The 60,948-nt window shown below is 34.0% G+C and overlaps 5 non-coding genes across 5 annotated transcripts; all 5 read right to left on the reverse strand.

Moving 5' to 3' along the window:
* Positions 1–20,878: 20,878 nt before the first annotated feature.
* LOC118204628 (U6 spliceosomal RNA) lies at positions 20,879–20,986 on the reverse strand. The gene has a single exon (XR_004760835.2). It is a non-coding gene; the product is annotated as a U6 spliceosomal RNA (small nuclear RNA).
* An 18,810-nt stretch (positions 20,987–39,796) lies between these two features.
* LOC146995138 (small nucleolar RNA U3) lies at positions 39,797–40,006 on the reverse strand. Its single transcript, XR_015043757.1, has one exon. It is a non-coding gene; the product is annotated as a small nucleolar RNA U3 (small nucleolar RNA).
* An 8,405-nt stretch (positions 40,007–48,411) lies between these two features.
* Positions 48,412–48,518, reverse strand: LOC118194270 (U6 spliceosomal RNA). Its single transcript, XR_004759073.1, has one exon. It is a non-coding gene; the product is annotated as a U6 spliceosomal RNA (small nuclear RNA).
* A 5,234-nt stretch (positions 48,519–53,752) lies between these two features.
* LOC146995139 (small nucleolar RNA U3) lies at positions 53,753–53,962 on the reverse strand. Its single transcript, XR_015043733.1, has one exon. It is a non-coding gene; the product is annotated as a small nucleolar RNA U3 (small nucleolar RNA).
* Positions 53,963–59,250: 5,288 nt separating this feature from the next.
* Positions 59,251–59,355, reverse strand: LOC146995140 (U6 spliceosomal RNA). Its single transcript, XR_015043743.1, has one exon. It is a non-coding gene; the product is annotated as a U6 spliceosomal RNA (small nuclear RNA).
* Positions 59,356–60,948: the final 1,593 nt, after the last annotated feature.

A 60,948-nucleotide genomic window follows, 5' to 3' on the forward strand; every position in this document is an offset into this window, starting at 1 on the left:
TTTTCACCACAAACAGTTAAAAAATGGAACTGGACAGTAGATCGGATGATTCAACTGCATACAATTTTACACGATTGACGACAGTTTTAACTTCTTCTTTTAACTTATTACACTTAGGGCACTTTGACTGTATGAAACCGAGATATCCACAACCATAGCAATGAATAGAAGTTTTCCTTTCTTGTTTAGATTTAATAAATTTTGAATTGTCAACGTTTGTATTTTTAATCTGGTTAACGTTTTTAGGATTACTAGTTTTAGATTTTCCTTCTGGAACAAATTTAATATTTTCTTTACAATATGGTTTCTTTTTCGGCTTTTACGCGATCATCGATTATATTGCTTAACATATTTTTTGTAAATTCTTCATCATAGGTTTTAGAACTCGTTATCAGATCTCTCCATTGCACAACTTTTAAGTTATCTGTGACTTGTAATCCAAGCTCTAAAGCAAGTAATTTAAGGTCCTCTTTGCGGCCTTTGCCTAAATACGCCATTTCGAAGGGGATTTATGTAAAGTTTTTTTTTCCTTTAAATAGTTGAAAATGTCTCTTATCTAATTTAATATTGTTCACTGGCAGAAATTGTAAGAATAGGGAAACTATTAAAATTTACTACACCTTTTTGATTTCGAATATATCTTCATTAACAACTTAGAACAATAAAGAAATATTAATATTTCTTAAATATATTTTGAACACAAAATGCACAACAACAAGACCTTTGCAATCAGAAGTTTCATAAACAGAATTCCTTTTGTATACATACACATATATGTTGAAAAATTAGAAATAATTTCAACACTAATTATTTAAAATGAAATACAGTATGACTGAATATAAGAATAAAATTCAATCCTTAGCATTAATTATATGTAAACTTAAGAAATGAGGGTTTAATTTAATAGCAATGGAATATGCTTTCAAAAATTACATGTAAGCAATATCAAAATTCACAGAATTCTAATCATATATTACTCTTTACACATTCGTATAAAAATAATATTTTTTATTTACCAAACTAGTTTTATTGAGCTGCCAACATCATTAATCTTTCACTCTTAAAATAATGAACGTGAAAGCATATTAATACTACACAAATTCTAAAGAAGACTTATTATAAATATAAAAAGGAAAATAGCAATATATTTTGCAATAAAAGACACCGCTTATCTCAATAAATTATTCATTACGATAAACATACTCTAATTCAGGTATGAATCATGCTTAAGAATCGTTATTTACGAGTGATATCTTTTGTTCAAGGACAAATCTTTATTTGGCAACAGTCTCTCAGATGGACTAAAATACGTAACACCTATTTCAAAAGAAAGTTTTGTTTTCAGTTATATTATAACCATTTAATAAACAAGAATCAAGCTTTAAAACTTATAAACAATATTAATGGAAATATAAAATCATTTCTACAAATTTTAATAACATTAACAAAGAACTACTTTTGCTCTTTTTCTTAAAAAAAAATACGGATGTACCATATAATTGAAGATGCATATTTATTTTCTCATAACTGAAATATCATGGGTTGTAATAATATAATTTAACACCCTCTAACTTCCGAAATGATCAAAATACAATTTCAGTTAAGTATTGTTTCGGTTAATACTTAAATATTTATAAAATAAAACAGACTCTCACTCTATGTTAAACCATCACAATGAATGAAATTTTACACAAAATAAATCTCCTACCTACTGTGTAACTGCTTCACACTAAAACCAAGGACTTTGGATTAATCCTTCATATTTCGAAATGGATATTCGAAACTGTTCATATTACCAGAAAAGCTAGAAGAAAAAATTGAGCTCGAGTTTCAGTAAAGAGTACGACTTTTATTTTAGAATAATTTTAAATTTTCGAGGCCCACCGTTGGTCAGCCATTTTCTTTTATGTAGCGTTGTGACCACGGCTAGCTGTAAAGTTGTTAAACAAAACTGGTAAAATTTAAACCAGACAAACTTTAACATTTAACAAAAGGAATTTAATTAAACACAAACACTACATAAAGAAAGTTACATGACAAAACTAACAAGAAGTAACACAAAGAAATATTTCTCAAAATGAAAATAAAAAGTTCATGTTCATAGTCCTCTACCGAACTCAAACTAACTAGTTCGGGCGTAGGTTTTTTGAATAGCGTCCGATAAGGTGGCACTGCAGTACATGAGGCTGTTTGCTAGCGTTCGTTACACCAGACAATTATGTTAGTATAGAAATTAGCCAATGTATAAAATGAACAAATCGAAGATGTCAGTTTGCTATAGTAAAAGTACCTTCAATATGGAATATAACCTCCGATAGAAGCAATACAGCACATTCAGCGATGTGTGATACTTTCAATTATGCGGTCTATTAGTTCCATAGGAAGCGAGAGCCATCGTTCTTGCAAAGCAGTTGTGAGCGCGGCAAGGGTCTAAGGGGACGGATTGAGAGCAGCTAGACGTCTCCCTAAAGCATCCCAAACGTGCTCGATAGGATTCAAGTCCGGCGATCAAGCTGGCCACTCCATGCGCATAATTGTTTTCCTGTTGAAGATAATCATATACGATGCGAGCCCTGTGTGGCCTTGCATTATCGTCCTGTAACAGGAAAGCATCACCTATTGCCCCCGCATATGGGCTCACATAAGCATCAAGGATGTCATCTCTATAAACATGAGCATTCACGATTCCGCTTGGAAAAACATGGAGGTCTCTGCGTACACCCAAAGAGATGCTACCCCAAACACAGACACTGCCTCTTCCGTATGCATATCTTTCACGGATGTTTGAAGGATGATAACGGGTTCCAGGTTCTCTCCATATCAAATAACGCATACTATCGCCTGTACTCATCCGTAAAGAGAATAGCTCTCCATTGCTCAGGCGTTCAGTGGACATGTTGTCGTACCCACTGAAAACGGTCTCTCCTATGGCGTGACTTGAGCGGCACGCAAATGGCTGTTTGCCTCGCATACAGACCAGATTCGTGAAGCCTTCTACGCACAGTTGACGCTGACACCAACCTCCCGGTGGCTGCAGCAAGGGCGCATGTAAGAAGAGTCGGAGTAGCGGTTCTATTCCTGACTGCACATAATGTCAAATATCGGTCATCGGCGCTCGTCGTAGCAGTTGGCCGTCCTTGGCTGATTCTCCTAGGTGCCGAATCTGTGATTTGAATTTGCCTCCAAAGCCTATGAACAACAGAAGGACTCACATTTAGCCATCTGGCCACTTCTGTTTGACTTTGTCCTGCCTTTAGTCTACCAATGGCTCTCTATCGTAATTCTGCAGGCAAATGATGCCTGGAGGTCATTGTTACGAATAGGCTGTATCAGATTTCTGATGTCACTATCACAGTGAAATATGTAGGTTTGCTCTCAAACATGGACTTTTATGCTCCTCGCAGATGACGCATTCCGAGTCCAGCGCCACTAATTCACATATTGGAGTTTTACTCAGCTACTCTTACTTGGCAACATATTCAAATTTTACACGGTTTGGCTTATTTTTGAGGGAGTTATCGCTATTTTTGTGATTTTTCCTTAATTTATGATAACCAGTGTATTATAAATTAGCAAGGAATTTTTTGAAAGCCAAAAAAATATTCAAAACCCTGTCATTAAAATATGTAATTGTGACATTAATGATCCTGCTAACTGCAAACGCTCTATGGCCATACTTAATGTAAATATTGATTGATGTTTTCTGACTGTTACCTGCATTATTATTCAGCACTTGTGTTATATATTGTAACTATGCTTATTGTATTATGTATGTATCTCCTCTCATATATCCACATATTTTGTATCTTGTTATCATATTTTGTATTTTGTTTGACAGGACCAGTGTCAATTTAATATTTCAAATTGCTCAAACTTATCCATTATTTTTACATACTTTTTTATTCTTTTCCCTTTTTATATTTTTCACTGAAGGAGTTACACCTACTTCTTGTTTGTTCTTCCGATTGCTGTATATCTCCCTTTCAGGATATTTGTCAACGGCTCAAAAACCTTGCACCAGATGCTTCCCCCATTAGCCGACTCCGTTTCACTACACCTTTTAAATTCTCATCTCATATTAACACTTTAATGTTACTATATTGCCTAATTTTATTACCTTTTTATTATAACTTAACGACTTACCTTAAAGTTTTTTTGTGACAAAATTTATTTTCTAACTTGTTACTTATTGAGCTTCATATAGCTCAATTTCTTTTTCTTTTAATTTAGAAATTTTCTTTGTGTTAATGCTCACATAATTAGTAATTTTTTAATTTTGTTCGATAGGGGTAAGGCATTCGGCCCAGGTACCCAGGTGTATTTGTTACGGTGAAACACCGAAATCCGGAGAATGTCGACTTTCAACGGTGAATGCCAACAATCACCTAGTCGCTTGGTGTATGTCCGAAATATTTTCCAAATACTCTTATTTCTGACTTACGCCGGTAAATGTCGACATTCACCATGTACTAATGGTGAATGTTCAACATATAAGAAAATTATATTTTCTTCTCCTTAATTCAGTCGCGGAAAAACGCACTTGAGAGTTAAAATAAGAACTTTAGAACATAAGAACTTAAAACACACGTTACATTCAAAAATGAAAACAATAGAAGTTAAAAACTTAACTGAATTATACAGTACGTTCTAAATGAGAAAATAAAATAATAGTAATGAAAAACTTACTAAATTATGTGATTCAAATCTTATTTATTGCAACAACTTAAACTATTATGATACTTTATGACCTCTCTTTTGGACATACACCAGAACATATCTGTGACTGTAGACATACACCGGTGAGGGTCCGAATGTACAAGAATGTAACGCAATATTCGATCTTTCACCGACGTATTTCGTGAATGTTGACATTCTCCGGTGAAAGTCGACATTCTACAATTTCGGCCTTTCACGGTAACATATACACCTTTTCCCTGTTAAACAGGCTGAATTCTTTTTATGGTTGGGTAGCTAATCAGATATTTCTTAGTACCAATTTCATTTTTATTAATAGTTTATCAATATGTTAATGATTAAAATGCTGCTGTTAGGAAAAACTCTTTTTCCTTTATTCTTACATATCGAAAACTGCCACCAAAAATATTAGATGCAACATTTTACCGGTTTTGTGTAACAAATTGTTCTTCACTCCGTCACGCTTGTGTTTTCCTTCTAGTGCATTATGCAATGCTCCCACAGATTTGTATATATTATGAAAGAGTTTCAATATTTGTATTTTCTTTTAGTAAAGCATACCATCCCATCATAACTTACTAAGATGCTGTGTAGTTTATTCAGATGTTTATCCTATAACAATGTATCATTTATCTATACGTTCATGTACTGAATTTAGTGATACCTTTCCTTTCTATACGTAAGATTGTAGAGATTTATATTTATTTTAACTAATAATTTAAAGTTTTATTTCAAACTTTCCTATAAGTCTTCATTCCCTTAATTATCAGTACCAGAATAGTTAAATGTTGTAGCGCGCGTGAGCGAATGCAAATTTTCTATTTTGAAGGAAGTAGTTAAAAGCCGAGTTAGGCTCTAGCTGCCGTCTCTGCAGCAGGTAAGTTTGCTTATTGCTGATTCAAGTGGATTGCATTGCTTTGCTGCCACTTGTTTAGAAGGGGGTTGAAATTACGGATCTCGCTGAGCCCTGTAGTTTAGTTTAACATTTGTTAATATTTCAACTTTTAATTTCAATTAGCTGACTTTTAGTTACTGCCCATGTAAACGTGAAGTTTTTTAGCTTCGAATTGACGCCAAAACTTAGATGTGTAGTTAAACTTCCAACATGAAAACTGAAACTTTCAAGGGAATTAATGCATGTAGTGCAACACCAGAGTACCTGATCCATCAAAAAAGTATTTTTTCTGAATGTATATCCTAGAAACAGATCTATAAGTGATTATATGACTAGTGTAAAAAATTCCAAGAAAATATGTAAATAAGTAAAACGCCCTGAGCCAAAGTATCCGTCAAACATGCATCCCAAAAATAAGCACATGGTTGAGCTGCTAGTCCACATTTAAAAAAAAAAATTTCTCATAAGTACTAATTATATACAAAGATTGCCTGTGTGGTATCAATGAAAAGATTTTCTGCATATTACTACATTTTCACCATATATACCTCTATATACCAAAATGAAAACTATACACCACTTTATATAAAAATTCTTTTTTTTTTATTTAAGATCATAAATCACCACTACACATCAAATTGTCAGACTAATAGAATATATTGGAGAATGCTTCAATAAAAAAGAAACTGTGGCAGACCTCTTTCTCGACATTGAGAAAGCTTTCGATAAGGTGTGGCATGATGCCCTCATTATCAAGCTTATTGATCACAAAATTCCTCACTAGCGTCTACTACTACGTCACTAGACTACGTGAAAGAGAAAGCTCAAAAAGCATTTAAGGCGCTTTATTCTCTATTAGGGAGAAAATCGCAACTCCAATATGCTACCAAAAGAATCAATTACGAGTATTTGCAGTCCATTCGTCCAATAGTTCTATATGCAGTTCCAGCTTGGGCTGCTACCGCCAATACCCACAGATCCAAATTACAAAGCCAACAAAATATTCACTTACGAATTATGTCAGACTCTCAGTGGTTCGTCAGGAATACCGTGATAAGAAAAGTTTCAAGATTAACACCATCAACGAAGAAATTCTCAAATTATCTAAACATTTTCACTCCAAATGTGATAATCATCAGCACAATGTCATTAGATATCTAGGAAATTACGATCACCGCATTAACCAGCCCTTCAAACGTCCTAAGACAATTTTCTATAATAATAATTAGAAGTAGTCAAACATCTACGTACGCATTTGTATATATTTACTCAAGAAATTTCGTTACTTATCCTGTTATCTATCCCAGAAGATCAAGTTTAATTAGAACTCGTAACGTGTTGTAAATAATCTTTGCTAAATCATTTTAGCTCAAATTGCTAATATTTACCCCAGAAGTTCAAGTTTTATTGAAATCGTATCGTATTGTAAATAATCTTTGCTCAAGTTACTCAGAATGTGTTTTCTTCAGATGACTATTGGACATCATAGCATTGATCAAGGCTAAGACCCGCCCACAATTTTTTTTTCATTAATTCTACTTCATCTTTTTAAAATTTTGGTATTTTTCATGAACTTTGAACATTTATCTTACGAAAAATACAAAACCTTTATTACTCGGACAATTTTTAATGATATTGGAAGTCATTCATTATTCTTCACTTGACTACTCTGCATGTTCAATCAAACAGAATGCACTAGGTGTTGTATTTAATCTCTCTAAGTGTCGCCATCATCTATTGCTTCGCCAAGGAAGACGTACAAATTGTACTGTTTAAGATTTTCACTAAGACTGCCCAGTAGGGATACTAATTTTTCGAGTAAAGGCCGATAGGCCGAATACTTCAGAGTACCGTAATTCACCGTAATTCTGCATTCCATAACAAGCAAAGTGTTGCGCTCCTTATGCTGGACGGTGCAAAAGCCTTTGACCGCGTCTGGCATGAGGGGTTCGTCTTCAAGCTTATCAACTTGGGACTTCCTAGAGAACTCATTCTTCTGATCTTCTCCTTTTTGCAGAACCGCAGTTTCTTCGTCGCTCAAGGAAATGAAAAATCCAATTTAAGACCTATAAGATCCAGCGTCCCACAATGAAGTAATCTCGGTCCAGTGCTATATCTTTTTTACATATCAGATTTTCCTCACCCTGGTTTGGACAATTACTCTCTGTTAGCATGTTATGCCGACGCTGCGGCGATTGCAATTAAATCCATCCAAGCTAATCATGAAATAGACAAAATGGAAAATTACCTCTATGCCGTAGAAGACTGGTGCACAAAATTGGCGCGTAAAAATCATTGCTAGCAAGTCACAACTTTTAATTCTTAGCATTGCTTTTAAAGATCTCTACCTTTTTCAGGAAGCTGTTCCTCTGATCACAGAAGCCAAATACTTAGGAATTATTTTGAACCAAAGGCTCACATGGTCTAACCACATTAATAGTGTCAAGAGCAAAGCCATGGGCATAATATGCAGATTTCTCCCGGTCATTGGAAAATATTCAAATCTTAGCTTGCGTACCAAAAAACATATATATACCACTAACATTCGACCGATACTTTGTTATGGTGCTCCTGCTTGGAACACGGTCACTCAAACTCAACTGCATCAATTACAAGTAGTGCAAAACAAATTTCTGCGCATTATTGCTGATTCACACTATCTTATCCGCAATAAACGTTTACACAGAGACTTAAACCTTGAGACGATTCCAGATTACATCAGAGGATCTAATGAAAAATTCTTCAACAAAGCTGTGCAATGAGACTATGTCAATTACTCCCAAGTCTCTAATTATGAAATTCTCTTCGAAGATAGAAGCGTCAGACCACTTGCAGCTCACACCTTCATGGGAGGTGACGACAATTTTTTCACTTAAGTTCCTGAATCGGTAGCTGTTTATACTTCCAATGCATCTGATTTTGATTTAAGTTCTTCTGTAGCTTGAATATTATTCTTGGTGAATTATAAAATTAACGCTGTGAGATTTTTCGCATTGATTAGTGTTGTAAATATGTTGCTTAAGTTGTTGTTAAGTTGCTGTAGTGTATTGCGTTGAATAGTTGTATTAAAATTGTGTTGTATAGTTGTATTGTATTGTGTTGTATTTAGCACTATTGATTGAAGTTGTTTAGTTGTATTTGAATTTGTCATTGGAACTATTGCTGTAGTGTATCTTCTCATATTGTTGTCATTGATTTGCATTGCCTTGGGTCCTCCTTGAAAGCTATGATCGCTCGTCACGTTTTGCGAACTTGTCCGATTGGATTGTTTTGCTCCTTTTGGTACTTCTCTTCTTCCCCTTTTCTCCGTTTTCTCATCTGACATTTTCTCCACGTCAGGATTTCTTTATATCAAGTGCCCTTGGGCTTTAATTTTGGAACCGGCAACATTGCTCTTCGCAATAGCTCGGTCAATTATAGAGTCTAAGTCTATTTATATCAGCTATATAAAATGTTTTATTTAAAATATAGAAGTTAAATTTATGAATTATAGTAAATTACATAAAGATAAAGTAAATTTTAACTGAAAACACATATGGCAAGTGGTCATCCCACAGAATTACATGATTTAAAGCGCAGGAAAGAATGCAAATTTAATAGTTGGATGCGTTGCCAAATAGTACATTTTGCGGATAATATGGATTGCCTATTTTGTCAATATAGCGTAGTGTCTGGTGAATTCTTTTTATGGTTGGGTAGATAATCAGATATTTCTTAGTACCAATTTCTTTTTTATTAATAGTTTGTCAATGATTAAAATGCTGAAGTTAAGAAAAACAGTTTTCCCTTTATTTTTACATATCAAAAACTACCACCAAAAGTATGTAATGATCATAATAAGTTACATTAAAATTACAGAAGAGTAGTAAATGATTTGTAAATTTCTTCGACAGTTTACAATGCATTTAACTATATAACCTGTAACCTGTTTTTTTTTTTTTTTTTTTTTTTTTTTTTAAATTTTTATTTTTGTGTATCTTAGGTATTTTACAATAAAATTAACTGTGAATTATCTTGTATAGTCCAGGTGGGTTAACTTCTATCTGTATACTGGAGTAGCAGGAAACTACACAGGAGAACGGTTCATGTACCCTTTATTAACTCTTTAAAATTTACAATGCGTCAATTCGAAGCTAACGAACTTCGCCTTTACCTGGGCAGTAACTGAAAGTCAGCTAATTGAAACTAAAAGTTGAAATATTAACAAGTGATAAAACTAACCTACACGGCTTAGCGAGATCCGTAATTTCAACCCTCTTCTAAACTAGTGGCATCAAAGCAATGCAATCCACTTGAACCAGCAATAAGCAAACGTACTACCTACGGCAGAGACGGCAGCTAGAGCCTAACTCGGCTTTTAACTACTTCCTTCAAAATAGAAAATTTGCATTCGTTCACTCGCGCTACAACATTTAACAATTCTGGTACTGATAATTAAGGAAATGAAGACTTATAGGAAAGTTTGAAATAAAACTTTAAATTACTAATTAAAATAAATATAAATCCCTACAATCTTACGTATAGAAATTAAAGGTATCACTAAATTCAGTACATGAACATATAGATAAATAATACATTGTTATAGGATAAACATCTGAATAAACTACACAGCATCTTAGTAAGTTATGATGGGATGGTATGCTTTACTAAAAGAAAATACAAATATTGAAACACTTACATAATATATGCAAATCTGTGGGAGCATTGCATAATGCACTAGAAGGAAAACACAAGCCTGACGGAGTGAAGAACAATTTGTTACACAAATCAGGTAAAATGTTGCATCTAATACTTTAGGTGGCAGTTTTCGATACGTAAGAATAAAGGAAAAAGAGTTTTTCCTAACATCAGCATTTTAATCATTGACATATTGATAAACTATTAATAAAAATGAAATTGGTACTAAGAAATACCTGATTATCTACCCAACTATAAAAAGAATTCACCCTGTTTCACAGGGAAAAGGTGTATACACCTGGGTACCCGGGCCGAACTCTTTACCCCTATCGAACAAAATAAAAAGATGACTAATTAAGTGAGCATTAACACGAAGAAAATTTTTTAATTGAAAGAAAAAGAAATTGAGCTATATAAAGCTCAAGAAGTAAGAAGTTACAAAATAAATTTTGTCACAAATAACCAGTGGCGGCTCGTGGCTAAAATTTGTGGGGGTGCTGTTCCAAAAAAAAATTAACCTTTGTTTTAAAATTGTGTAAAAGGAAAAAAACCGGCTCTAAGGCAATTCGCATTAATTAAGTCAATTAGAATGCAAGAACACCACTCATTCGAAAACAAAAATATAGAAAAGGCACAGTCAAGTATTAAATTCGTCAAATTTAATGAGAATGCACTAGCAAAGTACAGCATTGCGGTTTTACATAATTTCTCAGTTAGCTATTCATACGAATTGAAATAATTCTTGCATTTAAACTTGTATTCCAAATTAAGATCTAACTTGAAATTAATGTACATAATTACTGAGAGAATTAGATTTTTGTAGCGTAGTTTACGTGAGATCACTTGTGGTCATGGGATATGAACCTTCGAATCTCGATGTTGAACCAAGAAAGCATAGTAAATTCATAATTAACGCCTTTTTACAGATTTATTGTCTTTATTTATTGGCTTTAGACAAACATTTAAGCGATATTAAAATGTTTATGCCTTCCAAATAAACAATTCTTAGAGCTAACATTTGTTAACATTTTTTACGTCTGTACTTGTATACGGTATGTTGTCGCCAATAAAGTCTGCTTGGCAAGATTTGCGCCGGAAAAACTGAAAAGTACCAATTCTTTTTATAATAGATTCTTAAATCAATTTATTGCATAGATAGAACTTGATTTTAAACGTTTTATAAATCTGATATTTAATATGCCTGTATTTTTAACAAATTTTGTAAAAATCAAAATTTTATTACCACAAATGGGGAGTGTATATACCGTCTTTACTCACGTAATAGTGGCTCTCACTTAAAAGTTGGACCCCCGTTTTGAAGCAGAAAAAATCGTCAAAAGGGTACAGTATGGTGTAGTACATTTTTCCCCGCATCATAGTCGCAGCTAGACTGTTACAAATAAAAAATTGGCAAAAAAAAAGTGCGAATAAATACGGTAGTTTTAGTTATTTTTTTTCTACCTCGGACTAAAATATGATTTCATTATGATAAATATTATCATTACTTAGTAAAGCATAAAAAGAGAAGTTCATAATACCATTTAGTGTTTTTAAAATAACTTTTACAATTACAAAGTTACAAAATTTTCTTAATGTATTAAAAATATTTTTAAAAAAAACTTTTAAAGTATGTAGGGTTTATATTTATTTTGAAACGAGTTCGAAAGTGTGCTTTCTTGCTTCACGAGCGTGGAGGTGGCTAGTTAGAAATTGAAGAACCACGCGTTTCGGCCTGTGTGCTTGCCTCGGCAGATTGTTAATCTTTCAACGTAATATTCAGAAGTTTGCTGAATTATCAGCGGTATCTTAGAACGCGGTGAGGTTAGTTACGTTTAGAGAGCCTCGTAGTTAGTCACTTGTTACTATTCCTTTTTTTTAGTTTCTTATTTTTATTTTACCGCCGGGTCGGCGTAGTTTGTGAGCGTCAAGAGCGCGCATTTGTAATTTCTAAAGGTGAATAAAAAGGGATTTAAACCCTTCTCAAGACTTTGTCTACTTTCCAGTTCTCAGCAGTCACCACTATTGTTGCGTGCAGGTTGGAAGCGCGCAACATTACATTGGCGCCCGAACACTTGTCGAACTGAAATGGCCGAAAATTGGATGGAAGCTGCTGGACAACAACAAGAAATGGCAAGCCAATTCGAAGGATTTGGATGCCTGGTCCAGACGATGAGAGCGTCAATCAAGCCAAACGTCAATTTCGACGGAAAAATTTCGGTGGCGATATTTCTAGAAGGCCTTGAAAATCACTTCTAGCTCTACCCTGTGCCTGAAAGACAAAAAGTTGCCATCGCCACATCTGCACTAAGAGGACAGGCCGCGCTATGGTGGAAGAATATAGGTAAATTTTTATTTGGGGAATTCGGAGGCCAGACATATACATTTGAAAATTTCAAAAAATCGTTATTAAAGGCCTTCCCCATAGTGAAAGATCGAACATGCTAGAAGCCGAACTATATAGTTTTTATCAACGGAATATAGAAGAGATGACGGACTTTATTCTGCGAAAAATTAAGCTGACGGATATGCTGTATGGGAAGAAAAACCAACGCGGAGATTATTGAAATAATCTTACCTAGATTGTTACCTGCTGTTCAAGACTACTTCGAAATTAGAAACCCAAGCACATTGCAGGAGCTCTTCGAATTGGCGGTCAAGTTTCAAAATCGCAGAATAGCAGAAAAAGCTAGAGGGGCATCGTATTCTCAAAATACCCGAAGGCAATCTTCAAATGAGCAGACCAGAAATGCAAACCGCTCTTATGGGGGAAAGAGTATTACTAAATTCCCAGTTTACCCTTTGCCGGTTATAGAGGAAATTATTAGAAAGATTAAATCTACAAGATACATGACTACTTTGGACTTAACGTCTGGCTACTATCAAATATCTGTGAGACCCGAAGACATACATAAAACCGCGTTTATAACAAAATCGGGCACTTACGCATTTTTACGCATGCCCTTTGGGTTGTGTGGGGCCCCATCAACATTCCAGAGAGCTATGAACATTGTTCTAAAGCCTGTCCTAGGAAAATCGACTTTAATCTATCTAGATGATATAATTTTAACGAGTAGTACGTTGGAACAACATATTAAAGATCTAGAAGAAGTTTTTAAATTATTAAAAGAGGCCGGTCTTACAATTAACGCCTCAAAATGCAAGTTCGCAACTAAAGAACATAAATATCTTGGTTATAAAATTTCGCAAAAGGGTATAGAAACTCAAGATTCAAAAATAAAAAGCAATCAAGAATTTCCCACCTCCCAACACCGCCAAGAAACTTTCTTCTTTCCTTGGGTTATGTTCTTATTATCGGTCATCCATAAAAGATTTTGCTAATATTGTTAAACCCTTGTTAGTAATTAAAAGAAAGAAAAGTAAATTCACGGGGACAGCGGAAGCAAATACCGCATTTGAAAGGTTAAAAGAAGCGCTCACCAATGCCCCTGTTTTGAAATTCCCGAAGGGGAACAAAAACCTGGAAATTGCAGCGGATGCGTCGGACTATGCTGTGGGTGCGGTTCTTATGCAAAATGGCCATCCTTTGGCATTTTTTAGTAAAACGTTGAATCATACAGCTACAGAGAGAGAAACATTAGCCGTATTAATGGCTGTACACAAATTTCGAGTTTATTTCGGCAAAACGCCAGTAACAGTCTTTTCGAATCATGCGGCTGTTGGTAGACTTTACTCGGGGAAAAACCTAACGCCCAGGTTAAAAAGATGGGCTTTAAAACTCCAAGAATATAATCTCATAATCAAATATAAACCGGGTAAGGAAAACAATGTAGCTGACGCACTTTCTCGTATAAAACTGGAAGATGAAGGCAATGAACTTAAATGCGCTGTGTTGACTTCAAAAATTTTAGATTCTAGAGATACAATTATTGCTGAATTGAAAGCTGATCCTGAATTTGGAAGTATCTATGCATATTTGAAAGACCCCGAAAGCTTTGAGCACACAGATATCGATGCGATAAGAAATAGAGCAGAAAACTGTGAAATAATACATAATTTATTATTTTATACGAAAACAGCAAACGAAAATCTCGAGTACGAACCAGTCATCCCAGCCTCGCTTCGATTAAGCATTTTGAAGGAATTACACGACGCGAAAACAGCGGGTCATTTAGGGGTCAGAAAGACTTTAAAAAGGGTACGCGAGGCGGTATATTTCCCGCAATTATACAAAATAGTAACTGCGTATGTCAGGTTCTGCAATCAATGTCAGTTAATAAATGATATTAATTACAGCCCGGCCGGGTACTTAAATAGCATTCGCGCTACATTTCCGAATGAAATTTTAGGCATAGATCTTCTTGGTCCTTTCCCCCAGAGTGAGTTAAATAAAAATCTTTTTCTTTTAGTAATTGTAGATCATTTTTCAAAATGGACAGAAATTGTTCCACTTAAACGCGCGTCAGCCAAAACAGTCGCAGATGCATTCTTACACAGATACATTTTAAAATACTGTGCACCGATAAAAGTCATTAGCGATAACGGTAAACAATTCGTTAGCCAAATATTTGAAAACATATGCACTGGACTTGGCATACGCCATATCAAAATGGTTCCGTATAGACCACAGGCAAACATAGCAGAAAGAGTTAATAAAAACATTGTAAAAATAATTCGAAGTTATGTTAGCACACATCGCAAGCGCTGGGATGGCTACATAAATGAGTTAGCTTATGCTTTAAGAACAGCAAATCACGATACTACGGGAAAAACCCCAGCAGAATTATTTTTAGGACGGAAGTTAATTACGCCATTAGATAAATTATTCTTTGTGCAACAAAGAGAGCAAGAATTTAAACAGAAAGATGTGCAAACACTTATTGACCAGGCGGTTAAAAGCTCGGATACGGCAAGAAATAGAGAAAAGTTATATTATGATAGAAAACGCCGTGAAGCAGATTTTAAAGTTGGGGATAAAGTGTTGAAGTGGAAATTTTCTTTATCAAGTGCCCCAGACAATTTTACTGCAAAGTTAGCTCCAAAATTTGAAGGCCCCTATGTAATTCAGGAAATCAAGGGAGTCGTATTGTACCTTAAGAACGAGAGAGGGGAAATCTGTAAAGCAAGTCCCGACCAGGTGAAAAAATATTATAATCAAAATGATTTTGAAATCATTAAAAGTTTCTTGCAGGACTCAAGCGTAAAAGAAGTAGAAGGTCCAGAAGTAACGTCACCCGTTCCACCACCCAAGAAGCAGAGAACTGAAGAGAAACCTAGCCCTTCTACAAGTCATGCGACGGTACCGAAAAGAAGAAATGAAAACGGTCAGACTCCAGCATTTAAGAAATACAAGAAAGCAAAGCCGCCGCGTAAAGAAACTTTGGTAAAGAGGAAAACACCACTTACAACGTATCGCAGTAGAAATTCTACATCGAGGAGAGCGCTTCCAGGGCCAGAGAGTCAAGTGCAAACAAGGCCGCCGTTCACGAGAACTAAAAGACAGCAGGAGGAACGAAAAGACCACCACCAACAGAAGAAATTCAAGCATGATTCCAGACCGGAGGACGCCAAGACCAGCCGTCCAGGGGCAAAACGGAAAATACAGCAACCCGATGACTACCACTCCAAGAGGCCAACATGCAGAGGGCGAAAAAGAAAAAGCAACGTGGACGACACTCGAAGGACCCTAAGGAGACGACTGATGTCGATGAAACCTATAACGAGGGAGCAGTTCTGCCAGAAGACGATGTCGGAGTTCCAATCATCGAAAATTCAAAGATAAGTTAAAATCTTCTATAAAATTTTTTTCTTTTGTTCCGAAATGTTATGCGTAAATACGAAGTTCTATGTTTTGACGAAAGTCAATGTGTCTCGGTTGAGACTTAGTTTTGTTTTACTTTATTTATCTAAGGCAAAAGTATTATTTTCTTTAAGTATAAAATCTAAGAACAAGCAGTTTCTGTTAGTCGAAAGACTAATTCTGTTATGTTCAAGCCAAAATTTGGCCGAAGATAAAAATAACTTCGCATTCTTGTATTAATAAGAACTTTAGTTTCAGTGCCGCCAGCTTGGCGAAGAATGAGTAAAGTAAAAATTTATTTTTCTCTTATTCATTTTATGGTAAATTGTAAAAATCGTATGTATTAGAATTTTGTATATATACGTAAATACTTGAAAGTTATGTAAAAGTAGAATTTAGTCTAGAAGCATAAAATTTTAGATGCTAAAAGTAAATGCTCAAAAGCAATGAATTCAAATTAAGTATTAAAATGTAGATAAAATCATGCTTTAGAGCGAAAGCCTGCATGTCTAAAGATGAATGAGGGGGAAGTTAGAATGAATGTGTTTTGTAGGGTTCTCCACCTACACTTGAATTTTAAGAATGTTAAAGTAGCTCATCGAGTTGTAGAATGTCGAGTAAGGTGTGTCTATTTGGTCGTTAAATTCTAACAAATCATTGTGGTTAGGGGAAGTGTTGCAATACTAAAACACGAATATTCCCGTTTGACACCACACATGGTGAAGAGCCAGGGTAAAGTTAAATTCATGTTTGAATACTTGAATGAATGTGAATTAAGCAGTAACTAAGGAAAATAAATCGTTCAAAAACAAAAACTTATTCAGTGTGAAGAAAGTGTAAATTATAATGTATTTAGAAAGATACTGATACTTATTCCTTCCATATGCTGGAAGGAAGAGAACAGATTGATTCCTGAAGTCCAGGAAAGCTTTCTGTAAGAAGAGAGAATTAAATAAGTATCTACAGAAATTTATTCTACCTTTTGTGAGATAACAGATTTTTTTTATGTAAACGAGGCTCAAATTTAGTTCAGAATTGTGGAAACTTTTCAACAGGTCGTTTCTAGGATCTGCTTCCAAGTTTACCAAATTCTGGCAGCGGCAAATGTAAGGTTTATGTTTATTTTAACTAACATTTATTTTAACTTTAAACTATCTTTCCTGTCAAGCCTTACTTTCCCCTGGAATTGCCAGTGTCAGAGTATGTAAATTTTAGTAGAACGCGCAAGGATTCAAATTGTCAGCGGAAGTAATGAGTTAAATAGAAGGCAAACGAGTTCGAAAGTGTGCTTTCTTGCTTCACGAGCGTGGAGGTGGCTAGTTAGAAATTGAAGAACCACGCGTTTCGGCCTGTGTTCTTGCCTCGGCAGATTGTTAATCTTTCAAAGTAATATTCAGAAGTTTGCTGAAATATCAGCGGTATCTTAGAACGCGGTGAGGTTAGTTACGTTTAGAGAGCCTCGTAGTTAGTCACTTGTTACTATTCTTTTTTTTTTAATTTCTTATTTTTATTTTACCGCCGGGTCGGCGTAGTTTGTGAGCGTCAAGAGCACGCATTTGTAATTTCTAAAGTTGAATAAAAAGGGATTTAAACCCTTCTCAAGACTTTGTCTACTTTCCAGTTCTAGGCAGTCACCACTATTGTTGCGTGCAGGTTGGAAGCGCGCAACATTAAAAGTATATATGCCGTTTTGGCATTGAAATAGATGGCTAATATATTCCTTTTGAAGTATAATTTTTACACATATTAACTTATAAAAATGGCATATGAATGGTTCATATTCTTCCTTCAGTATCACATGACACAACATCTCTACATATAATAAAAGAAGAAGTCTGTGTGTCTTTAGTTCGTGCTGCGCGTAACCTAATAGACCCAGAACTACGAAATTTGATATATAGGGTGCATCTAGACAAGAGCCAGGGCACCTCGAAGAGATTTTTTCAAAATTCGAATTATATTTTTTTTTTATTTTATCTTTTCGATTTTATCGTATCATTTTGAATAGATTAATTCTTTTAGAAACTTGGTTTTGGCTATCGTTTTTCCTTCAGACTGCTGACTGTTGAAAATATCAGATAAAATGCTGCTTTTTTTCCTTTTGTTTTTTGGATACCCAACATGCACATCGCAATCTTCTTATTCTGACGCGCATGTGTCTCGCTAGGCACAACAGAAAGAATTTTCTTTTTTCTCCCTCTCTTTATTAGCTAATGGCAAGGAGGTTTACATATTTTATTTATTGTTTTTATTGCATTTTTTTATATTACGTTTTAATTACATATAATTTCAATTATGTAAAAGGTTTTGCATTATTTCTTTTGGAAACAAAGTTCATAACTTCATTTATACCATTTGAATTCTGAAGATTTTACAACGCGAAGTTGGTTAATTTATTTATTAGGATAGTTAAATTTGTATTAAAGGATATTGTTTATTTCATTGTAATTTTGTTACATGTAACACATTTTTTAAAAAAGAAATGTGGGTGTTTGTTTAAAGAAGTTGTTCTGCAGGGTAAAATTCCGCGCAGTTTTTAAATTTTACGTTTGATGTTCCCTTTAGGCATTTTTTCGTTACATTTAAAAGCCAGACGAAGGCTAGTCGCGTAGCTGCTAGTTAGTACCTAAAACTGTGCACATAATTTCGTGACATTCTGTGGCTAACTTTTGGCAATGGAACTGGAAGTAAATGATGGTTTTAGAACCATCATTTTTTAGATTCTGGTTTTAGAACCAGATTAGTCTGGTAGCGTGTTGGTATCTTACTTTCAAATGCCAAAAATCCTTCTACAAAATATGATTAAACACTCCAACGCGAACTGTTTGCGCAGACGATATTTGCGGTGGCGAGAAACATTCTTTAAAAGCCTGATATAAAAATTTTACTTTATTCAACTAATGTAATTTCGCGCGTCTATTTAGTAATGAATAATAATTTGGACACTCTTTTATCATCAGGGCCGGATTCAGAAGCGTATATATGTATGCACGAGTGTATGTATGTGCGCATATATGTGTGTACACACACAGATAAATAAGTACATGCACACATGAACACATATATCTATACATACATTTATGGATACCCGGTCCTGATAACAAAAGAGTAACATACTTTAAATGAATCTGCGTTTTTTTTTTTTTTTTTTTTTTTTTTTTTTTTTTTTTTTTTTTTTTAGTCCAAAGGGATTTGAATCCCGAAGGACTATTAGTTTCGTTTTGGCATTTTGCGTCGGACGGATAAATGTCGGTTCACTTTTCAAACTGTTGCCATAAAATGTTAGAGTCCCGCATTATATTTGAAGAAATTAAATAATGAAAATCTGCGTAAATGTATGTATATTTCTCACATTGTCATAAAATAACGGTACATAGAGTCATCGAATTTTGAATAACGTAATCCTCCAACGAATATGAGAATGTGGAAGACCAAACTTGAAATTTGAAATTTGTTTTATGATCGATTTCCTATTTTTTAAAACTTTGACGAATTTTTGATTAACAAACTCAAGGATTTCAAAGCGAGCAATGGCAACATTGTGCAGAAAAAACATTTTTATCTCCAGCGCGTGAGTCTCTGTATCGGAAATTCTGAAGATATGCTCGTTTTAAAACTATTTTGCGATATTGCTGTTGCACTGGATCTTATGGTTTAAGTGCGAGGAACATGATATTTAATAAAGAAAGGTCACACACAAAATGTTAAAAAACGCCCCTTTGGACGTAATTTAAAATCTGAAACATTTCAGATTTTTATTTTTATTTATTTATTTATTTATTTATTTTTTTTTATTTATTTTTTTTTTTTGCTGCTTTTAAATCTCTTAGATTGTTAATTGATAATAGAATAAATTTGAAAGAAAAATTAAATATCTTACATTTCGCCACGCAGTGCTTAAATATTAAAATATTTTAAGCTGGACTGGGGCAACCCATTTGCCTTAAATTGCTATGTTTTTTTATTTAATTTGAGAGACAAATTATCTTTTGCTTTGGCCGAGTGGCAATACACTTTTTTATATCGCCAAGTTTTCTGATTAAATTTGAATGATAAATATCTCATGATTTTAAACGGCTTTTAAATCTCTGAATATGATTATGCTTATGAACGGCTTATGAAGAGCTTATGAATGGCTTTTAAATCTTTGAATTTTATATCACAAATTCCTTAAGTTCCCACAAATATGAAATAAAAACAAAACCGAAATTTAAAATTCGGTTTCCAATTGCACACCTTTGGGTGTATAGAGTGTTTAAAATTTGGTTCCAAAAGTTGTTCTGCAATACGATTAAACTGGGAATATTGCGTTTTGCTGATTGGCAACACACTTCTTTTATTTCACTGAGTTTTCTGATTAAATCTGAAACATAAATATTTTATGCTTTGCTGAGTGGCAACATTAAACATTTAAATCTACGAGATTTAATGAAAAATTCCTTAAATTCGCACAAAATATAAAATAAATAAAACTCAGCGAGGAACATTCAAGCATACATGTGCACGTAGATTCTTCATTATTTAATGATGTCACACAAATCAAAAGCAAATTCTTCAGACTATGGCTCTCAGAGTTTTCACTAATGATGTTTTGCTCCTGAGGTTATGCACAATGATTTAAAAATTACTTCCATCAATAAAAACATTTTGAGCTTACTTTTAAGATTTTACAATTTATGATAACTGTGAGCGTGATTACTTTGAAGTCGTAAATTAAGTTAATGACAGATCGTCCAAAAATAAGAAATGGGAGTTCATATTATTTGAGACTTTGGTGGGCCCCGGCTGAATTTCTCAACAAACCGTAAATGTGTACATACAACGGAGGTTCGAGAGATTTATCAGCTAGAGAAAAAAGTATGGAACGCTTCCCGATTTTGCGTGTCATCCTTGCGCATGGGGCCATGCTAATCTTCTCTGTATCGTTCCAATTTTAGTACATGTACTGCCGAAGCGACTACAATCCGAATTTGCATCTCACACCTATATATGGGAACATTTAATGATGGAATAACTAAACTGGTGGGTAGTTTGTGTAGAACAACACAACGGAATGTTATAATTTGCAGTTTTATCATAATGTAGTTATTCATACCCGAACAGTTTTTGACACTTCTTACGCGGAGATTATATTTTCAATAGAAATTAATATTGTTGCGTGCGTACGGATTCGTTACTAAATGAATGCACAAGTCCGATGAAAAATGAACAAAAATTTATTATTATCACAACAAAAATGCTAAATTTTCTCAAATTATCACGCAGTATTACAATATCTCACAGTAGTTTTCTTTTAACTACTCAAATGTCCAATAGAACGTAATTCAAAACAGCTAAAGAACGCTAATCCGCGAATTCGCTACAATCAACAACAGTAGTTTTCTAAACAACAACAAACTAAGCAGCAACTACGAACTGAGATGTTTTCCTCCTTTTATAACATTTTAAAATCACGCGCTAGAATTTTCCAGTACTTTCTCGAAATGAAAAAGAGTTATTTATTTATTTAATGCACGCGCTCTTGTATTTTCAATTTTCCGGCTTAGCTTTCTTTTAATATTCGTCACGCGCTGCACTGCGCGAGAAATAAAACCATTTAATTTATAATTGAACTAACATTTGCTTTTTAAATACCAAATTCGTAACACTGCCCCCTTCCCAAGGACTGCACGTCCCGGGCAGTACAATCCCTGGATAGGAAGCTAAACTTACAACTGTGGCATAAATGCAACTGAGGCATAAACATTACATTACAATATCAAACAACATGAACAATAAATGCGATAACTAACTTGAACAAATCAAATGCTATCAAATACTAAATATAAAACAAATACTAAATACAAATCAAATACTAAATACAAATCAAATCAAATACACATTTAAAAACAAAAAGGACCATGGTCTGATACTATTTACAATTATTTACATTACGTACTATGGCCATAGTAATGAGCTAACCTGTCGTAAGAGTTCGAAGACTCACGGATCCGAACCACGACGTCATTCGTGTTCAGCACTGTATATGGACCATCCGAAGGTGACTGTAATTTAGGGCTCAGTCTTTTTCGTTGAATTGGGTTCCACAACCACACCTTGTCTCCTTTGTTGGATCTCTGTCTAGTAGCTCTTGTGTCGCATCTGGTCTTCACTTTCTCCGTCGCCAAGTTCACTCGCTTTCGTGCGGAACGGTGCATCACTTCAAAACGGGCCTTGACATCTTGGATGTGTTCCTCAGGCGATGAAGGCGCATCCGTACGGCGATGAAACAGGCGGTCACAAGGCAGACGAAGGTCTCGACCGAAGAGCATCTGAGATGGAGAATAGCTGGTAGTCTGGTGTTTCTTTTCGACCCTAGCATGATTTCGGCTGTTTCTCGAGCTGGTTCTTTCGGACAAAGCGTCGGCATTTCCAGGTGAGGATCCCTTCTTAGAATGGATAGTCATGTCTTCAGATCCTGAAAGCAGTTTGTTGTTTTTCAAGTCTAAGGAAAAATTGTATTTCCTTAAAAAGTCCAATCCGACTATGCATGGATCTGTAATATCCGCCACATATGCTGTGTGATGGTAGGCGGCACTTCCAAACGTGATGTTTACGTTTAACTTCCCAGTTATGTCGATCTTGTCACCAGACTCAATCTGAAGGGTAACACAGGATGGCGTCCAAATAAGTTTATCTTTAAACTGTTCAGCTAAATCTTTCCTAATGATGGTAACATTAGCTCCTGTGTCAATGATCATACTGCAAAGAACTCCATCGATATTCCCATTGATGGACAGTCCGTTATTGTTGCCACTCACTGTATAAATTTTAAGAGCTTTAAAACAAGGTTTTTCACTATCTGGCAACCTCCGTTCCTCGATATGGTCACTAATTTGTTTACTGCGTTGTTGCTGGGAAATGGTCTTATTTTCCGTACCTCGGGGTGTTCTGCAGTTTCTTCGTATGTGGCCTTCAACTCCGCAGTTCCAGCACTTAAGAATTAGTTTCTTTTCACTTCTGTTCCGTCTCAAGCCACTGACTTGTCTGGTAAAATCGTCTGCTTTATATTCCGTACCCTGGGGTGTTCTGCAATTCCGTCTTAGGTGACCTTCACTACCACATCTCCAACACCTTAGAGCCACTTTCTTCTCGCTCCTACTCCGTATCAAATCTTCGACTTGTCTGGCTAAATCATCTAAACGAGCCATCAGTTGATCCACTGGCTCATGGACTCGCACAGCTCTAACTGGGTAGCGATCTCTACTAGTTGCTTGCTGGGCTGCCTCGAACTTCATGGCGTACAACAGAGCGCTTTTTATGTCCTTTACATCTGCCATTCGAAGAGCTTTCTGTATTTCAGCATCTCGGATGCCGTCGATAAAGTATTGTAAGGACAGGATTTCCCTTGTTTCTGTCGGGCATTCCGAAAAGGCGAGATGGGACAGCCTTTCAACATCCGCGGCGAGCTCCTGAAGTGTTTCGGTAGGCTTCTGTTGACGAGATTTTAATTGGAGCCTGCTGTAGTCTTTTAAACATTTCTCGCCGAAGCGCAGCTCCAAAGCGCCGGATAGAGCTTCGAAATCTAGCCTTTTGTTTTCGGGAAGAGTCTGAAGGATATCCGCTGCGTCGGCTCTTAGAGAAGCGGCGAGATGACAGGCCTTAGCTTGGGAATCCCATCCATTCGCATCCGCCACGATAGAAAATTGTGTCTTATACACCTGCCAGGAGGTCTTCCCATCATATGTGGATAGCTTCAGAGGTGGACGAGCAGGCATTGGTAAGAATTTAAAATCATCACTCCTGCTCCCTGCCGACGCTACGAATTTCTTTAAAGTATCCATTTCTTTGGCAACTGCAGAAACTCTCTCATCAATTTGTTGTTCGATTTGGTGTTGGACGGCACAAACTCTTCCTTCAATTCGTTCCTCCACAGCAGAAACTCTCCCTTCTATATGTTCTTTTACAGAAGAAACTCTTTCTTCTATTTCTTCTTTCACCGAAGAAACTCTTCCTTCAATTAGTCCAACTTTATTTTCAACTGTGTCAATTCTGCCTTCCATAGCTTCAAATTTATTTTCTATTATGCAGGTAATCTCTCTTTTCATTTCTTCTTGACCTGCTTCAATCTTTTCTTGACCAGCTTGAACGGCTTTCATTTCGTCCTTAACAGAGTTGACGGCCCCTTCCATCTTTCCTTGGCTAGATTTCATCTCTTCTTTCATTTCTTCTTTAAACGAGGCAAAGGCTGTTATCAATTGCCTTAACTGCTCTTCCATCGCTCTTGTTATTGGCATTCAAATCCCACTTCTGACACCAAAAATTGTTGCGTGCGTACGGATTCGTTACTAAATGAATGCACAAGTCCGATGAAAAATGAACAAAAATTTATTATTATCACAACAAAAATGCTTAAATTTTCTCAAATTATCACGCAGTATTACAATATCTCACAGTAGTTTTCTTTTAACTACTCAAATGTCCAATAGAACGTAATTCAAAACAGCTAAAGAACGCTAATCCGCGAATTCGCTACAATCAACAACAGTAGTTTTCTAAACAACAACAAACTAAGCAGCAACTACGAACTGAGATGTTTTCCTCCTTTTATAACATTTTAAAATCACGCGCTAGAATTTTCCAGTACTTTCTCGAAATGAAAAAGAGTTATTTATTTATTTAATGCACGCGCTCTTGTATTTTCAATTTTCCGGCTTAGCTTTCTTTTAATATTCGTCACGCGCTGCACTGCGCGAGAAATAAAAACCATTTAATTTATAATTGAACTAACATTTGCTTTTTAAATACCAAATTCGTAACAATATTTTACATTTTCTATTCAGCTTTATAAAATTAGAAACGCAGATTCCCAAATTTTTTTCATACGTTTCTTTCGGTAGAAAATTCATGCGCATTTTGTTTTGTCAAATTATACTGTATACGCATTTTGTTTTGTCAGATTGTACTATATTGTCAAGGCCAAATTATACTCAAGGCCTGTGCTAGTGTGAAAATATTCTTTTGTGTTTTCGCTGGGCTCCGTGAAATTTCTACTGACCGCGAGATGGCGCTACTCTTCTGCTACACTTTGCGACGTTTACAATGAGCAGAAGTATACCACAAACAAGTATGCTCTTGTTATATGCAAAATTTAATAACGATTAATCTCTAGTAGTCAGAAATTATACATTTCTTCTAAATAAAAATATTTTTATTTAGTGTGTGCGTGCGTGTGTGTGATTATGGCAAAGCCTCGAGGGCTATCTGCCTAAGGGGAGGGATGCCTTCGTGGAGGAATTTCTAAGGGAAACTGGCTCGTATACACGTTACACATGGGGAAAACCACGAAAACACCCATGCAGCCAGCCCGTTCGCGGGATTCGAACCTCGGACCGAACTACCAGTGTTCAGAGACTTTACCGCTCGGCCGCTGGTGGGCATTTTTATTTAGAAAGAAAGCATGAAATTTCAAGTTATCCCACTCGATTTTAATTCCTGCTTGCATCTAGATATATGCTATTTAGAATTGTACTTACTAGAGCTACTTATTCTAACCCCTTCGCGCCGACTGTCACGTCTACGTGCCAGCAACGAACACACTCACCTACCGGCCGACACGCAGGCGTGACAGAGCATTTTCCCGTTTACTACCTACTGTCACGTATTTGTGCGAGCGTCCTGGAACGTTTTTCAAACTATAATTTCTGCCACAAGATGGCACTGTATGTCCATATGGTTTCAGACACATGTACATTAGACTTTCTACTCGAAATAAGAGAAGCATGACTCACATACACGTGTTTTTGATTATATAAACAAACGGGGAACTAAATGTTTCCGAATGGCGTGATTTATGACGTCTCTTTAAATCGCACTTTATTCGCACGTGGTAGTTGTTTATTGTAAGTAGAAGTTTTATATGCGCTAAAGCGTTGAGTATTTCGGTTTACAGTTCAGTTTTTAGAAAATAATTATATCTTGTTAGACGTGAATTCTTTCTGTTTTTACCGTTGCAATGTCGAAGCGTCGAAAATGTTTAACAGAGCATGAAATAGCAGAAATGATGCAAAATATTTTAGATATTAATTCTGAAATTCTGATATTCTTATACTGATTCTGAAAGATTAACTGAAAGACATTTTCCAAAACTTTGTTCAGAAGAGACTGATAAGAAAATGAGACGACGATGCTTCGTTTGTTCACATTTTCGGAAAAATCCTCCAAAACGGCAAATGAGTTATTACGAGTTGTAACGTAGTAGGAATGTAACGTAAGACTGTGTGTAGTTCCCTGTTTTCAAATTTTTCATACGAAAAGAGAGTTTTAAGTAATATATTTAGTTTTCAGATGTATAATGTTAAAAGTCCTAAAATGGTGAGTAATTAAAATAAAATGTGTAAAATGTGCATTTAAACAAGAAATAAGGTAATTAAAGTATATATATATATAAATATTTACAAAGCATAAGCCGTTTAAATACTCTATAGAGCATTATTAAACAATGCGTTGATACTTCGGAAATTTCATGGATTTAGGCTTAGTAGCAAAAAAGCCCCCGGCCCTGGAGAGACTCTCGCGGAAGACACTGCCGGCCTCCGCGCGCGTTTTCCCTACCCGGCTCGAAGGGGCTAATTTAAAGGTAAATTTAGAACATCTGTTTTACTTTTCAGTTATTTATACAGAACGAAGTTAGCAAGCTTCAGAAAATAAACTATTTCACCGCGAAAGTTTCGTCATATTCCTATCAATTGTCCTGGGCAACAAAATAATTTACTACCCTATATTAAATATATAATTAATAAATTAAAATCTAAAATTGTATATCTTTTTTTTTAATACATAAGAGAAAAATATTACTAAAAGAGATTTGATTTTAAGTGCTGAAGACTTTTTTCCTTCCTAATTATTATCAAATAATGTTTTGGGGGGTTGGATTAAATGATAAATGTTAAAATAATGCAGATTTAGAGCTCTGAAGAGTAATGCAACATTACAGATATTCAAAATAATACCAAGTATTCCAATATCACAAAGTAACCCTGAATATCAAGTATTCCAATATCACCGGCAGCATATAATAATGACATTAACCACAATGAATCATATAGTGCGTCTGACCCAAATTAGTTGCTATATTTGAATACATTTGTACTGATTATTGATACTGTAGATTTTATAATTTCGTTTCAACATTTTTCACAAATTTCAGCGTGTTACGTTACCAATCAACAACATTTACTTACCAAGTATTCCCTCCTCATATCAGTACCAAATTCGTTTAAAAAATCTAGAGTTGCCACATCTTTACGCCACGCCCCATTTTGTAAAGACTCCTCATCAGTATTCGCAAAAAACTATCTTCAAGCTAAGGAATTGTGAATTCATTGATGTGTCCCGTCTATACGAGTTAGTTTCCCTTATAAAGTCCTCCATGAAGGCATTTCTCAGGCAGACATCCGACGAAGGTTTGCCTTAATCGCATAAACGTGATCGTTCCGATTTACTGGCGGAAGGCTACTTACTTACAAAATGGGGCGTGGCTTAAAACCGTGCGAACCCTCTAAATTTGCCTCAGTAAAATTGTCTCCAAATAAATGCTACATTTGTACCAAGGAATTCAATATCACCAGCATATAATAATGACATACATGGCATTAACTGCAATGAATCAAATATAAAATTTGAATACTAAGTACTTCAATATCGTTGACAGCATTTAATAAAATATAAAGCCTTATTCGAGAAAATAAAAATGTATTCTCTCTATTAATTTACATATATTACCTCATGAATTTCCATTACATGAAGTACAATCGCAAAACACTCAACAAGGTAACCACAAATTCAAGTTCAACACACTCATACATGACACTGATTAAAATGAGGTACGCTCTAGAGAATTTTGAAGATAGGACAGAGAGTATTCAAATGACCTGACTCAAATTAAGACACAATAACACGCCGAATAAATACTAATTCAGAAGTCAAACAACAAAAATCAGCGTTAATTTACAAAATTTTCACAGGACTAGTTTCGATGGTTTTACCGAACCATCATCTTCAGCTGCAAAACCGCAAATGAACAAGATAGGAAATAATGTTTAGATAAGATAAGAAAGCCTGGACAAGAATAAGCAAGTGGCGCCATCTGTTGGGGAAACCAGAACTAAAACATAATTTCTCTAAAAGCCGAAGGCAAATTTGGATTGGAATTAGGATCGTTAACTAGAACAGAAAGATTTTTATGAATGTGAAGTGCCTCTAGAAAATCCAGTTCTCCAATGGAAGATGTTTTTTGAATAGTTTTGGCAGCAGAAAAATTGAAAATGTGATTTTCGGACCAACAATGTTGAGCAACAGAAGACTTCTGTGTTTCCTTTTTTCTAACATATACCTCATGTTCTTTGACGCGAAATTTTAAGGCTCTCTTTGTTTGGCCAATGTAAATTAAACCGCACTGGCAAGGAATCCTATAAATACCCCAGGAATTCATATCCGGAATGGGGTCCTTGAGTATAGAAGTTGGAATTTTATTGATGGGAGAGTAAACAACCCGAAAGTTAAATTTCTGCAAAATATGTGCAACTTTATAGCTAATTGATGGAAAGAAGGGAATGACAACAGAATTTTTATAATCTCCTAAAATAAGAGTGTGGCTTTTAGTGTGTTGAGATGAGAATTTTTTAACTGCTTGATTAATAATGTTGGGTGAAAAGCCCCTGTCAATAGGTATTGCTTTTAAGGTATCTGCCTACGTTAAAAAAACGATTTTGGCGAAAAAATTAGATTTTTTTTTATTGCCCAATTTGAAAGGTCAGTTTTGTAGGATTCCAAAAATGGTTCATTTTGATGTTTACGATAATTAGAAGAGAAGATATAGCCAATTAACTGCACCGGAAGTGAAAGCAGAAAGACCGGAAGTGCCATTTAAAGGGCTAAACTTAAAGGTAAACAATGGTGTTATCCGTGTTTTTTTTTAACCTGTTTGTATGTAAATTGTGCTAAAACATTTCATTTTAATTCTGGGTACTTTGTTTTGTTTCTGGCAATAATTATTTGCCTTAATTTTTAGAATTGGGACTGGCAACACTGCGATTTTTCTTTACATTTGTTCCATGCTTGTTCTTCGTTTGCTACACGCATATTCACGCTTTATTTTTGTTTAATTTTTATAGTTATCTCTTTGCTTCTTTTATTTATTTTCTTTTGAACATTTGTCGAATTGTTTTAAGTATTCTAAGATGCCAAAAGCGAGATCTAAGAGAAGTAAAAAGCGATCTTTTTACGGTAACCGTTATACAACTGGTACTCGAACTGTTTGTGATAATGATGTAACAACTGCAAGCTCATCGAAATTAAAAACTTTGAATTTACAGATGTTATGACTGCAAAGAATGATCAAGACTTAAAAGGAAATAGAATATTTGATATTATAAAATTAGCTTCTATCTTTTCTATTCTCTGCTGTCCAGTGTGTTTCAAAACTGGCTTGCAATTAGTAGAAGATTCAAAATTTGGACTTTGCTCAAACTTTAGCTTGAAATGCAAATGTGGATTTATAAAAGCATTTTCTTCAACTCCCAAAAATGGAAATAAGAATATTTTAAATTCTTTCTTGGTGCTTGGATTAAGACTTATTGGAAAAGGTTACACATCTGGTAAAAAGTTGTTGTTTACCTTGAATTTGCCATTCATATCAAAAACAGCATTTAGGCAGCATGAAAGCAAATTGTTAGAAGCTGTAAAATATGTATCTAATCAGAACATGAAAGAAGCTGCCAAAGAAATTAGAAATTTAAAGAAAAGTACAGCTTGTGGTGTTTCTGTAGATGGTACTTGGCAGCGTCGTGGCCATACATCACTGAATGGTTGTGTATCTGTCATTTCTATTGACACTGGTAAAATTTTAGACTTGGAAGTAATGTCTCGGTATTGCAGAATTTGTAATGGCAATTATAAAAAATGTGATCATGTATGCTCGAATCATAAGGGTTCAGCTGGAAATATGGAAGTCGTCGGAGCATACCGAATATTTGAAAGATTGACAAAAAGTCGAGAACTGCAGTATATTGAGTACTTTGGAGATGGAGATTCCAAAGCATATATGGAAGTAAAAGACATTTATGGAAAAGACTCGGTTAAGAAACTAGAGTGTATCGGTCATGTCCAAAAAAGAGTTGGTACCCGTTTGCGAAATTTGAAAAAAACCAAAAAAGGGTTAGGTGGAAAAGGCAAATTAACGGATAAATTTATTGATAAATTACAGAATTATTACGGAATTGCTATCCGAAGCAACGTAGGAAATTTACAAAGTATGCAGTCGGCAGTTATTGCTGCATTTTTCCATTGTTGTTCTAGCAAGAAAAAATAAATGCATGGACAGTGCCCAGTAGGAGCAGACAGTTGGTGCAGGTATCAAAGAGCACTACATAACGGATTGAAAATTTCAGAAAAAAATCCAGGTCTACCTGAATCTGTTTTGAACATTATCAAGCCTACATATATGAGTCTATGTAATAAAGGCTTACTCTCAAAATGTTTGCATGGAATGACTCAAAATTGCAACGAAAGCTTTAACAATGTATTATGGACAATCTTGCCGAAAGTAACTTTTGTAGGTATAAAGACTATGTTGCTGGATGCATATATAGCAGTTTTAATTTTTAATTCTGGGTATCTTGGATTACTTCCTGTGTTTGAACATTTAGGTTTATCAATCGAACAAGAAATGATTAAAAATTACTTTGGAATTGATAATGAAAGAATAAAGAACTCGAAGCGTCATTCGTCACTCATTTCGAAAATAGCCAGAAAAAAATTAAAATCAAATAGGAAATCAAAATTACTTAAGTATGAAGATATGGAGGGAGTGATGTACAAATGTGGAGAATTTTAAGTGTGTAAATGCAACAGAACAGTTTTTCTGTTAATGTGAAATCTTTAAATGCGTTTTCTGGAAAACTAATTTTTGTAGTGTTTTTACATGCAAGAAATGTAATTACTCATGTTCTATAGATATCTCTATGAAATTTCACTATAGTGTTTTCTATATTGCTTACTAGGTTTCAAGCTAAAATCTAAGTTCTATTTATTTATTTGATTGTTTTATATGCATTTCTATATAAAACGATAAGAAATATTTTACAAAAAACTGATTTTTTTCATGTAATTCACACATATTTTAGTAAATTTTAGAAATATCATAAACATTTTAGTTCATAACACAGATGAGTGTTGTAGTAGTATATAGTTCAAGTAAAATTGAAATATATGCAGTGGGAAAAAATATACGACATTTAACGTAAGTGTTAAATTCTCCTAAAAATTTGCATACAATTGCATATATTTAAAAAATTTATGAAAATATTTCTAAAAATTTACCTATTTTCATGATTTGATATCATATTTTTACTAAATGAATATATATTTAATCAGAATTCTATGTTTTTTTAAAAAAAGTGCTCCGAACGTAGGCAGATACCTTAAATAATTTAGTTCTTCATCAAGGGCTAGTTTGGAGGAGCAAACTTGAAGAGCACGGAAAACATAGGAATAAAATGAAGCTAACTTTTGTTTAGTCGGATGACATGATTTAAAGTGTGGTGGAAGGCAAACCGATGAAGGTTTACGGTAAACTGTAGTACTGAAGTTGGATGTGTTACCTGTAACCAGAATGTCGAGAAACGGAAGAGAATTGCAAGTCTCAAGTTCAAAAGTGAACTGAATAGCAGGATCAATAGAATTCATTGTTGAAAGAACTCTATTTAAATCATCTTTATTACCTTCAAACAGGGTAAAAGTATCGTCTACGTAGCGGAACCATGCCGGGAAGTTTAAAGTTTCAAATAATTTTGATTCATAATAATGCATGTAGATATCAGCCAGGATGGGACTGAGGGGGCTTCCCATGGCTAATCCCTCAGTTTGCTTGTAATATTTATTTTGGAAAACAAAATGTGTTTGTTTCAAACAGAGTTGAGTGAGAGAAATTAGCTCATCAATTTCGATGCAAGAGAAATGAAATTCGCGAAGTCTGGTTTCTAGACATCTTAATGTACCCTCCACTGGGACATTGGTGAATAATGATTTTACATCAAAAGAAACCATGAGTAAATTACGAGGAGAAATGCTTTTAACCTTTTTTACAAACTCTATTGAATTTTTTATGGTGTAAATGTTATTGTCTAATAGAGTGGAAAATCTAGAAACTAAATATTTAGCTAATGGATACGAGGCAGTACCTAAATTTGATACAATAGGGCGGAAAGGAATACCACTTTTATGAATTTGGGGAAGAGCATATAATCTGGCACAATTCGCAACAGATGGGATAAGCGAATGTTTTAAGTTGCTTGAAATGATTTGCGAAGATTTGATCGCAGTTTTTATTTTGGATAACTCCGAAGGTGAAGGATCTTTAGGGATCGGATTATATGGTCCTTCGTTTAAGAGTTTAGCGACACCATCGATGTAAGTGTTCTTATCCATGGCGACTATCTGGCCACCTTTGTCGGCCTTTGAAATTACAATATCCGGGTTAGAATGAATCTCACGCATTGTAGCTCTTTCTCTCACAGTTAGATTTGGTTTCAAAGGTTTATTATTGAATTTCACATTATGAGCGATAAGATGCCTAATCATTTCTTTCTGTGAATCTGAAACTTTACTGAACTTGAAAGCTTTTTCGATAGGAGCCAAAATCTTTGGAATCGAGGGTTTACAAGTTTGTGAGAAGTTAAAATTATATTTTAGAATTCTCTCTTGTTCTTCTGAAAGACTAACATTAGAAATATTAACTATTGGCTTGATGTTTACAATGGGAAGATTTTTTGAACTACTTGGACTGGAAGACTGTAAAAGAAGTTTTTCGAATTTAACTGCAAGGGTGTTTTTATGACGGTTAACTGCATTCTCCGTTCTAGACCAAGAGTTTTGTTCAAGGGCAGTGAATTTTTGATATGTTTTAGCGAGTTCCAGATGAAACTTATAGAGTTCATGTTCAATTTTGGACAATTGTTGACGTGTATCCCTTATCACGGACCGAAGTAAGGCAAGTTTGCAATTTAACAGAATTCTTGAAACGCGACTCGAAGGTTTTTGATTAGATTTGATTTGAATAAAATTGGGGATCAATTTTTTACATTTACATTTAAGTAAATAGTCAAGATGATTCAGGAATTTTTGCCGTTTCAGGCGTAATTTAGTGAAACGATTAACGGATGAAGGCATGATAAACAATGCAGAAAATCAAACTAAATTAACTGAGCAATAATAAAGTACAGACAAAATAGCAGAAAAATCCCTCACTGAAATGAATAGAAAACAAAATGTTTGTAAGCAAAATGCATGAAATCAGACAAGCAAAGCACAATATCCAAATGTACAAAACATAAACATAACTTGAAAATTGCAAAAATGTACTCACCGAAACTCCTACAATCACAAAATGGCGGCCACACCACGTGCAAAAAAGAAAGCAAAATGTAAGCCTGTTTGGGGCTTCTATAATTAAGACACAATAACACGCCGAATAAATACTAATTCAGAAGTCAAACAACAAAAATCAGCGTTAATTTACAAATTTTTCACAGGACTAGTTTCGATGGTTTTACCGAACCATCATCTTCAGCTGCAAAACCGCAAATGAACAAGATAGGAAATAATGTTTAAATAAGATAAGAAAGCCTGGACAAGATTAAGCAAGTGGCGCCATCTGTTGGCGAAACCAGAACTAAAACATAATTTCTCTAAAAGCCGAAGGCAAATTTGGATTGGAATTAGGATCGTTAACTAGAACAGAAAGATTTTTATGAATGTGAAATGCCTCTAGAAAATCCAGTTCTCCAATGGAAGATGTTTTTTGAATAATTTTGGCAGCAGAAAAATTGAAAGTGTGATTTTCGGACCAACAATGATGAGCAACAGAAGACTTCTGTGTTTCCTTCTTTCTAACATATGCCTCATGTTCTTTGACGCGAAATTTTAAGGCTCTCTTAGTTTGGCCAATGTAAATTAAACCGCACTGGCAAGGAATCCTATAAATACCCCAGGAATTCATATCCGGAATGGGGTCCTTGAGTATAGAAGTTGGAATTTTATTGATGAGAGAGTGAAAAACCTGAAAGTTAAATTTCTGCAAAATATGTGCAACTTTATAGCTAATTGATGGAAAGAAGGGAATGACAACAGAATTTTTATAATCTCCTAAAATAAGAGTGTGGCTTTTAGTGTGTTGAGATGAGAATTTTTTAACTGCTTGATTAATAATGTTGGGTGAAAAGCCCCTGTCAATAGCTACTGCTTTTAAATAATTTAGTTCTTCATCAAGGGCTAGTTTGGAGGAGCAAACTTGAAGAGCACGGAAAACATAGGAATAAAATGAAGCTAACTTTTGTTTAGTCGGATGACATGATTTAAAGTGTGGTGGAAGGCAAACCGATGAAGGTTTACGGTTTACGGTTATCTTTCTGTTCTAGTTAACGATCCTAATTCCAATCCAAATTTGCCTTCGGCTTTTAGAGAAATTATGTTTTAGTTCTGGTTTCGCCAACAGATGGCGCCACTTGCTTATTCTTGTCCAGGCTTTCTTATCTTATCTAAACATTATTTCCTATCTTGTTCATTTGCGGTTTTGCAGCTGAATATGATGGTTCGGTAAAACCATCGAAACTAGTCCTGTGAAAATTTTGTAAATTAACGCTGATTTTTGTTGTTTGACTTCTGAATTAGTATTTATTCGGCGTGTTATTGTGTCTTAATTATAGAAGCCCCAAACAGGCTTACATTTTGCTTTCTTTTTTGCACGTGGTGTGGCCGCCATTTTGTGATTGTAGGAGTTTCGGTGAGTACATTTTTGCAATTTTCAAGTTATGTTTATGTTTTGTACATTTGGATATTGTGCTTTGCTTGTCTGATTTCATGCATTTTGCTTACAAACATTTTGTTTTCTATTCATTTCAGTGAGGGATTTTTCTGCTATTTTGTGTGTACTTTATTATTGCTCAGTTAATTTAGTTTGATTTTCTGCATTGTTTATCATGCCTTCATCCGTTAATCGTTTCACTAAATTACGCCTGAAACGGCAAAAATTCCTGAATCATCTTGACTTTTTACTTAAATGTAAATGTAAAAAATTGATCCCCAATTTTATTCAAATCAAATCTAATCAAAAACCTTCGAGTCGCGTTTCAAGAATTCTGCTAAATTGCAAACTTGCCTTACTTCGGTCCGTGATAAGGGATACACGTCAACAATTGTCCAAAATTGAACATGAACTCTATAAGTTTCATCTGGAACTTGCTAAAACATATCCAAAATTCACTGCCCTTGAACAAAACTCTTGGTCTAGAACGGAGAATGCAGTTAACCGTCATAAAAACACCCTTGCAGTTAAATTCGAAAAACTTCTTTTACAGTCTTCCAGTCCAAGTAGTTCAAAAAATCTTCCCATTGTAAACATCAAGCCAATAGTTAATATTTCTAATGTTAGTCTTTCAGAAGAACAAGAGAGAATTCTAAAATATAATTTTAACTTCTCACAAACCTGTAAACCCTCGATTCCAAAGATTTTGGCTCCTATCGAAAAAGCTTTCAAGTTCAGTAAAGTTTCAGATTCACAGAAAGAAATGATTAGGCATCTTATCGCTCATAATGTGAAATTCAATAATAAACCTTTGAAACCAAATCTAACTGCGAGAGAAAGAGCTACAATGCGTGAGATTCATTCTAACCCGGATATTGTCATTTCAAAGGCCGACGAAGGTGGCCAGATAGTCGTCATGGATAAGAACACTTACATCGATGTTGTCACTAAACTCTTAAACGAAGGACCATATAATCCGATCCCTAAAGATCCTTCACCTTCGGACTTATCCAAAATAAAAACTGCGATCAAATCTTCGCAAATCATTTCAAGCAACTTAAAACATTCGCTTATCCCATCTGTTGCGAATTGTGCCAGATTATATGCTCTTCCCCAAATTCATAAAAGTGGTATTCCTTTCCGCCCTATTGTATCAAATTTAGGTACTGCCTCGTATCCATTAGCTAAATATTTAGTTTCTAGATTTTCCACTCTATTAGACAATAACATTTACACCATAAAAAAATTCAATAGAGTTTGTAAAAAAGGTTAAAAACATTTCTCCTCGTAATTTACTCATGGTTTCTTTTGATGTAAAATCATTATTCACCAATGTCCCAGTGGAGGGTGCATTAAGATGTCTAGAAACCAGACTTCGCGAATTTCATTTCTCTTGCATCGAAATTGATGAGCTAATTTCTCTCACTCAACTCTGTTTGAAACAAACACATTTTGTTTTCCAAAATAAATATTACAAGCAAACTGAGGGATTAGCCATGGGAAGCCCCCTCAGTCCCATCCTGGCTGATATCTACATGCATTATTATGAATCAAAATTATTTGAAACTTTAAACTTCCCGGCATGGTTCCGCTACGTAGACGATACTTTTACCCTGTTTGAAGGTAATAAAGATGATTTAAATAGAGTTCTTTCAACAATGAATTCTATTGATCCTGCTATTCAGTTCACTTTTGAACTTGAGACTTGCAATTCTCTTCCGTTTCTCGACATTCTGGTTACAGGTAACACATCCAACTTCAGTACTACAGTTTACCGTAAACCTTCATCGGTTTGCCTTCCACCACACTTTAAATCATGTCATCCGACTAAACAAAAGTTAGCTTCATTTTATTCGTATGTTTTCCGTGCTCTTCAAGTTTGCTCCTCCAAACTAGCCCTTGATGAAGAACTAAATTATTTAAAAGCAATAGCTATTGACAGGGGCTTTTCACCCAACATTATTAATCAAGCAGTTAAAAAATTCTCATCTCAACACACTAAAAGCCACACTCTTATTTTAGGAGATTATAAAAATTCTGTTGTCATTCCCTTCTTTCCATCAATTAGCTATAAAGTTGCACATATTTTGCAGAAATTTAACTTTCAGGTTTTTTACTCTCTCATCAATAAAATTCCAACTTCTATACTCAAGGACCCCATTCCGGATATGAATTCCTGGGGTATTTATAGGATTCCTTGCCAGTGCGGTTTAATTTACATTGGCCAAACTAAGAGAGCCTTAAAATTTCGCGTCAAAGAACATGAGGCATATGTTAGAAAAAAGGAAACACAGAAGTCTTCTGTTGCTCAACATTGTTGGTCCGAAAATCACACTTTCAATTTTTCTGCTGCCAAAATTATTCAAAAAACATCTTCCTTTGGAGAACTGGATTTTCTAGAGGCATTTCACATTCATAAAAATCTTTCTGTTCTAGTTAACGATCCTAATTCCAATCCAAATTTGCCTTCGGCGTTTAGAGAAATTATGTTTTAGTTCTGGTTTCGCCAACAGATGGCGCCACTTGCTTATTCTTGTCCAGGCTTTCTTATCTTATCTAAACATTATTTCCTATCTTCTTCATTTGCGGTTTTGCAGCTGAAGATGATGGTTCGGTAAAACCATCGAAACTAGTCCTGTGAAAATTTTGTAAATTAACGCTGATTTTTGTTCTTTGACTTCTGAATTAGACCTGACTCAAAGTTAAAAGATAGTACAGCTAAAAAGTAATAAATTTCATAAAAAATGAATACAATTAACATTTCTTATAAATTATATGCATCCTTAAATTTTAATTGCATTGAATTCACTTCTCAGAGTGGATTGCAATGCAATTGGGAAAAAATAAATAAATAAATATGCCTCAAACAGTATGTATAGATAGTAGGTTAAAATATCATTTTAGTAAAAAACAGAGATTTTGTCCAGTATGACAGAACATTTTTATGACATGAAGATGAAGAAATATGTAATGTAAGAACATAATAAATAGTGCAATATAATCAATAATCAGTGCTCCTATACTATAGGCATGCACATTTTCTGAGATTTCAACACACTGAATGTACACTTAGCACGCAGTATCTGAATGTAAACTAAATACACATCACAGAAGTTTACAGTGCGGATCAGAATAAAAATTTACACAAATATTTCTATTCTTTGAGAGAAAAAAAAATTAGATTTAATTCACATGAGCTAGGTTTACAGCGATTTAGAAGGTGTTACTGACAGATTCATTTATTCCATGAGGATTGTGAGGGTACACAAGAAGTAGGGAGCAGTAACTTGCATGAAATGAACTAAATTAAAAAATAATTCTAAATATGACTTGGCTATCAAACAAATTTGGAGTTGACAAAGAGATTTTTTACAGCACCCTCGAATAACGGTAAGACGAGAAGTATTGAGTCGAACACACAAACATACACATATTAAGAAGCTTGTTTATATACAAAAGAACATTTCAAAACAATTTTAAAGGTTTAAAACCTTGCGTGATGATGGGTTTTGTTAAAGAAATTCTGTATTATATATTTATATTAAATCTGTATTACATGTAACATCAGTTATATGTTAATTAACTGATACTAATTATTTAAATGAAACCATAAAAAATTTGTTAAAAGGAAGAAATCTTTGCAGTATGGCATGCTACAATATACCATCCGGTATTACTATTAGTAAAGAGCGATAATTTTTAAATGAAATACACATCTTGTTATTAACGAGCTATTTTACAAATGTTGAATGTATAGCCTAAGCATTGCGGTTTGCGATTGCCACCCAGTGATGAAATTCACGAAAAGCACTGCCGACAAAGAGGTTAGAACTCATGGAGATGCCCTCCACGCAGTCAAAGGGAAGCCAAAAAAGGGGGAAAGCATGCCCTTACTAGTGGTGCCTTAGAAAGATTGATGTGCTCTAACCACACCCAATTTTGTTCCTGGTAGTAGTAAAGGATCGCAGATTCTTCACGCCCTTTTTTCTTTCCTTTTCTCGCCATTTCATTTCATTTCTACATTATGTAAATTTCTACATTATATAATTGCATCCTGTAATTAATGAATGTATTGTGTTAAAAGTATTGTGAACACAAAACAGTAACTATGTACTCAAACTGTAATTTAATTATACTTTATTTATTCTAAGTATGTATATAATTCTCAAATTTTTCACGTGATAAATATTACTTATGTTTCGAAAACACTTAATTTGAATAAACAATGATAGAAATATGTAAATTTTACGTTGTTATTTTAAAACTCACACAACAAATGTGACTAAATATCAAATCCAGTTATTATATATTTACTTGAGCACAAAATAAAATGTAGTTAAACATATAAAAGGTAACACACCTGTAATGTAATTATGATCAGACATTAAAGTAAACTGTTTTCTTTTCCATGGAGAGCTTGCCACTCCCCTTGTTTACTTATCGTTTTGTCATCACATATCAGTTAATTACGAATATCACTCTTAGTGTTATTATGAAAAGGTAAATCTGAGAACTATATATCTTTCTTCGTGTACTGTACACAAAGAAAATAATCAAACTCTTTCTTGAAGGTCATTTAAACACATGTTCTAAAACATTCCTTTACATGGAAATGTAGACATTATTTCGCTGTAACAATTCAGTGCCTTTCAGATCTACGCATACAAAATCAGAAAACAGACTGAGAACTTGAAACCAGCTGGTGTTTTACCTCACTTCGCTCTGTAAGGTAATCGTTTTCTTGCCCTCACGTGGCGTGTTTCACTTTCTTCGTACTGTAATAGCAGAGAAACCATCTCCATGTATTCTAACCTCCTTGACTGCCAATGCACCTTTGTCCTGCTAGACATTCTTTGACTATAAATTGACCTTCGTACAATGAGAGATTAAAAACTCACTGGACCATAATCTAGCCTTATAGTTATAAAAAACCACTCAGAACGAGTTCTTTCCTTCCCGTCGCCGCAATGGCGAGAGGTGCGATCATCAATGACTCGATAAAAGCCGAAGCCCTAAATCCAGTCCGCTTCACGCTCAGGAAAAAACACCTTCACACATCATCGTGGCTGGGATTTTTGCGAAGTTCGGTGAGTGAACTCGCTAATCATACTATAGAAATGATCCTATGAAGTATGATCTTGCTCTAATAAGGCCCTCTTAAAATTCGTGTTTACATTTATTTCATCACAAAAGTGGTGACTAAATATCATTATTAACAAATTTCCGTGTGTAGGAATTTATATTATTAAAGGACACTATATGAAAGACTTTTATACAACACTATGTGAGTAAGTTAAACATAGACGGAAAATTGTAAAGATTAAAATTTATTGATGTTAGTGTGAAATATGATTTCGGTGGAGATTTTTATAATTCAGGAGAATTTATGATTCTATCTAAAGCCTTCTCATTAAGAACCTGCCGTTAAGTCGATAGTTGCATTCAAGCGAACCAAATGAAGTTTTACTTATGGAAGAATTATTGTAACCAGCTGTAAATATTCAAATTTTTTTTATTATTTAAGATTTACAGAATCTAACAAGAACACATATTCCTACTATTCGAAGTATCGGCTACCCTACCGTTACGAAGATTAATGAAAACATTAAGAAGGTTAGAAAAGATAGAGATAACTCACACCAAAAATCTAGCCATTTCAAATTTTACTACTTTCAAATAATTCCAAATTCCATGTAAATGGAGGTGCATCATTTTTACATGCCTATATTGGCCTCCATTTCTGACGCCACTGAAGGCTTGGAAAACTGCATTATCAAAGAAATAGGGCTTTAACTACGCTGAAATATATTAGCTTTGTGTTTTCTTCGGGAACTACCCCACAATTTAAAGACTCGTTTCAGTGATGTACGAGTGGAAGCCCATATCGTTGGGGCCTTTTGATCTTGGGATCCCATGAATGACCGCATCAACCGCTGCCTTTGCTCAAGGAGATATGCCGCACTCATGTGGAAATTAATTTTCATCAGATTTTCAAGGGACATTTACAAAGAACATAGCACCGGGGTCCGACAGAGAAATACGCAAGAGAGAAGAGATGTCAACACACGATGAAATAATATGCCGCGGATAATATCTAAATATGTGCATTTGTAAATAGACATTGTATCCACAGATTAGTAAATAATGTGAAATATCAAAATCGCACTGCGTGCGTTATTGGTGAGAATGGCCACGCCCACACCAATATAATGTAAAGTGGCACTAAACATGTTCCCAATAAATATTGATTCTGCTTGATGTGTCATATCGTTTTAGAAGAAACGACTGCACGTCACTGATAGCATTATCTGCCGACTTTAACCTCGTCCAAATGGAATTAGCTTTTGTAACCACGCCCACATTCGTTGCATTATTTTCGGATATCAGCTCTCGGTTAGAGTAGATTCAAGGGTGCCCTTTCTATTATCAAAGTTTTCAAATTTTTATGATATACATTACTAAATGTTTTCTTAAGTATATATTGTGATCATGAGAGTTATTATCTTGCTTTGTTGTGCTGTTAAAATATATTTTATAATGTCTGTGTCTCTTTTCTTTATAACAAACTGAGATTGATTTGATCAATAGCTTTATCAAAAATTTCATTATTTTCATTGGAAAAATTCAATATTCTCTATGACTGAAAATGTAAATTGCTGCAATGCACTTAATTCAATGTCTAATTTATGAATGTTAACATCAATGAAATCTAAAATGCAAATGAAACTGGAAAGAGAAACACACTTGTGTAGTACTAAAATTAGTCAAAAAGCAACTTTAAGTTTGAGTTTCATTCAAAATCTATGCCAAAGTAAGATAGCTATTTCTTTGGCCTGACAATTTTATTCTTGCTTTGAATATAAGCAATGTTGCAAATACTGCACAAAGATCTAAATCTGCATTATTTAAACTTTTATTGTGTAGGATGTTCTAAAACAATTATTTGATAATAATTTTAAAAAAACTTCTTCAGTACGTAAAATTTAATCACTTTAAGTAATATTTTTATTCCTATGTCGTGGACAGATATACAAATTTTAGATCATGGTGTATTAATATGCTGATTATATATAGATGAATTTAGTAGCCCTGTTGATTAAAGTAGGGAATTATTTTTCGGCCCAGTACAACTGAGAGAAATATTTTGAAAATTTTACACTGAAATAGTATATGTTCTGAACTGAAATAGTTCAGAACAGTGGATGGAAGCAGGAAATAAAATCGAGATAAAAAAGCTTGTATTTATATATGGGGACAAAAAATAAATAAATAAATAAATAAATAAAAAATTAAAGGTTCTTTAGCTTAAAATTTCATGCTTTCCTTCTAATTAAAAATATTTTTATTAAAATGAAATCAACAGTTTCTGACTACTACGGATTAATAATTTTTAAACTCTGCATATAACAAGACATAATTCGTTTTTGATACATTTGTACGCTCATTGTAAACATCGCAAAGTGTAGCAGAAGCGTAGCGCCAACTTGCAGTCTGAATATCACAGAGACCACCGAAAGACTTTTTCCATCCTTTGACTAAAAGGCATTTGTCATTCTACAAAATGCCGAGTCGTTCTATACATTGCCTAGGTAAAGTATGCAATAATTATCATGTTTCATAGTTTGCCTAAAAACGCCAGGTATTTTGTAAAATACCTAGGTATTCTATACAATGCCGGAGTTTCATACGCTGCCGGTAATATACAGAATTTTTAGAACTCCTTTTTAATAAATTTCGTCTTCAATGATTCACATTTTTGATAAAAATGGTTTTTCAATAGTCTTAATGCCGAGTAAATGGCATTTGTTATGAAAAAATCATTCATTTTGCAGCAGCATCGCATTATATAATATTACCGTATACTTAACGTCTACCGTTAAAAGTTCCGTCCATTAAATTTTAACAGGATTATATGCAACAAAATTTCTTTTGTTGAATTTTTTGGCACTTTTCAGTTTTGCCGGCGCAGGCCATAAAGTCGCCAATAATGGTACAACTGATACGAAAAGGGATATCCTCGCTGAACCTTTTGCGCCTCATCTTCGAAACAAGTTGCAGTCATTTCTTATCAGATTGATTCTTTCTTTCAATACTGGCATAACAATTACATAGAATTTTTACCAGGCCCTAAAGCCATTCGCGGTAATTAAGTCAATTAGAATGCAATAACACCACTCATCCGAAGGCGAAAATACAGAAAAGGCACAGTCAAGGGAATTCATCAATTCTAATGAGAATGCAGTAGCGAAGTACAACATTACGGTTTTACATAATTTCTCAGTTAGCTATTCATACGAATTGAAATAATTCTTGCATTTAAACTTGTATTCCAAATTAAGATTTAACTTGAAATTAATGTAGATAATTACTGAGAGAATTAGATTTTTGTAGCGTAGTTTACGTGAGATCACTTGTGGTCATGGGATATGAACCTTCGAATCTCGATGTTGAACCAAGAAAGCATAGTAAATTCATAATTAACGCCTTTTTACAGATTTATTGTCTTTATTTATTGGCTTTAGACAAAAATTTAAGCGATATTAAAATGTTTATGCCTTCCAAATAAACAATTCTTAGGGCTAACATTTGTTAACATTTTTTACGTCAGTACTTGTGTACGGTATGTTGTCGCCAATAACGTCTGCTTGGCAAGATTTGCGCCGGCGAAACTGAAAAGTACCAATTCTTTTTATAATATATTCTTAAATCAATTTATTGCATAGATAGAACTTGATTTTAAACGTTTTATAAATCTGATATTTAATATGCCTGTATTTTTAACAAATTTTGTAAAAATCAAAATTTTATTACCACAAAAGGGGAGTGTATATACCGTCTTTACTCACGTAATAGTGCCTCTCACTTAAAAGTTGGACCCCCGTTTTGAAGCAGAAAAATCGTCAAAAGGGTACAGTATGGTGTAGTACATTTTCCCCCGCATCATAGTCGCAGCTAGACTGTTACAAATAAAAAATTGGCAGAAAAAGTGCGAGTAAATACGGTAGTTTTAGTTATTTTATTTCTACCTTGGACTAAAATATGATTTCATTATGATAAATATTATCATTACTTAATAAAGCATAAAAAAAGAAGTTCATAATACATTTTAGTGTTTTTAAAATAACTTTTACAATTACAAAGTTACAAAATTTCCTTAATGTATTAAAAATATTTAAAAAAAGAAAAAAAACTTTTAATGTATATATGCCGTTTTGGCATTGAAATAGATGGCTAATATATTCCTTTTGAAGTATAATTTTTACACATATTAACTTATAAAAATGGCATATGAATGGTTCATATTCTTCCTTCAGTATCACATGACACAACATCCCTACATATAATAAAAGAAGAAGTCTGTGTGTCTTTAGTTCGTGCTGCGCGTAACCTAATAGACCCAGAACTATGAAATTTGATATATAGGGTGCATCTAGACAAGAGCCAGGGCACCTCGAAGAGATTTTTTCAAAATTCGAATTATATTTTTTTTTATTTTATCTTTTCGATTTTATCGTATCATTTTCAATAGATTAATTCTTTTAGAAACGTGGTTTTGGCTATCGTTTTTCCTTCAGACTGCTGACTGTTGAAAATATCAGATAAAATGTTGCTGTTTTTCCTTTTGTTTCTTGGACACGCAATATGCACATCGCAATCTTCTTATTCTGACGCGCATGTGTCTCGCTAGGCACAACAGAAAGAATTTTCATTTTTCTCCCTCTCTTTATCAGCTAATGGCAAGGAGGTTTACATATTTTATTTATTGTTTTTTTATTGCAATTTTTTTATATTACGTTTTAATTACATATAATTTCAATTATGTAAAACGTTTTGCATTATTTCTTTTGGAAACAAAGTTCATGACTTCATTTATACCATTTGAATTCTGAAGATTTTACAACGGGAAGTTGGTTAATTTATTTATTAGGATAGTTAAATTTGTATTAAAGGATATTGTTTATTTCATTGTAATTTTGTTACATGTAAGACATTTTTTAAAAAAGAAATGTGGGTGTTTGTTTAAAGAAGTTGTTCTGCAGGTAAAATTCCGCACAGTTTTTAAATTTAACGTTTGATGTTCCCTTTAGGCATTTTTTCGTTACATTTAAAAGCCAGACGAAGGCTAGTCGCGTAGCTGCTAGTTAGTACCTAAAACTGTGCACATAATTTCGTGACATTCTGTGGCTAACTTTTGGCAATGGAACTGGAAGTAAATGATGGTTCTAATCTGGTAGCGTGTTAGTAACTTACTTTCAAATGCCAAAAATCCTTCTACAAAATATGATTAAACACTCCAACGCGAACTGTATGCGCAGACGATATTTGCGGTGGCGAGAAACATTCTTTAAAAGCCTGATATAAAAATTTTAATGTATTCAACTAATGTAATTTCGCGCGTCTATTTAGTAATGAATAATAATTTGGGTACTCTTCTATCATCAGGGCCGGATTCAGAAGCGTATATATGTATGCACGAGTGTATGTATGTGCGCATATATGTGTGTACACACACAGATAAATAAGTACATGCACACATGAACATATATATCTATACATACATTTATGGATACCCGGTCCTGATAACAAAAGAGTAACATACTTTAATTGAATCTGCGTTTTTTTGCTTTTAAATCTCTTAGATTGTTAATTGATAACAGAATAAATTTGAAAGAAAAATTAAATATCTTACATTTCGCCACGCAGCGCTTAAAAATTAAAATATTTTAAGCTGGACAGTGGCAACCCATTTGCTTTAAATTGCTATGTTTTTTTTTAATTTAATTTGAGAGACAAATTATCTTTTGGTTTGGCCGAGTGGTAATACTGTCTGTCTACGGTAAGAACAGTTCCCGCCACGGTGTCTGGCGAGTGGCGGTCGCTATAGAAACAGGGCTAGTATATTTCAAATAGGGACGAACCAAGGGTTGCTTTATTGTTATTTTGTTTTTGGCGACTGTTGGCTTAAGGGAAGTTTATCATTCGTCTTCTCGGCTTCATTCCAGCTGCACGCATCTTTTCTTAAGCCTTATATTATTACTATTAGCTCTTTTTATTCTCGTTGTTATATCATTTGTGCTAGCATTTGCTCAAATTCGCTTCTATTTAGCTTGATTTTCGTAGTGCTTTGTTAATCGCCAATTTTTTAATATGCCCTTCCAGTTTAAGAAAGGTCAACCTTTAAAGTCTCAGTCACGTCAAATCGTGTATAGTGTCGCAGAATTTTGCGCTTCTGAAGTTTCGGCGAACTCTTTAGTAATTCCTCTTCCTTAAGTTTTGAAGAGCGAAGTATCAACAATGGGTGAAAATAAACTTCTGAATACACTTGGAAAGAAATGTAAAAGCCCTGCTAATCATAAATGTGAAATTTACGATTTTGACAGATGCGTTCTACGGCAGACAATACAAGACTTTTACATCAAAGAAAAGAAAGTGCCATCTGTGCGGAAATTACTGCCTGTCTTGAGGCAAAAATTAGACTTCCCGTGGCAAAAAGACTCTTTGTGCAAAGTTTTGTGTTCAATGAATTTTCGTTGGAATGCGTAGAAAAAAAAAAAAAATCTTATCGAAAGACCTCACATTGTATTTTGGAGGAACAATTATTTACGCGAAATGAGAAAACTCAGAGCAAGTGAACGAACGCCACATCGTTTACATCGATGAAACATGGATTGACAGCAATTTAACTTTTAAGAAATTTTGGCAACATGATACGGTTTTGGGCGCACAGCCAGTTTCCCTTAGCAAGCCCTCCATGGAGGCATCCCTCCTCTTAGGCCGGGAGGCTTTCCGTAATCATATAAACCAACCCAAACCACTGGTAATTAAGGAAAAAGCAGTTTCGATTTTAATTCACCTTCGCTTCCTTCCGCCATTAAATTAACCAGCTTTTGGTTTAGTTTAAAGGTATGAGAAAAGAAGAAATGTTCGCAAAAAGTATTTATTGAGAGCATGGGTATGTAAAAAAATGCTTTTACTTTCAAGATGATTCTATATACATTTGATGATGAAATTTTTAGTCATTATTAAAGCACAAGCAATAAATTAACAGAAAATTTTGAAATAAAAACATAGCAGAACGTCATTTAAAGACTGAAGAAATTGCTTTGAATGTTCACGGTAGATCAGCTAGAGGGGAGAACTATAAAAATTAAATTTATTTTATATTTATGAAGTGCGTCTATACTATATAAAGAGAATGGGGTAATCAAGTAGATTTCTAAGATGTCATCTATGATTTTGCAAGCAAACAAATAAACAAAAAAGAAGCAAAATAATAGCATGATTTTTTTAAATGTCGAAATTAAAATTTTTCTTCAAAAATAAACACGGATTTTTAAATTTATTTCCCTACAAGCTTATTTTTACTCATTGTACATCTAGAGGGATTGCAAATTTAGCGACTTGTACCTCACACGGAAAAATCAAAGACCGTTTCTTGACTGCAAAAGCTTTATCTACGCCATCGAATTTCATTTTCGGAAATTGGATGTCGGGGTCGACGCAAAGGGTCAACAAGCATTTTACTTGAAACTAAAACAAAATGTGAATATCGCCAAATCATCTTTAAATGCGCCAAGGTGGCAAACTCAGAAGTAAGTCTTCAAGACACCCCTACGAAAAATGGGTTAGGGCTCGTTTCTACGGCAACAGACAGCTGCAGACAAACTGGCGAGAGCTGTTCTTACCATAGACAGACAGTACACTTCTTTTATATCGCCAAGTTTTCTGGTTAAATTTGAATGATAAATATCTCATGATTTTAAACGGCTTTTAAATCTCTGAATATGATTATGCTTATGAACGGCTTATGAAGAGCTTAGGAACGGCTTTTAAATCTCTGAATTTTATACCACAAATTCCTTAAATTCCCACAAATATGAAATAAATCAAAACCGAAATTTAAAATTCGGGTTTCGAATTGCACACCTTTGGGTAGAGGACTATAGAGTGTTTAAAATTTGGTTCCAAAAGTTGTTCTGCAATACGATTAAACTGGAAATATTGCGTTTTGCTGATTGGCAACACACTTCTTTTATTTCACTGAGTTTTCTGATTAAATCTGAAACATAAATATTTTATGCTTTGCTGAGTGGCAACATTAAACTTTTAAATCTACGAGTTTTTAATGAAAAGTTCCTTAAATTCGCACAAAATATAAAATAAATAAAACTCAGCGAGGAACATTCAAGCATACATGTACACGTAGATTCTTCATTATTTAATGATGTCACACAAATCAAAAGCAAATTCTTCAGACAATGGCTCTCAGAGTTTTCACTAATGATGTTTTCCTCCTGAGGTTATGCACAATGATTTAAAAATTACTTCCATCAATAAAAACATTTTGAGCTTTCTTTTAAGATTTTATGATAACTGTGAGCGTCATCACTTTGAAGTCGTAAATTAAGTTAATGACAGATCGTCCAAAAATAAAAGATGGGAGTTCATATTATTTGAGACTTTCGTGGGGCCCCGGCTGAATTTCTCAACAAACCGTAAATGTATACAAACAACGGAGGTTCGAGAGATTTATCAAGTAGAGAAAAAAATGTGGAACGCTTCACGATTTTGCGTGTCATCCTTGCGCAGGGGCCATGCTAATCTTCTCTGTATCGTTCCAATTTTAGTATATGCACTGCCGAAGCGAGTACAATCCGAATTTGCATCTCACACCTATATATGGGAACATTTAATGATGGAATAACTAAACTGGTGGGTACGTTGTGTAGAACAACACAGCGAGCTGTAGTAATTTGCAGTTTTATCATTATGTAGTTATTCATACGCGAACAGTTTTTGACCGTTCTTACGCGGAGATTATATTTTCAATAGAAGTTAATATTTTACATTTTCTCCTCAGCTTTATAAAATTAGAAACGCAGATTCCCAAATTTTTTTCATACCTTTCTTTCGGTAGAAAGTTCATGCGCATTTTCTTTTGTCAAGGCCAAATTATACTCAAGGCCTGTGCTAGTGTGAATCTATTCTTTTGTGTTTTCGCTAGGCTCCGTGAAATTTCTACTGACCGCGAGATGGCGCTACTCTTCTGCTACACTTTGCGACGTTTACAATGAGCAGAAGTATACCACAAACAAGTATGCTCTTGTTATATGGAAAATTTAATAACAATTAATCTCTAGTAGTCAGAAATTATACATTTCTTCTAAACAAAAATATTTTTATTTAGAAAGAAAGCATGAAATTTCAAGTTATCCCACTCGATTTTAATTCCTGCTTGCATCTAGATATATGCTATTTTGAATTGTACTTATTAGAGCTTCTTATTCTAACCCCTTCGCGCCGACTGTCACGTCTACGTGCCAGCAACGAACACACTCACCTACCGGCCGACACGCAGGCGTGACAGAGCATTTTCCCGTCTACTGCCTACTGTCATGTGTTTGTCCTGGAACGAATTTGTGCCACGTATTTGTCCTGGAACGTTTTTCAAACTATAATTTCTGCCACAAGATGGCACTGTATGTCCATATGGTTTCAGATACATGTACATTAGACCTTCTACTCCAAATAAGAGAAGCATGACTCACATACACGTGTTTTTGATTATATAAACAAACGGCGAACTAAATGTTTCCGAATGGCGTGATTTATGACGTCTCTTTAAATCACACTTTATTCGCACGTGGTAGTTGTTTATTGTAAGCAGAAGTTTTATATGCGCTAAAGCGTTGAGTATTTCGGTTTGCAGTTCAGTGTTTAGAAAATAATTATATCTTGTTAGACGTGAATTCTTTCTGTTTTTACCGTTGCAATGTCGAAGCGTCGAAATGATGCAAAATATTTCAAATATTGATTCTGAAATTCTGATATTCTTATATTGATTCTGAAAGATTAACTGAAAGACATTTTCCAAAACTTTGTTCAGAAGAGACTGATAAGAAAATGAGACGACGATGCTTCGTTTGTTCACATTTTCGGAAAAATACTCCAAAACGGCAAATGAGTTATTACTAGTTCAAGGAATGTAACATAGGACTGTGTGTAGATCCCTGTTTTCAAATTTTTCATACGAAAAGAGAGTTTTAAGTAATATATTTAGTTTTCAGATGTATAATGTTAAAAGTCCTAAAATGGTGAGTAATTAAAATAAAATGTGTAAAATGTGCATTTAAACAAGAAATAAGGTAATTAAAATATATATATATAAAAATATTTACAAAGCATAAGCCGTTAAAATACTCTATAGAGCATCATTAAACAATGCGTTGATACTTTGGAAATTTCATGGATTTAGGCTTAGTAGCAAAAAAGCCCCCGGCCCTGGAAAGACGTTCGCGGAAGACACTGCCGGCCTCCGCGCGCGTTTTCGCTACCCGGCTCGAAGGGGCTAATTTAAAGGTAAATTTAGAACATCTGTTTTACTTTTCAGTTATTTATACAGAACGAAGTTCGCAAGCTTCAGAACATAAACTATTTCACCGCGAAAGTTTCATCATATTCCTATCAATTGTCCTGGGCAACAAAATAATTTACTACCCTATATTAAATATATAATTAATAAATTAAAATCTAAAATTGTATATCTTTTTTTTTAATACATAAGAGAAAAATATTACTAAAAGAGATTTGATTTTAAGTGCTGAAGACTTTTTTCCTTCCTAATTATTATCAAATAATGTTTTGGGGGGTTGGATTAAATGATAAATGTTAAAATAATGCAGATTTAGAGCTCTGAAGAGTAATGCAACATTACAGATATTCAAAATAATACCAAGTATTCCAATATCACAAAGTAACCCTGAATATCAAGTATTCCAATAACACCGGCAGCATATAATAATGACATTAACCACAATGAATCATATAATGCGTCTGACCCAAATTAGTTGCTATATTTGAATACATTTGTACTGATTATTGATACTGTAAATTTTATAATTTCGTTTCAACATTTTTCACAAATTTCAGGGTGTTACGTTACCAATCAACAACATTTACTTACCAAGTATTCCCTCCTCATATCAGTACCAAATTGGTTTAAAAAATCTAGAGTTGCCACATCTTTACGCCACGCCCCATTTTGTAAAGACTCCTCATCAGTATTCGCAAAAAACTATCTTCAAGCTAAGGAATTGTGAATTCATTGATGTGTCCCGTCTATACGAGTTAATTTCCCTTATAAAGTCCTCCATGAAGGAATTTCTCAAGCAGACATCCGTCGTAGGTTTGCCTTAATCACATAAACGTGATCGTTCCGATTTACTGGCGGAAGGGTACTTACTTGCAAAATGGGGCGTGGCTTAAAACCGTGCGAACCCTCTAAATTTGCCTCAGTAAAATTGTCTCCAAATAAATGCTACATTTGTACCAAGGAATTCAATATCACCAGCATATAATAATGACATACATGGCATTAACCGCAATGAATCAAATATAAAATTTGAATACTAAGTACTTCAATATCGTTGACAGCATTTAATAAAATATAAAGCCTTATTCGAGAAAATAAAAATGTATTCTCTCTATTAATTTACATATATTACCTCATGAATTTCCATTACATGAAGGAAAATCGCAAAACACTCAACAAGGTAACCACAAATTCAAGTTCAACACATTCATACATGACACTGATTAAAATGAGGTACGCTCTAGAGAATTTTGAAGATAGGACAGAGAGTATTCAAATGACCTGACTCAAAGTTAAAAGATAGTACAGCTAAAAAGTAATAAATTTCATAAAAAATGAATGCAATTAACATTTCTTATAAATTATATGCATCCTTAAATTTTAATTGCATTGAATTCACTTCTTAGAGTGGATTGCAATGCAATTGGGAAAAAAATAAATAAATAAATATGCCTCAAACAGTATACATATATAGTAGGTTAAAATATCATTTTAGTAAAAAACAGATATTTGTCCAGTATGATAGAACATTTTTATGACATGAAGATGAAGAAATATGTAATGTAAGAACATAATAAATAGTGCAATATAATCAATAATCAGTGCTCATATACTATAGGCATGCACATTTTCTGAGATTTCAACACACTGAATGTACACTTAGGACGCAGTATCTCAATGTAAACTAAATACACATCACAGAAGTTTACAGTGCGGATCAGAATAAAAATTTACACAAATATTTCTATTCTTTGAGAGAAAAAAAAAATTAGATTTAATTCACATGAGCTAGGTTTACAGCGATTTAGAAGGTGTTACTGACAGATTCATTTATTCCATGAGGATTGTGAGGGTACACAAGAAGTAGGGAGCAGTTACTTGCATGAAATGAACTAAATTAAAAAATAATTCTAAATATGACTTGGCTATCAAACAAATTTGGAGTTGACAAAGAGATTTTTTACAGCACCCTCGAATAACGGTAAGACGAGAAGTATTGAGTCGAACACACATACATACACATATTAAGAAGCTTGTTTATATACAAAAGAACATTTCAAAACAATTTTAAAGGTTTAAAACCTTGCGTGATGATGGGTTTTGTTAAAGAAATTCTGTATTATATATTTATATTAAATCTGTATTACATGTAACATCAGTTATATGTTGCGACTAATTATTTAAATGAAACCATAAAAAATTTGTTAAAAAGAAGAAAACTTTTCAGTATGGCATGCTACAATATACCATCCGGTATTACTATTAGTAAAGAGCGATAATTTTTAAATGAAATACACATCTTGTTATTAACGAGCTATTTTACAAATGTTGAATGTATAGCCTAAGCATTGCGGTTTGCGATTGCCACCCAGTGATGAAATTCACGAAAAGCACTGCCGACAAAGAGGTTAGAACTCATGGAGATGCCCTCCACGCAGTCAAAGGGAAGCCAAAAAAGGGGGAAAGCATGCCCTTAGTAGTGGTGCCTTAGAAAGATTGATGTGCTCTAACCACACCCAATTTTGTTCCTGGTAGTCGTAAAGGATCGCAGATTCTTCACGCCCTTTTTCCTTTCCTTTTCTCGCCATTTCATTTCATTTCTACATTATGTAAATTTCTACATTATATAATTGCATCCTGTAATTAATGAATGTATTGTGTTAAAAGTATTGTGAACACAAAACAGTAACTATGTACTCAAACTGTAATTTAATTATACTTTATTTATTCTAAGTATGTATATAATTCTCAAATTTTTCACGTGATAAATATTACTTATGTTTCGAAAACACTTAATTTGAATAAACAATGATAGAAATATGTAAATTTTACGTTGTTATTTTAAAACTCACACAACAAATGTGACTAAATATCAAATCCAGTTATTATATATTTACTTGAGCACAAAATAAAATGTAGTTAAACATATAAAAGGTAACACACCTGTAATGTAATTATGATCAGACATTAAAGTAAACTGTTTTCTTTTCCATGGAGAGCTTGCCACTCCCCTTGTTTACTTATCGTTTTGTCATCACATATCAGTTAATTACGAATATCACTCTTAGTGTTATTATGAAAAGGTAAATCTGAGAACTATATATCTTTCTTCGTGTACTGTACACAAAGAAAATAATCAAACTCTTTCTTGAAGGTCATTTAAACACACGTTCTAAAACATTCCTTTACATGGAAATGTAGACATTATTTCGCTGTAACAATTCAGTGCCTTTCAGATCTACGCATACAAAATCAGAAAACAGACTGAGAACTTGAAACCAGCTGGTGTTTTACCTCACTTCGCTCTGTAAGGTAATCGTTTTCTTGCCCTCACGTGGCGTGTTTCACTTTCTTCGTACTGTAATAGCAGAGAAACCATCTCCATGTATTCTAACCTCCTCGACTGCCAATGCACCTTTGTCCTGCTAGACATTCTTTGACTATAAATTGACCTTCGTACAATGAGAGATTAAAAACTCACTGGACCATAATCTAGCCTTATAGTTATAAAAAACCACTCAGAACGAGTTCTTTCCTTCCCGTCGCCGCAATGGCGAGAGGTGCGATCATCAATGACTCGATAAAAGCCGAAGCCCTAAATCCAGTCCGCTTCACGCTCAGGAAAAAACACCTTCACACATCATCGTGGCTGGAATTTTTGCGAAGTTCGGTGAGTGAACTCGCTAATCAAACTATAGAGATGATCCTATGAAGTATGATCTTGCTCTAATAAGGCCCTCTTAAAATTCGTGTTTACATTTATTTCATCACAAAAGTGGTGACTAAATATCATTATTAACAAATTTCCGTGTGTAGGAATTTATATTATTAAAGGACACTATATGAAAGACTTTTATACAACACTATGTGAGTAAGTTAAACATAGACGGAAAATTGTAAAGATTAAAATTTATTGATGTTAGTGTGAAATATGATTTCGGTGGAGATTTTTATAATTCAGGAGAATTTATGATTCTATCTAAAGCCTTCTCATTAAGAACCTGCCGTTAAGTCGATAGTTGTATTCAAGCGAACCAAATGAAGTTTTACTTATGGAAGAATTATTGTAACCAGCTGTAAATATTCAAATTTTTTTTATTATTTAAGATTTACAGAATCTAACAAGAACACATATTCCTACTATTCGAAGTATCGGCTACCCTACCGTTACGAAGATTAATGAAAACATTAAGAAGGTTAGAAAAGATAGAGATAACTCACACCAAAAATCTAGCCATTTCAAATTTTACTACTTTCAAATAATTCCAAATTCCAAGTAAATGGAGGTGCATCATTTTTACATGCCTATATTGGCCTCCATTTCTGACGCCACTGAAGGCTTGGAAAACTGCATTATCAAAGAAATAGGGCATTAACTACGCTGAAATATATTAGCTTTGCGTTTTCTTCGGGAACTACCCCACAATTTAAAGACTCGTTTCAGTGTTGTACGAGTGGAAGCCCATATCGTTGGGGCCTTTTGATCTTGGGATCCCATAAATGACCGCATCAACCGCCGCCTTTGCTCAAGGAGATATGCCGCACTCATGTGGAAATTAATTTTCATCAGATTTTCAAGCGACATTTACAAAGAACATAGCACCGGGGTCCGACAGAGAAATACGCAAGAGAGAAGAGATGTCAACACACGATGAAGTAATATGCCGCGGATAATATGTAAATATGTGCATTTGTAAATAGACATTGTATCCACAGATTAGTAAATAATGTGAAATATCAAAATCGCACTGCGTGCGTTATTGGTGAGAATGGCCACACCCACACCAATATAATGTAAAGTGGCACTAAACATGTTCCCAATAAATATTGATTCTGCTTGATGTGTCATATCGTTTTAGAAGAAATGACTGCACGTCACTGATAGCATTATCTGCCGACTTTAACCTCGTCCAAATGGAATTAGCTTTTGTAACCACGCCCACATTCGTTGCATTATTTTCGGATATCAGCTCTCGGTTAGAGTAGATTCAAGGGTGCCCTTTCTATTATCAAAGTTTTCAAATTTTTATGATATACATTACTAAATGCTTTCTTAAGTATATATTGTGATCATGAGAGTTATTATCTTGCTTTGTTGTGCTGTTAAAATATATTTTATAATGTCTGTGTCTCTTTTCTTTATAACAAACTGAGATTGATTTGATCAATAGCTTTATCAAAAATTTCATTATTTTCATTGGAAAAATTCAATATTCTCTATGACTGAAAATGTAAATTGCTGCAATGCACTTAATTCAATGTCTAATTTATGAATGTTAACATCAATGAAATCTAAAATGCAAATGAAACTGGAAAGAGAAACACACTTGTGTAGTACTAAAATTAGTCAAAAAGCAACTTTAAGTTTGAGTTTCATTCAAAATCTATGCCAAAGTAAGATAGCTATTTCTTTGGCCTGACAATTTTATTCTTGCTTTGAATATAAGCAATGTTGCAAATACTGCACAGAGATCTAAATCTGCATTATTTAAACTTTTATTGTGTAGGATGTTCTAAAACAATTATTTGATAATAATTTTAAAAAAAACTTCTTCAGTACGTAAAATTTAATCTCTTTAAGTAATATTTTTATTTCTATGTCGTGGAAACAGATATACAAATTTTAGATCATGGTGTATTAATATGCTGATTATATATAGGTGAATTTAGTAGCCCTATTGATTAAAGTAGGGAATTATTTTTCGGCCCAGGACAACTGAGAGAAATATTTTGAAAATTTTACACTGAAATAGTGCATGTTCTGAACTAAAATAGCATATCTACTGACTTCTTACTATATAAATCATTGAAAAATAAGATATGTGCTCTAAATTACCTTTAAATTAGAATAAATAGCTGTTATGCAAACAATTCAGAATAGTGCAGTGGATGCAAGCAGGAATTAAAATCGAGATAAAAAAGCTTCTATTTATATATGGGGACAAAAATAAATAAATAAATAAAAGGTTCTTTAGCTTAAAATTTTATGCTTTCCTTCTAATTAAAAATATTTTTATTAAAATGAAATCAACAGTTTCTGACTACTACGGATTAATAATTTTTAAACTCTGCATATAACAAGACATAATTCGTTTTTCATACATTTGTACGCTCATTGTAAACATCGCAAAGTGTAGCAGAAGCGTAGCGCCAACTTGCAGTCAGAATATCACAGAGACCACCGAAAGACTTTTTCCATCCTTTGACTAAAAGGCATTTGTCATTCTACAAAATGCCGAGTCGTTCTATACATTGCCTAGGTAAAGTATGCAATAATTATCATGTTTCATAGTTTGCCTAAAAACGCCAGGTATTTTGTAAAATACCTAGGTATTCTATACAATGCCGGAGTTTCATACGCTGCCGGTAATATACAGAAACACCTTGGACTAAAATATGATTTCATTATGATAAATATTATCATTACTTAATAAAGCATAAAAAAGAAGTTCATAATACATTTTAGTGTTTTTAAAATAACTTTTACAATTACAAAGTTACAAACTTTCCTTAATGTATTAAAAATATTTAAAAAAAAAAAAAACTTTTAATGTATATATGCCGTTTTGGCATTGAAATAGATGGGTAATATATTCCTTTTGAAGTATAATTTTTACACATATTAACTTATAAAAATGGCATATGAATGGTTCATATTCTTCCTTCAGTATCACATGACACAACATCCCTACATATAATAAAAGAAGAAGTCTGTGTGTCTTTAGTTCGTGCTGCGCGTAACCTAATAGACCCAGAACTATGAAATTTGATATATAGGGTGCATCTAGACAAGAGCCAGGGCACCTCGAAGAGATTTTTTCAAAATTCGAATTATATTTTTTTTTATTTTATCTTTTCGATTTTATCGTATCATTTTCAATAGATTAATTCTTTTAGAAACGTGGTTTTGGCTATCGTTTTTCCTTCAGACTGCTGACTGTTGAAAATATCAGATAAAATGTTGCTGTTTTTCCTTTTGTTTCTTGGACACCCAATATGCACATCGCAATCTTCTTATTCTGACGCGCATGTGTCTCGCTAGGCACAACAGAAAGAATTTTCATTTTTCTCCCTCTCTTTATCAGCTAATGGCAAGGAGGTTTACATATTTTATTTATTGTTTTTTTATTGCAATTTTTTTCTATTACGTTTTAATTACATATAATTTCAATTATGTAAAACGTTTTGCATTATTTCTTTTGGAAACAAAGTTCATGACTTCATTTATACCATTTGAATTCTGAAGATTTTACAACGGGAAGTTGGTTAATTTATTTATTAGGATAGTTAAATTTGTATTAAAGGATATTGTTTATTTCATTGTAATTTTGTTACATGTAAGACATTTTTTAAAAAAGAAATGTGGGTGTTTGTTTAAAGAAGTTGTTCTGCAGGTAAAATTCCGCACAGTTTTTAAATTTAACGTTTGATGTTCCCTTTAGGCATTTTTTCGTTACATTTAAAAGCCAGACGAAGGCTAGTCGCGTAGATGCTAGTTAGTACCTAAAACTGTGCACATAATTTCGTGACATTCTGTGGCTAACTTTTGGCAATGGAACTGGAAGTAAATGATGGTTCTAATCTGGTAGCGTGTTAGTATCTTACTTTCAAATGCCAAAAATCCTTCTACAAAATATGATTAAACACTCCAACGCGAACTGTATGCGCAGACGATATTTGCGGTGGCGAGAAACATTCTTTAAAAGCCTGATATAAAAATTTTAATGTATTCAACTAATGTAATTTCGCGCGTCTATTTAGTAATGAATAATAATTTGGGTACTCTTCTATCATCAGGGCCGGATTCAGAAGCGTATATATGTATGCACGAGTGTATGTATGTGCGCATATATGTGTGTACACACACAGATAAATAAGTACATGCACACATGAACATATATATCTATACATACATTTATGGATACCCGGTCCTGATAACAAAAGAGTAACATACTTTAAATGAATCTGCGTTTTTTTGCTTTTAAATCTCTTAGATTGTTAATTGATAACAGAATAAATTTGAAAGAAAAATTAAATATCTTACATTTCGCTACGCAGCGCTTAAAAATTAAAATATTTTAAGCTGGACAGTGGCAACCCATTTGCTTTAAATTGCTATGTTTTTTTTAAATTTAATTTGAGAGACAAATTATCTTTTGGTTTGACCGAGTGGCAATACACTTCTTTTATATCGCCAAGTTTTCTGTTTAAATTTGAATGATAAATATCTCATGATTTTAAACGGCTTTTAAATCTCTGAATATGATTATGCTTATGAACGGCTTATGAACGGCTTTTAAATCTCTGAATTTTATACCACAAATTCCTTAAATTCCCACAAATATGAAATAAATCAAAACCGAAATTTAAAATTCGGGTTTCGAATTGCTCACCTTTGGGTAGAGGACTATAGAGTGTTTAAAATTTGGTTCCAAAAGTTGTTCTGCAATACGATTAAACTGGAAATATTGCGTTTTGCTGATTGGCAACACACTTCTTTTATTTCACTGAGTTTTCTGATTAAATCTGAAACATAAATATTTTATGCTTTGCTGAGTGGCAACATTAAACTTTTAAATCTACGAGTTTTTAATGAAAAGTTCCTTAAATTCGCACAAAATATAAAATAAATAAAACTCAGCGAGGAACATTCAAGCATACATGTACACGTAGATTCTTCATTATTTAATGATGTCACACAAATCAAAAGCAAATTCTTCAGACAATGGCTCTCAGAGTTTTCACTAATGATGTTTTCCTCCTGAGGTTATGCACAATGATTTAAAAATTACTTCCATCAATAAAAACATTTTGAGCTTTCTTTTAAGATTTTATGATAACTGTGAGCGTCATCACTTTGAAGTCGTAAATTAAGTTAATGACAGATCGTCCAAAAATAAAAGATGGGAGTTCATATTATTTGAGACTTTCGTGGGGCCCCGGCTGAATTTCTCAACAAACCGTAAATGTATACAAACAACGGAGGTTCGAGAGATTTATCAAGTAGAGAAAAAAATGTGGAACGCTTCACGATTTTGCGTGTCATCCTTGCGCAGGGGCCATGCTAATCTTCTCTGTATCGTTCCAATTTTAGTATATGCACTGCCGAAGAGTACAATCCGAATTTGCATCTCACACCTATATATGGGAACATTTAATGATGGAATAACTAAACTGGTGGGTACGTTGTGTAGAACAACACAGCGAGCTGTAGTAATTTGCAGTTTATCATTATGTAGTTATTCATACGCGAACAGTTTTTGACCGTTCTTACGCGGAGATTATATTTTCAATAGAAGTTAATATTTTACATTTTCTCCTCAGCTTTATAAAATTAGAAACGCAGATTCCCAAATTTTTTTCATACCTTTCTTTCGGTAGAAAGTTCATGCGCATTTTCTTTTGTCAAGGCCAAATTATACTCAAGGCCTGTGCTAGTGTGAATCTATTCTTTTGTGTTTTCGCTAGGCTCCGTGAAATTTCTACTGACCGCGAGATGGCGCTACTCTTCTGCTACACTTTGCGACGTTTACAATGAGCAGAAGTATACCACAAACAAGTATGCTCTTGTTATATGGAAAATTTAATAACAATTAATCTCTAGTAGTCAGAAATTATACATTTCTTCTAAACAAAAATATTTTTATTTAGAAAGAAAGCATGAAATTTCAAGTTATCCCACTCGATTTTAATTCCTGCTTGCATCTAGATATATGCTATTTTGAATTGTACTTATTAGAGCTTCTTATTCTAACCCCTTCGCGCCGACTGTCACGTCTACGTGCCAGCAACGAACACACTCACCTACCGGCCGACACGCAGGCGTGACAGAGCATTTTCCCGTCTACTGCCTACTGTCATGTGTTTGTCCTGGAACGAATTTGTGCCACGTATTTGTCCTGGAACGTTTTTCAAACTATAATTTCTGCCACAAGATGGCACTGTATGTCCATATGGTTTCAGATACATGTACATTAGACCTTCTACTCCAAATAAGAGAAGCATGACTCACATACACGTGTTTTTGATTATATAAACAAACGGCGAACTAAATGTTTCCGAATGGCGTGATTTATGACGTCTCTTTAAATCACACTTTATTCGCACGTGGTAGTTGTTTATTGTAAGCAGAAGTTTTATATGCGCTAAAGCGTTGAGTATTTCGGTTTGCAGTTCAGTGTTTAGAAAATAATTATATCTTGTTAGACGTGAATTCTTTCTGTTTTTACCGTTGCAATGTCGAAGCGTCGAAATGATGCAAAATATTTCAAATATTGATTCTGAAATTCTGATATTCTTATATTGATTCTGAAAGATTAACTGAAAGACATTTTCCAAAACTTTGTTCAGAAGAGACTGATAAGAAAATGAGACGACGATGCTTCGTTTGTTCACATTTTCGGAAAAATACTCCAAAACGGCAAATGAGTTATTACTAGTTCAAGGAATGTAACATAGGACTGTGTGTAGATCCCTGTTTTCAAATTTTTCATACGAAAAGAGAGTTTTAAGTAATATATTTAGTTTTCAGATGTATAATGTTAAAAGTCCTAAAATGGTGAGTAATTAAAATAAAATGTGTAAAATGTGCATTTAAACAAGAAATAAGGTAATTAAAATATATATATATAAAAATATTTACAAAGCATAAGCCGTTAAAATACTCTATAGAGCATCATTAAACAATGCGTTGATACTTTGGAAATTTC

The sequence above is a fragment of the Stegodyphus dumicola genome, chromosome 10, assembly GCF_044657685.1.
Source record: "Stegodyphus dumicola isolate Sdum_Otavi_A_Nest chromosome 10, ASM4465768v1".
NCBI classification, from domain to species: Eukaryota; Metazoa; Arthropoda; class Arachnida; order Araneae; family Eresidae; genus Stegodyphus; species Stegodyphus dumicola.